The sequence below is a fragment of the Pelmatolapia mariae genome, linkage group LG3_W (genome assembly GCF_036321145.2).
Source record: "Pelmatolapia mariae isolate MD_Pm_ZW linkage group LG3_W, Pm_UMD_F_2, whole genome shotgun sequence".
Lineage (NCBI taxonomy): Eukaryota > Metazoa > Chordata > Actinopteri > Cichliformes > Cichlidae > Pelmatolapia > Pelmatolapia mariae.
Window position 1 is genome coordinate 49666816 of NC_086229.1, and position 72089 is coordinate 49738904.

The window sequence follows — 72089 nt, forward strand, 5'->3', positions numbered from 1 at the left end:
AGACAATAAAGCAGCAGATCAGTGTGGATCGAGGAACACAAACACCACTGATTCTGTAAGAAAAGAAAAGCATCACTTCCTGTTCACGCTATAGCTTAATCAGAGCTTATCATACATAATCATCATTATAAAATCAACATGAATACTTCATTAAAAACTGTCATTCAGTAAAAAACTGAATCACAGGAAATGAAATAAAACTAAACATCTCAAATCAGCTTCACGTTGCTCTGAGGTCGATGATTTCATTTAGTTTCATTATCAGTGACAGTCTGTTTACCTTCAAAATAATGTAAACTTGAAAAACTGTTTCCTTCATCGAGTTTATGATTATAGCTCATGAATGAACAGACTTGCATGAAGTTCATGATTTCTTGGATCATGTCTCATTATTTTGTCCATCATGTGTTGTCCTCAGGATTCCCATATACTTGTTTAACATTCACCTAGAGACCATTTTTGGCCCGAGGACAACACGAGGGTTACAGTGAACTCCAAAAGTCTCATTCACATTGTTGATCAAACAGTTTCCATGAATTTATCTGAGGAAGTTTTCTGATTCCATTATTAGATGAGTTAAGTTGCATTAGTAATGAAGGCACTGAAATAAATCTATTAAATCCAAGTTTAAAGCTTTACTGTTTCTGACATCACTATGAATAACATCATATCCTGTTAGGACCTCCTGACCATCATGATGAGAACAAAGAGAATCCTGTAAACTGAGAAAACTGATTATTGGTTCTTTTGATCAACACTGCATGTAGAGGAATATTAACATTAGATTCCTGAGATCTGCTTCCTTAACACAAGATATTTTTGCTTAAAGTGGAAACCAGAAATAGTGTGTTTGGCCGCTCCAGTGTCAAAGGACTTGGGGGCATGACGATGAGTTTTGTGTTTGTACCATATTCAGTGAAGAGCAATCAGGCTGTCACAAGTGGACTGGGAGGAGTGAAGGTGCAGTGAAATGTGCTTTCACAGCAGGATGGATTTAATTCTTAAACTGTCTCTGTTGAGGTTTTGTAGACATGTGACTGCTTATTATGTGACATTAACTTTTCAGCCATATTGAACGTGGAGTAAACCTGATACATCAAGTGAGTGAAAAACCTGGAAATATTGGCCCTGTCTCAATATGCGTACTTGTGTTCTCGTGTACTCGTAATACGTCATCAATCGGAGACCAAGTACTGTTCCAATTCAAAGCACGCATCAAGCTGAGAACTCGCTCCGCCTGTTTTATCGAGCATGCACTGGTGGTGATTTGTGTGGACTTTGTACAGCAGAATACATTTCGTCCCAAACTCAAACGCAGCAATGGTGGAGGAGCGCAGCTAAAAACTTTTAAATATTAAATATTACTCTTTCTGGGTCACAAAATGAATTTAATTTTCAGGCAAGAATGTATCTCTGTAAACTTTAAATATCTGCTCGATTTATCAGGATATTTCCATATTTCCAAAAGTGCTCTGATGTTTTCAAAGACGTCTGTTACCCACCAGCTTGATAGCAGACCAAGAGGTCAAGGATCACTAGAGCCTGGCGAGAAGAGCGGATTCAAACCCCCCGCGGTCTTTCATTACTCAAGTTAAACATGATATATAAGTCTCTTAGATAACTTTGAAATGTTAATGTTTGGTTTATTTCAAACATTAACATTTCGAACAGTGTTTTAAACACTGATTTCCTTTCCGATACGATACCAAGTAAAATTCAGGGTGGTATCGACGATACTGATCCATAACTGACACTCTGTACAAACACGTAAGGTTTCATTGTATTTCAAAATCCAATATATAATTGTATTATGTAATTATAATAATATAATAATATAGCTTCACAGTGATTACAAGACATCAGACTACTTGTTCTTATTGCTTAATAATGCAGAATTATCATATTGAAATAAAAAAACCTCAATCGACTCCGTGAGAGACGTCTGTCTCGCCCCAGCAGCACCTGTCCCTCTCCTCCTCTTCAGTTTGCCTCAACATACGCTCGTCATATTCTACCACAAGGTTAGTGGTGTTGCCACAACAACTCACTGTCTTGCCACATGTATCGCAAACAGTTTCTTGGCTGTTTGTGGAGGTAAAATACGTCCACACGTGACTCCGTTTACGCTCAGCCATTGTTGTGAGTGCGCACGCCAGGGGGCTGCGACACATTTATGCAGCTGTATTTCGCATATGACTATAAAAGGCGTAAGAGGAAGTAGTTCCTTCCAATTTAGCCGATCCGAATAATATAGTTTCTTTCCACTGTGTTCTGATTAATTAAAAACTACAAATTTACCCCCAAAGTACTAAAATGTCGATATTTTAATAAACACACCACTAATGTTAACAGTGTTTTATTTGTTCCTGAGTAAATCGGTTTGGCTGAGATTAGCTGACTCTGGATTAAACCTAACATTAAAAATATTTTCATTCAGGAGGAAACAGTTTAACCGGGAACAAAAACAGCATGTTAATACGTAGTTTACTCTTAGTTAACTATGCTAACTAAGAGTAAACACACAATTATGTATTCCTGGTTATGGAGGAATTGTGTAACGGGCTGAATATGGATGTTCACTTACTCCCTTCAAATGTGTTTACTAGTTCTATGACCTGTGACCCTGGCACTCTCCTCGTCTTCACACCAGACAATTTCTATCATTATGTTATCAACAAGGCCTTGAATTATACTGGACAAGATCTGAAGTACTCCCTCCCTCCTGCTCGGTTCCTGTGCTACTGCGAGTGTAACTACCGCCCCTCCCCCGTCTGCTCAGCACGAGCACAAGACCCACGAGTGAAGCAAAGAAACAAAACACAGCTCCCAATAAGGAGCACGCCATTCACTTCAAAGAGCCAGGTCTAAGAGCCGTTTCGTTCGCGACCGACACATCACTAAAGAGCACATTAAAGTAAAATGATCCTGATTTAGCTGTTAACGGTTTCTCTTGAAACAGACGTTCATTTACAGGCAGCTGAAAAGTAAAAATCTAATGATTCTCCAGCTTTTATCGCTCTGATTTCTCAGCATATTAAAGGGCATAAGCTAGAAGTTTGTATCCACAGACTCAAGCTTCAAGTGCTTTATCCAAGTGTGAGACTTTTCCCACTCACCCCAACCAGTCGAGGGAGATGTCAGCCCATCCCTGAGCCTGGTTCTGCTGGAGGTGTGTTCCTCTTGAAATCAACTTTTTTTTCTTTCCACTGTCACCAAGTGTAAAGTAAGGACAGATTATGGTTTCAGCTCTGGCAACTCAACGTCACTGGTTAGCTGATTAATTACCTTTTTTTGCAATAGCTCTCACTGCGTTGCTAAAATTGACTGCTTAGGTTCTGTGAACTGTTTGTGCTGGAATTTGCATTTATGACTGTTAAAAACTCCAATTCTTTTGATCTTCGGGCTGAAAGAAGAACAACACTCATTGTTTTAATGCTCAATCAACAATCACTTTAATCAATACAATTCTCTTTATTCCATACAAACACTTTCAGCATTACAAGCGTCCGAACGGGAGATGTGGACAAAGTCATAAAAAACTTAAACATCCACATTCTTTCTCTCTCTCAGTGAGCCTAAGTTGCAACCTTGGCTTCCTGCTTTTCTCCTCCTGTGTGAGATGAGGGAGAATCTCCTGTGCAGTATGTTCTGTTATCTTTGTAATCAGGAAAGCAAGGCCACGATTCTCTGCAAACAGTATTTCTTCATAAACAGTGTAATTGATTCACAATAATAAATCAGCAGTATAGTGTAATACAAATCAGTGGAATAATTTCACAATTTCTAAATCAGAAGTATAATTCAACCTAAAACAGGGTAATGATTCTACAACACAGACATCAACAACCTTTGTCTTAAAATAGGTGCCTCCTGATCCCTCTCTATCTCCTGCCTCCTTATCTCGTGTCCTTGCTGCCCACTTCTTCACACACTTCTCCCAGCTTTGGCTCACCAACACTGTGTCCCAGTAACGGCAACATTCTGTTGCCTCTGCTTCTCACATAAACCTCTGACCTATTCTCCCAATTCTGTGTGTGTGCTCTATGTGTGGATGTTTAGTAGCCTGACCTATGACCTACTTAAATGAATAATGAATATGTTTTACTATGGTTCATAAAACTAAATCCCTAATACTACGATAATCTGTTCTTACATGACTCAAATTCAATGTGTGCATTGCAAATATCCATTTTAGACATGAACAAATGGCAACTAAGATGTTTTTATCTTTTACAGAAGCTGCTGATCAGCTCAAACCTCGGAGACCAACTTTAATATCAACAAGAAAAAGATATCATAATTGGAGTGAAAGCAGGCGTAGCTTTAATCTTGGTGGTTTTTTCTGTGGGTTGTTTTGAGAAAGAAATTAAGCCAACGACACCTCTATGCTGATGTAGAGATGTTGAGTGTCTCAGAAAAACAAACTGGGACTGACAGGATTCTCTGTGCAGGACCAACTTTGGATCAGAGCGAATCATCAGTCACATCAACAAAAGACTCTCAGCTGCTTTAAGTACAGGAAGTGATGTGTGCTGTGTAACATGACATATGTTAATTCAGGCTCATATTATCATAATATTGCTATTATATTAGCACAGAGCGCTGCCTTTCATAATCTTTCTGTGTACATATTGTAAATACATCTTTATTTTTATGGGTTTGAATTTTTCTGAATTTTCTGTCTATTTTATTTAACTAACTATACCAAATGGTACTGATGATTTACAGAAGATGATACAAGACAACAGAAAACATACCTGCAAATACAAACCAGAGGCAAAATGAAATATTTACCTAAAAACAAACTGAAAATGGTCATCAGAGCCAAGCTTCATTAAATGCAAACATTTCTGGTTATGTTGTTTAAAGGTATTTTCTATTGACACCCCGAAAAATCAGACGAGGAGACCATCAGGGAAAGTGATCGGCTTCTTTAAATTCTGATCTCATAAAACTGTCAGACTGCAGCTGTGAGTTCAGACTTTCAGGATTCATTTACAGCTTTACTTTTTAAACACTACAGATTAATCTTGTTATTGTGAATCTGAAACTCTGCTCCATTTACTGATTTTAATCCTGTGTCTTATTCAGCACACAGGATTTTAGTTTTTTCTTCGTTTAGGTTTCCACCTTCAGCCTCGTTGTTCTTTCTTTCCAGCTGAGATGGATTTTAGGTGGAAATGAGACAAACGGTTCATGAGCTGCCAGCACGTTACAGTTTTTCTCGATTCCTAAGACACATTCCTGGAAAGCTGATCTCCTTTTCCCCAACTGTGAACACAAAACCCATTTTTCAAGCTACATTCACAAAACCTCTGACTCTTCTTGCAAAACCAAACTTTCACCCCAAAACAATTCAAAACTGAACTATGCCATCAAATCATGCCTCAATGTCGGGGTGCACTGCACTTGGGTGTCCCCCAAGCTTTGCAGTCAGTGGCAGGGCCCTGCAGAAGTCTTGGCACAGCTATCTGAAGTGGTGTACCTCATCCGCATGCCGGGCCAAAGGTGCACGGTGGTGTTGGGGACTGCTGTGCCCGTACACCACCTCTCACTGCTGTTGTGGGTGAAGGGGTGTTCCCATAGCTGGACTGGCCCTCGGGCATCCCGGGCATTTGCCCGGTGGGCCGTTGGCGATTTTTTGTTTTTATGGGGCGATGGATTTTTCTTATTTTTTTTTAAGGAAGGGTATATATAATGAAAGGTGTTGGATTGGCCAATTGGTCATGATCGACTCTGGGCTGGACCAATTACAGCCGAGGAGGCTGGATGCACCCTCCCCCTTGTTTAGCAATCTTATAGATGAACTAAAGAAAATGGAGAACAAAAAAAGGAAAAGAGGTGTTTATGAAAATATCACTAAATCTGTCATTTATTAATTTTAATATTAATTAATGATCATGTCTCACCTGTAGTGTTCTTGGTCTTAATTTAAGGTTTTTCCTATAGCGATTGACAGATCACGTGATTCTCACGCATTGCATGCCGGGAACTCGAGGCAAAACAATCCAAGTAGGGGAGACCGGGGATAGTTGTAACGTGGGTCAGTTGTAACACTTCCAATTTCTCCAATCAGGGCTAAGTTTCAAATGATGTGACTCATCCTGTGCATGCCCAATTCAGTTCTGCTATCACATGTGAAAAATCAGCAAATTTTGACAAACGCAGACAATTTAACACGATAAAAAGTAATTTGTATGCCCAAAAGTAAGTTTTTCTACTTTATTTCAATTTCTAATAGCATTATCTGCTTTGCAGTTAAACTCATTAAAACTTAAATTATGTTATTTGTATGTCTATGGGGATATATTCTGTGTAGGTCTTTAGTGCTAATGTTTTAGCCGTTGGCTGTAATGTTAGCTAGTTCATGGCTAAAGGAGTCTGGATCAGTTGTAACAGCAACAGTCTGGGTTAGTTGTAACAATAATGCAGATGTTACAACTTACCACACTATTACTTTAACTTATATTAAACAAGTTGGGGCAACGACATCAGCAGAGAGAGGTTCACTGGTCGCCTTTGTATATGCGGTTAATGCCATTGGCAACACAATTCCTCCACTGTTTGTGTTCCCACACATACATTATGCAGACCACTGTGTCAGAGATGGACCAGTAAGAAGTATTGGTAGTGGAAATAAATCAGGATGGGTGCAAGAAACAGATTTCCTCATCTTTCTGAATCACTTTGCAAACCACACCAAGGTAAGCCATGATAAAAAGTAATGGAATTGCGATGCTGGTGCACAACTACATTTTTTCAGCTTCATTGTTATGTTCAAAAGTTGGTGCAAGAGTTGTAGGTTACAATGCCCACTGAGCCAATGAGGCCAAACTCAAGGAAGACCAACCAAAATTAATGAAATATTCAGTTGCAGAAAATTCCATCATTTGTCTTTTTTGGGGTGTTGGAATATGTTCAAAAGCTAGATTTCTGCATTCTGTCACACACACAGAGCTACATAAATGGCTCTAAGTGCATTCATGTGTTGAATAAAAAAGATTACATGTTAATGTTTTGTCAGTACCCTTATTTCATTGTGTTACATTTCACCCCAGGACATGTTACAACTAACCCAGACTATGGGGTTAATTGTAACATTTCACTCTTTGTGTTTGAGACCATAACATGCAATGGGTAATTGTGCTGCAGAGAAAATAGCTGCACTATTTAATAGCAGAGCCATGTAAATACTTTGCATTAAATTTTGAATCCACTACCTTAAAAGAGCTCCAATTTACAGACAGAAATGTAAAAAATGTTACAACTATCCCCGGTCTCCCCTACCGCATCAAATGCAAGCATTTGCAGCACCGCAAAACGTTCATTCTCCGGTTCCAGTACCTTCTTGGTTTTTCTTTGCCGCACAAAAAAGGATTGTACAAAACTAAGGAGAACAATGCCGGTCCGTACAAAGACAGACTCGACGAAAAGGCAAAGAAAAGATACGAGGAAAAAAATCAAAGGAGTGAAAGGGTCAGACCCTTACAAGCACACAGAGTGGACAAACGACGTTAGCGTGCTGCCCAACTTTCACCACGCTCAGATTTATAATTATACGGTTCTTGGAGTGATTGCATACACTCATGAAGTTTAGTAACTTCAGGTCACTGCAACAAGCCCAGGTACAGTTTACCGACGGATGTGTACAGGACCTTGAAATGCACCGTGTAGAACGACCATCGTACAAACAAAGGTAAGTTTACCAGTCTCACAAATCGTCGTCATAAATACACATTTGTTAACCGTTTATTAATATAACCTTTAAACTCAACGGTAATTAATTAGTAGTGGAAATAATTTCTGGTACGCATTACAGAAATGTAGCAGTGACAATAATATTGTATGTTGTAATCGCACTGGACAATTAGTGATAAAAACAACTGTTTTATCCTATGAATAAAAGTATATGTTTTTGTCAATGTACCATGGTAATAACAGAAGCGAAACGCAATATTGTGTCAGGACAATTCACTATTTATGCACAATAAACAAAGGAGCATAGCGCGACAATTTCTGTTCAGCGCCAGACTTGCTTGTAACCTATATCACCAATTATGTTAAGAAAAATGACGTATTAACTACTACAAAACACTGACCTCTGTGGGAATGCTTGGAGCAGACTAACATGTGAGCTGGAGTGTTCTGAGACGTTATATTTGGTATATCCAGGCCATCCGTCGGCTCTTACTTCGGAAACATGGCTTAAAAAATTTCTCTTCAGCGACGTAATCCGATAAAAAAAAAAAAAAAAACGATCTCTTTGCCCGTCGGCTTCCCGTGGCTGTCATGCGACCGGCTATTGCAGTTAATAATACAACAGCTTCTTGCCATTTTTTGTGTTTCTTTTTATCGCTGTGTAACTGAGTTCAACTGAAAGCCTGCGTGCGCTAGTACCTCTTGCCTCAAGTTCCCATAATCCTTTGCGGTTTTACCCCTGAATGACGTCACATTTTCAATCTCTATCCTGGTGGGCCGGTCTCTAGAAAAAATGCCCGGGCCGATTTTTTTTCCCAGTCCAGCCCTGGGTGTTCCTAATAAAAGGCTGTGCTCCCTGTAGCTCCCTGTATGGCTAAGGCAGGAATAGCAGGTCGAAACAGAAGTCTCTGTCTCCTCCTTGTCTGAGCTCACCGCAGTATCAATATGCTCTGTTTACAGTGTCCACTGGCAGTGGCGTGCACAGACATTTTGGGGGGCAAGTGCTCCAGGGGGAAAAAAGGGCACTTTTTGCATATGTGGAAAACCTTTTCTTTTTATAATAAAAAAATCGCACAGGTTAAATGCAATTTGACTTTTATTTCAAAACATTCTCTAAAAATCAAAAATCACACCACAAAAAGATAAAATCTGTATCCAACTCTAAACTATATACATACATATTCTCAAGTGTCCATTAAATGGAGTGTACTGCTCTAAAGAAGCATCCTTCTTGGTGCCATGTCTTTGTAGATGTTGATGACCTCGTTGTAATTGATCTCCACATCTTTCTCAATGGCCAACAAGAGGAGATCAGACAACCTTTCTTCTCCACACAAACTTCTTAGTTTATTTTTGCTTATTTTTAGCTTTGAAAAGGATCTTTCAACTGTCGCAGTTGTCACTGGTAGTGTTGCGTAGATCTGAATCATTTTGACAAAGGCAGGAAAGATCAGCTGGCCATTGTTTTCCCTCAGTATCAGAAATATTTCTCTGAGGTCTTTTGAACTAAAGCTGGAGTGGAAGACCTTTAATTCTGTTTTGAGCTGGTCCTCATCTTCTCCATAGAATTCACAGAGGATGTGGACAGCTTCAATGGCTTCTGGGTTTGGTGGGCCTACCCAGTTAGCATGCACAGTTAAGGGCTGGAAGGACTGAATGATTCTGGCCGTTGGGCTTCCAGTATTGTCCCCTTTGAACCTCCTGTTCAGTTCCCCAGTCATGATGTCCAGAAAGGTGAAATATACACCACTCCTGAAATATGCCTCCACTGACTCAAACTGAGCACCTACTTGAGACACTGTGGTGCTGTGTTGGAAACGCACTGGAACTTTCCGCTTTCTCTCCTGACCAGGCACCACGGTAGGTACTGGAATGTTGAAACTCTCTGCCTTCTCTCATGCACATCTAAATATCTCTCCAAATTTCTCCTCAGACCTCATGGTTTGCAATGTGTGAAGCACACCATCAATTACCTTGTAGGCAGTGGAATGGTCCAACCCTTCTTCCTGCAGAGAATCTGATGCCAAAGCAGTGACTTCGAATACTGGTGTGGTGATTTCCATGCAGAGAATGAACATAAAATTAATGGCATTTCTGTACATCTGAGCATCACCTTGGGCCAGGTTAGGTGGGTCACTGTCACTGATGTCATCAAGGAGCATCAAAATGGCTTTCAAATTTCTCTGAAGTGCCTTCAGTGCTTTTTCCCTCTAAGCCCATCGAGTATCTGACAGCTGCTGGAGCTCCATAACACGTTGTCCAGGAAAGAGAGACTCCTGAAATTTGACCAAGGCAGCATGACGCTTTGGGGAGCCTGAGCAAAAGGCATACAATTTCTCCACCAAGTTGAAAAATGTCACAAAATGCTTGCTGGACTTTGATGCCTCCACTAGTACCAAATTGAGGCAATGGGCTTTGCAGTGCACATAGAGGGCCTTCTCATTGTGTGCACGGATTCTAGCTTGGAGACCTTTATACATGCCACTCATGTTGGCTGCTCCATCATAGCCTTGACCATACATGTTCTTCATCTCTAGGCCATTCTTTTGCAGAAGCAAGAACACTGTATTCTCCAGCTCCTGGCCTGTAGTTGTATCAACATTGCACACTTCGATGAACCTCTCCTTTATTTGCATATGATGAAAATATCGCACAACAAATGACACTTGCTCTTTGTGTGAAACATCAGAGGTTTCATCAAGTAGAATGGAATACATTTCAGCCTCTTTTATTTCACGTTGTATCTCCTTCCTGATGTAAGTTCCTAGTGCTGCAATGATGTCATTTTGACTTCTGTTGGAAAGCAGTGACACCTGGGGCCTTGTCTTGGTGGCTTTAACTGTGGCAATTTTTTCCAAATGCATTTTCAGCACACTATCGTAGCGGGAAAATACATTGACTAATTCACGAAAATTGCCACGGTTATCACTGGACTCACTCTCATCATGACCTCGGAATGCTTGTCCCTGACGTGCAAGATACACTGTTAGGTCAATTAATCTTGTCAGGATTTCTTTGTTTGTCTGCCTCTCTCGCTCTCTAACTTCCACCCCTTTTACGTCTGAAACATCAAATGCAGACTGAAGGGCCTTTTTCTGGAAATTGATCCATCTAACCATGCTTGTCATGTGCATCTCTGCGCTGGAGTGTTGTTTGATTTTTTCAAGAGCAGTACTCCACTTTCTGATGCCATCAGTTGTCCAGGCTGTTCTGCTTTTATATTTTTCATCCGAGAGGAAAAGCTGACAACTAAAACAATGCATTGAATTAGCAGTGGGTGAGTATTCCAGCCACACATTAGCAGAAAACCACTGTTTCTGGAATGATCTCCCCTCAGTTTTTGGGTAAGGTATATCAGGCTGACATGGGCCCACATTGCAGCACATTGAAACGTATCTGTCATTGCGCTTTATTTTAAATGTATGGATGTGTGTTGGATCTGTTGGGTATTGTAAAGCTGCTAACTTTGACATTATGTGATCGATCTGTTCTTCCTCATTGTGGTCTTCAGAGAGCACTACATCAGTGTCTGTAGGCCTAACTGAACCTGTTGCTGCATTGGTCGCAGCTTCATCTGTTTCTATATCTCCCTCTTCTGCTATGCTGGTAGATGGCATAGAGCTGCTTCCCTGCTGTGACTGACTACAATGGAACAATAATAATAATAATAGTATTATTATTTATCATAATAATAAGCTTAAACAGATAGTTTTAATAATAACCCATACTGCAAGTCTTGTAACATAGAAATAACTTTCGTAGGTACAAAATAATAGTTAGCGCAATGCCTGCTGATTAAGTTCATTAAAAACTAAGTGTGAACAGCTTTTAAGATTTTTCAATAGAATTAACTGCAAGGAGCAGGTTACATTAAAACATTAAAATAGAACCTGACTCTGCCCTTGACTCTGACCTTTCATCTTCATTTTCCTTTGCTTTCATCCAGGAGAGCAGAGAACTGCTTCCCTGGGCTGCCTGTTGTAGATCCCTTTCTTTCTCCTTTCTCAGCCTCTCTTTCCTAGGCATTATGCTTGCTGAAATTAGTAAATAAATAGACCAAAATGTATGAGAACGAATAAGACTGACTGTGGTCATTACAAGAACAGGGCAGAATGGTCGTTTTCACAGGCAATTGGGAACTGCCTATTTTTCCTTTAGCAAATTAATGTGTTAATGTTGCCAATATGTTACACCAAAAAAAATTAACATGTCTAACCAGTGCTTCTCAAAACTTTTAACATGCACCACCCCCAACACCGTACCCTTCAAACTATCAATAACAACGTCACTGTTCTGTCATAATCAGGTCACAACACAGTGCGTAAATGTCTGCGAGCATCGCTGAGTCAGTAACAACCAGTTAGGCTAAAGACTGCATCTTTAGACAGTTGGACGGTGTTCTAACTTTCTCACAGGAGACACCTACTAAAGACAGTCAAAGACATTAATTTCAATCTTACCAAAGTAGGACAGTAGTTGACGTTAGTTATGGAAAGGCTAATCCACAAAAACGGAGAAACGTCCATAATTCTATTATTCATAATCATGTCAAGGTTTTAGGTTTTTCTGCAGTTCCATCTCTAAAAAGTGTGATGTCTTCCCGTCACTGACTTCAGTTTGAAAACTTTGTATTTATTCACAGATTTCCGTGAGATCATCCTAAAATTTGTAACGAAAAATGGGCTCAAAAGAGCCCTCTGCCTAACGGCATGTAGCCTATAGCATAACGTGATATTTTCAATAGTGTATGCAAAAAGGTCGGAATTGATGGAGAGTGGGGTTGCCTAAATGGTTTAGGTTACATTTTAAATGTGTCGTTTTTTTGTTTATCCATATGGATGGATGGAGGGGGCAAGCTGGCAAAGTTTGTCATGTGCAGTTTCTGACAGGCTACTTCACAACAAAACAATTGCAGGTTGGTCTTAGAGTGCAAACAGAATAATTTCACTCGATTCATGGGTTACCTGACTGGTTGGGAAGGGAAAGAGCTGCCGTGTTGTCCGCCGTGGCTCCCAGTCGCTATAGTTAGCCTACTATGCCTACTCCAAGTAGTCCTATGTCATGCCGCTGCTACACGCCTCACAACAAATGAACTGCAAGCGTGTTCACGTGACACGGTGACAGTGAAAAAGCGACAGGGTTCGGGTGTCTTTGAAGAAGGGGCACAAATCAAGCCATTATTTTCACACCTTTTTAAATCGCGCAGCTTTAAAAAAAAATTTAAAAAATCACGTCTTTCAAAAGGGCACTTTTTTGGACTGAGGGCAAAAGGGCAAGTGCTTCAGCACCACCTCGTCTCTATCTGTGCACGCCAGTGTCCACTGGTGTTGTTTAATGGACCCACCGTCGGCCCCATTTTACAAGCGCTCTTTAAATGACAGGAACTCCGTCACCGTTTATGTTAAAGAGAAAATGCAAACTTTTTCTAAAAGAAGAGAAGCTGCGCTTTACGGGGATATTTCAAGAAGACAAGCTTTACGAAACTTTACAGTGCATCATTAGAATGCACAAGCAATGATGGTCCAAGCACAGGTGAGAATTAATGATGCACGGAGCAGAGAAGCAGGTGTGAATAAGTACCCCAAAAACGTCTGGAGATTTAAGAAACTAAGTCCCTAGACTCAAAAACTTTTTAATACATATTCAGTATAGTTCATATTTAATGTTGATGTTGTGTTACATTTTTTTGCTGTTGAATATTAGTTTTCACTTAAATATAAATCTGGAAAAAAAAAACAGAGTCCATAATTTTTCCACTTTAAACTGTTTTTTCATCGTCCTAACGATACAATAATGTAAAATGACGGCCAGATATTGGAAGCAAAGGTTATTCTGAAAAAAGGGTCAAAAGCATTAACTTATAGTATGATCTGGCCCCTTTACAGCCAAAATTACCAAATAGGTCCGGGCGGCCTGTATAATACTTATAAATACAGTGTTATACATAAAGTATACGATTGATTCATCAATAAAGGGTTAATATTAATACATAGGTGTATTTAGCCACGTCTCTGCTCAAGATTATTGTTGTGATCAACTCGACCGAAATAACAGAAAAATACTTTTAAAGAAGGAGTCAGAGTTTCTTTTTTCACTCTTATTAAGCATGAATCACATTTTTGTGGAGCTGAATGTGTTTGAAAACTATTTAATTTGTTTACTGCCTCATATACCAACTACTACACCTGCTGCACCCTCTCACCTTTGATGGTGTTTGAGGGACAGAAACAATTGAAATGAACATAAACTTAAATGCAACATAAGCATCATGTCAGTGGCTGCCTTATCTGTATGTTTAGGATCATTATCCTCCTGCTTTGACTAAAACTGAAGGTCTGTTTGTTAACTTCAGTCAGAACTCTGACATTTCTAAACTGAAGTTTATTTGTATAAAAGAAAGTGTTAACAAGCTTAAAAGTTGAGGCGAGAAGTGAATAAAAAGGGTTAAACACACAGTATCGCTCTCGAACTGCTCCTCTTCCTGGAGTGAAGCACAGCCTGATAACCCTCCCTCTTTATCCTGCTCTTAAACACAGCACCTCCTCTCTGTCCACATGTTTCCTCGTTCCCTCCCCTTCAGATCTGCACTTTGAAGATGGGTGTAACCAACATGTGGTGAAGTGTAAGAGCTGACAGGCTCCATTATCTGCAGAAATACATGTTGTTGAGATCAGAGCTCAGACTACTTTCAGTTATAAGGAAGAGAAACTCACACAGTCACTGACACTGAGAGGAGAAATGGCACAGAAAGGAGTTCAGCTGGACCAAGAAACCTTCTCTTGTTCCATCTGTTTGGATCTACTGAAGGATCCGGTGACTACAGCCTGTGGACACAGCTACTGCATGAACTGTATTAAAGGTTTCTGGGATGCAGAGGACAGGAAGGGAATCCACAGCTGCCCTCAGTGCAGGAAGACTTTCACACCGAGGCCTGTCCTGGAGAAAAACACCATGTTAGCAGCTTTAGTGGAGCAGCTGAAGAAGACTGGACTCCAAGCTGCTCCAACTGATCACTGCTATGCTGGACCTGAAGATGTGGCCTGTGATGTCTGCACTGGGAGGAAGCTGAAAGCCATCAAGTCCTGTTTAGTCTGTTTAATTTCTTACTGTGAGAAACACCTCCAACCTCACTATGATGCAGCTCCATTAAAGAAACACAAGCTGTTGGCCCCCTCCAAGAAGCTCCAGGAGAACATCTGCTCTCGTCATGATGAGGTAATGAAGATTTTCTGTCGTACTGATCAGCAGAGTATCTGTTATCTCTGCTTGATGGATGAACATAAAGGCCATGAAACAGTCCCAGCTGCAGCAGAAAGGACTGAGAAGCAGAAGGAGCTCGAGGTGAGACGACTAAACATCCAGCAGAGAATCCAGGAGCGAGAGAAAGATGTGAAGCTGCTTCAACAGGAGGTGGAGGCCATCAATGGCTCTCCTGATAAAGCAGTGGAGGACAGTGAGAAGATGTTCACTGAGCTGATCCGTCTCATCCAGAAAAGAAGCTCTGATGTGAAGCAGCAGGTCAGATCCCAGCAGGAAACTGAAGTGAGTCGAGTCAAAGAGCTTCAGGAGAAGCTGGAGCAGGAGATCGCTGAGCTGAAGAGGAAAGACGGCGAGCTGGAGCAGCTCTCACACACAGAGGATCACAACCAGTTTCTACACAACTACCCCTCACTGTCAGCACTCAGTGAGTCTACACACTCATCCAGCATCAATATTCGTCCTCTGAGCTACTTTGAGGATGTGACAGCAGCTGTGTCAGAGACCAGAGATAAACTACAGGACATTCTGAGAGAGGAATGGACAAACATCTCACTGACAGTCACTGAAGAGGATGTTTTACTGTCACCACCAGAGCCAAAGACCAGAGCTGGATTCTTAAAATATTCACATGAAATCACACTGGATCCAAACACAGCAAACACACATCTGTTATTATCTGAGGGGAACAGAAAAGTAACATCTATGAAACAACAACAGTCTTATTCTGATCATCCAGACAGATTCACTGGATTGTTTCAGGTCCTGAGTAGAGAGAGTTTGACTGGACGTTGTTACTGGGAGGTGAAGTGGAGAGGGAGAGAAGTTTTTGTAGCAGTTGCATACAAGAATATCAGCAGAGCAGGGCTGGGCGATGAATGTGGATTTGGATATAATGACAAATCTTGGGCATTATGTTGTGGCACAAACAGTTTCACATTTCGTCACAACAAAGTCCAAACTGTCCTCTCAGGTCCTCGGTCCTCCAGAGTAGGAGTGTACCTGGATCACAGAGCAGGTATTCTGTCTTTCTACAGCGTCTCTGAAACCATGACTCTCCTCCACAGAGTCCAGACCACATTCACTCAGCCGCTCTATGCTGAATTTTGTGTTTCTCGACTTTGGTTTTGGAAAAATGGAGAAACTGCAGAGTTGATTAAAGTCAAATAGAGAAGACAGGTTGATGTTGATCCCTGACCATTATATGTACTTGTGTAGTTTCTAAATGAGGCTTTACATTTTAGAAGCTGAGAAGTTCAGTGGTCCATTGATGTGTGAAAATAATATTGCACTGATTCAAACTGCACTTACATTTATATACCTTACATCAATATAAATCTGAATTTGTTCTTATGGCTGATAATCATGTGAGTTTCAATGATACTACTCTTCATATTCAGCATGTTTGAAATCTGTCATCAGTCTGGTTAGTGGTTTTATTCTGTAGTTGCTGTAGTGGGTTGTCAAATGCAACAATATATTGGAGCTGCAGTGATTCATCAGTTAGTCAATGATTAGAGAATTGATTGTTTTATCATTATTTTAGTCACATTTAAAGCTGGTTCCAGTTTCTGAAATGTGAAGATTGTTGATTTTCTTGATCATATATGACTGTAAACTTAATGTCTTTGAGGTTTGAACCTTTAAAATGTAACAAAAATTAAATACTTAATTTTTGACATTTAATGTCATGTTTCATGTGAAAACTTTGATCACACCTGATCATTTATACATTTAAATACAGACTAAATGACACAGGCCTGTATATTGTGGAGTATTGACACGTTTCTTTGCCCTGAGCTGTGTCTGGCAGGCAGAGCGTCTCCACAAATCTGAAGCTTCTGATTTGGAGAAAATGAGCTGAGGGAGACACCTGGAATCTCAGCCTGGACACAAAGGGAATAAAATCAGCAGAGTTATACACAAGTGGTGATGTTGAATGATTGGCAAATAAACATCTTTTTTAATAATGGACAAAACTGGTTGAAATCTTTGCTCCAAAGCTTCTTTAGAAACTTGGCTTCAAAGAGGAAAACCCAAAGGTTTTCTTCTTCTCTCATACATAAAATACAGTTCTTAATCTTAGTAACATGAAAAACTATTTTGTTGCTTTGTTTTAAATGTGTTCTCTAAATGTGCCTTATCCAGTGTGTCCAACATGTTTTTTTGTTTTTTTTTTAAACATCGGTTGGACAGATGGACAAACAGAAGCACAGCAGAGGAGATTGTTTGGGTAGACGTGAAGGACAAATGCTTTTTTATTCATGTTTTGCCTGGAAAGTCTGCAGACGTTTTAGTGTCTCATGAAGAATGTGAAGTTTCTCTTCAGCTCAATATCTCTGTAAATAAATACGCTCCAAATGCAGAAAAAGAAATCCTCAAATTGCTCTTACTGTGGTGCTTAATGCTACAATTTATACTGGGATTTTTGACGGGATCGGAAATGATCAGCCTCTCTAGAGATGGTTTGGACCAGGGCTGGACTGGGATAAAAAATCAGCCTGGGCATTTTGACTAGAGACCAGCCCACCGGTATTACAGTTAAAGCCATGAAGCCTTTGAATGAAAACAAACGCTGTTGTCACAGTGATGTACACTGTCTTGTTGGTATATATGTATCTAATAAACTTAAACCTACACCATCCTCCCTGTTCTGGTATTCTAAACAGTACTTAGCCGAAACCCGAAGACTGCTTGGTCGAGTTTACCTCCTGAACTATCTACAACATATGGACAAAACCTGAAATTAAGACAGAGAAGACTAGAGGTGAGACATGATCATTACTGAATATTAAAAATAATAAATGACAGATTTAGTGATATTTTCATAAACTATTTATTTACCACATCAATAAACAGCATGGCAGGGCAAAATATTTTTTCTAGCATGTCAACCTTTAAAAAGTGAAAGGAGACAGAAAGACAGGTGAGAAAGAATAAAACTTAATTGACTTTTCGATGGCATTTTACACACAGTACTGGTACAGAATCTAGAAAATGTGGGAAATACTGGCATCATATACAATACTTATTTCTGAGGAAATTATGATGGGACCCTGAAAAAAATTACTATGTACAATAATGGATTTCTATACATTTTACATCACATGAAAACATTTGTTGTAAGATTCAGATAATTATTTGTTGAAAGCTAGACATTTTAAATGAGAATAAGAAAGAAAAGTATTTCTTTGTGCCCCCCTTTCCCTGTTAATGTCCTACCTGGCCCCCCTGACAAAACTTTGCTAGACCCGCCCCTGCACAGTTACCAGCTGTCAGCTACTTAGAAAAGGATCCTGGTGTTATTTGTCTCTCAGAAACAGTTCATAACTTCCTTTATACTCATTCATGTCACCAGGGCTGGACTGGGACAAAAAATCGGCCCGGGCGTTTTGACTAGAGACCGGCCCACCAGGTATTATGGGAAAAACCATAAAGCCTTTGAATGAAAACAAACGTCGTTGTGACAGTGATGTACATGTTGCACCCTCAGAGAGACATGACTCCATATACCTTTTTCTTGCAACTTTATTCTCCTCAGTTCAGTTTGGAGTTTACAGGCAGCATAGCACATCATCAGCAAAACATCGCTTCCTCACGTCTCAGACAAAAGTTTGTTATTTCTTTTGCGCTTACTGATGACATCACACATCTGAACTCTGACCTCCTGGAGCCAGTAAACTACAAAAATTAACTAGAAATGTGTCCAAAAACAAAACACAATTAAATAGGAATAGTCTTTAAAGATTCTCCCAACGATTCAGAAAAATTTAAGTTTTATAAGTACTTTTAGAGCGCAACATACGCTGTCTTGTTGGTATATATGTATCAGTCTAGAACTTAACTTAAACCTACACCATCCTCCCTATTCTGGTATTCTAAACAGTACGTAGCCGAAACCCAAAGACTGCTTGGTCGAGTTTACCTCCTGAACTATCTACAACACATGGAGGAAACCTGAAATTAAGACAGAGAAGACTAGAGGTGAGACATGACCATTACTGAATATTAAAAATAATAAATGACAGATTTAGTGATATTTTCATAAACTATTTATTTACCACACCAATAAACAGCATGGCAGGGCAAAATATTTTTTCTAACATGGCAACCTTAAAAAAATGAAAGGAGACAGAAAGACAGGTGAGAAACAATAAAACTTCCTCACTCAAAACTTACCATCAAAACTTAATTTTGATGGTATTTTACACAGAGTACTGGTACAGAATCTAGAAAATGTGGGAAAATACTGGTATCATATTCAATACTTACTTCTGAAGAAATTATGTTGGGACCCTGAAAAAAATTACTATGTACAATAATGGATTTCTATACATTTGACATCAGATGAAAACTTTGGTTGTATGATTCAGATATTTATTTTGTTGAAAGCTAGAAATTTTAAATGAGAATAAGAAAGAAACATATTTTTTGTGCCCCCCTTTCCCTGTTAATGCCCTACCTGGCCCCCTGGCAAAACTTTGCTAGACCCGCCCCTGCACAGTTACCAGCTGTCAGCTACTTAACTTCATAACTTCCCTTCAACTCATTCATCCCTCCAGCAAACATCAGCTGATACTCGAAATTAATATTAAATAAATTCTAACAACAGCTCATCAAGTTTAAGGGTGCTTCTGTTATTTAACGCGACCTCCGCTGGTTTGCTCTTTCTGACGCAGAGAGAAAAGCCGATTAGCGGATCATTGATCATTGATCCACTGATCGGGACAAATCGCGTTGCTTTTCACCTCAACTTTAAAGTTCGACCTCCTCGGCTGTAATTGGTCCAGCCCAGAGTCGATCATGACCAACTGGCCAATACACCACTATTCATTTATACCGTTGAACAAATAAAAGAAATAAAACCCCATCGGCCCATAAAAACGAAAAATCACGAGCGGCCCACCGGGCAAATGCCCGGTATGCCCGATGGCCAGTCCAGCTATGCATGTCACCTAAAAGGTAAACCTGTTTCTCCATCGCCTGTTCAGCTCTGATGAGTCAGTAACGACATCTCCTGGTTTCATCTTCATGTTTCCCTCTCACCACATATCCAAACCGACATCATGACCAGCAGCTTTTACAGCTGTGGCTCCAGCAAACATCAGCTGATACTAGAAAGTAATATTAAATACATTCTAACAACAGCTGATCAGACTTAAACGTGCTGCTGTTGTTTAAGGCCACATCTGCTGCTTTCTTCTTTCTGGCGCAAAGTGGGAGATAAACAAACAAGACGGGACTTGCGACAGAAAAGCCCATCAGCTGATCGGACCACCATATGTCAGACAAATGAAGGTGAACACAGAAAAGACCAAAGACAAAGTGCATAACTGTGGTGAAGGAGGACATGCAGACTGAGGCAACATGTAAGCAAGTGCTTTCTGAAGTCAGCTAATGGCTGACCCGAATTTGGACACAAACTCATTTTTTTTTTTCTTCTTTTTTTATGAAGACAAAATTAGCTTTCACCTGAAAAATGCCAAACAGCAAATAGAACAATACTACATTCACAAACACAAACACACACACACACACACACACACACACACACACACACACACACACACACACACACACACACACACACACACACACACACAAATAATCCAACTCAGATATTCAGCTTCCAGCATTTACTCTGCGTTTTCTTAGGAAATGTGTTCTCTGATTTGTTTATTGTTTGTTTAACATCCTCTGGTTTTCCACCTCTATGTTGGATCCTGTCACAGCTGTCACAGAGTGAGAGCGTTCAGCTTTGCAGTTTCTACATTTTTATCACTTTAAATGGTGACACATTTGAAATGTTAACAAATGACTCAGTCTGTATCCTGGAGCCTGCATGAATGAAAGAGTGGACACCAGAGTGTAACAGTCACAGCATGAACTCAGGAGGGGTCAGAGGTTATCAACCATCGCTATGACAACCAGTCGCTCATCTGAGTTTCTCAACATCTGAACATAAAGTGAAAATATTCTGATCATTTTCAGCTCTGTGTTTGAACAATAACTTAATAACAAAAACATTAAAAAAATGCTTCTTTTTCTTTTACTGGGCCTCTGTGCATTTCATATATTCATCTATTCATTTGGTCAGAAATCTGACTTCATTACACCATTTGGTTATTTTATGAATGCAGATACCAGTTTGATTAAATGTGTGAAAACGCAGATGATGAACACTTTTCTCTTGGCTGTCAGATCTCATATACAGCACATAAATATGTTTCTGTCTCAGACTTGAATGAGCATGCCCAGCCATACAGAGGGGCCTCCTGAAGGCTGCAGTGGGAGTCTGCCAGGCCAGGACTGTGTGGGACCGCCCCGAGTACAACAGCTCAGCACATCATTGTGGTAAAGAACAGAGTTTTTTTTGCATGTGTTGCTCCAGCACTGTAGACATTTATGAAACTGTGTGATAATCTGGGATGTTGTGGTATCTGCAGTTTGTTTTTCTCTCCTCTTCTGAGCTCAGGTTGGGTTCTGCTCACTGTGGGCGGAGTCAGTTTCCAGCGCTGGTCAGTGCACACCTGCACTCCATCGAGTACTAACGAAGCCACTGTTTCTTACTTGTTTTGTTTTTTGTTGTTGTTGGGTTTTGGGTTTTTTTGTTTGTTTGTTTTTTAGCTCTTCTGCATTAACCCTGTTTTTCCCTTCTTTCCAGTGCACTGGTCTCTTTACCTGGTTTCTCCAGGGCTCGTGCCTGGACGCTCACCACCTCCCTCCCCTCCTGGACTCCATTCTCTCTCTGTCACATGGCACCTCTGTAACCAGCATCCTTTAGCAGATCGACATGAACATTAAACAGAGGCTGATCCCTATGTGATTAACGTAGGTGAAGCTCTGGGAATATCTGAAAGTTTATTTTTCCCCTTGTGGTGAAAACTGGACACTGGAAGAAATTAATCCCTGAATTTTTAAACTCAGCTTCCCCACTTTTTAACAAAACCACATTACTCCATCTTTATTACACAACACTAGCCCTCTGTTAGATATGCAATCAATTTAAAACTTTAATTGATTAGATTTGATCTCCTACTTTAGGACCCTAACTCAAGGGTTCAGGTCATGAGTTTGAGGGTCTGAGCTAACCTGGATAAAGTCAGTCACTTTGTTTAAGTCATGTCTTAAAAAATAAATTCATGGGACTGCTCTCCCCAAGTTTATTTGAAGTTTGTTTCCGATAAAGCATCCCACACCAACAATCCCACACCAGCCATCTGAACTCAAAAGTTGGTGTCTCAGGTTGGAGTAGATGTGCAAAGAAAAAAGAAATAAAAACACAGACACTTGTATGTTCAAAGTTTAAACATAAACATTGAACCTATCCAGTCCACTGAATCCAGAGTAGTACTTGCTGTAGTATAAAGAAATGTCACAAGGTGGCGCTATTTTATCAAATAAAACGGGAAACACTAAAGTCTGTTAACTCTCAGACTCTTCCACTGACTGTCAGTAAATACAAAAAAACCATCTTGGAGTGAGAGCTGACAATGTTAATACCATAAACATGTTGTGTATATCACAGTGTAAGTTTTAAACATCATAAGTCAGCAGGTTATTATAATATACAAAAAGCAATATTAGAAATGAGTTCACTTCAAGCTCACAGCCATCATTCAGTAGTTGCTTAAATTATATTAATTTTCTTATTCTGTTTTTATGCAGACTTTGCAATCAGTCTATATAATAAACAGCTCAATAAATTGCTTTTTCATCTCCTTCCTGATGTAACTGGTGCGTCTCCTCCAGCCCCATGCTGTGCAGCCAGTTACATTTTGTGAAGAGTTGTTGTGAGATATAAAACTACATCATTTATTTTCAAAAAGGATATTTTTCAAACTTTTACTTGATTTAGAGCATCATATTTGACAAATGTAAATTTTAGTCTGATTATCTCATTTCATATAAAATAACTGAAACAGTGAACTAAATATCTGAAATCTTTCCTTCCTTAAAAGTTATAATCCTACTTAAGTTATAGTGCAAAATCTTAAGCAACAAATATACTTAATGCTAATTAATTAATAATTCACTTTAATGTTGCAACTATGCGGTCACTTTTGTCTTTAAACAAAATAATATTTTCCAGTTACAGAAATCATAAAATCCAAACTAAAGTGTTACTGTTGCTATATGCATTTTATATAAATAATCGATGATGGTACTGACATGAAGGAAGACAAAGTTACAGGTTGCATCCTTTGAGTTTGTCTCTGTGCCTTTGGGCGATTTTCAGAAGCACATATGTTTCTGTTCAATTAATAAATCACTTTTTTCAAAACACAAACACTATTTTAAAGTTTCTAGAGAATAAAATAATAATGATAATTATAATAACAATAATAAAAAGAAAAACTCTCAGATCCATCAAAACAAGCAGCAGGAAGAACAGCAAGCGAAGAGAAAACTTTAACCTTGTAGACTTCATTATGTTCCAGCTGCTCTACAGACGCTGTGACCTCGAACTTAAGCAGGTCGTAAAGTATGTGCAGCTCAGTAACTTCATAATTAGACCCTGTGGTATTTAGGCAGCAGAACAACTAAGAATAACAACTACAAATAATGTTTTTAGGTTTTTGTTGTACTGCAAGGTTCTGTACAGGAGAACCAAACCAAGAGCAAATATGATTTACACCCGAGCACGAAGAGCCATCAAAATTTAGCAAATTGAATCATCTTTGTTTAGATGCAAGAAGAATCATATAGAAATGAAAAAGTATAAATATAAATCCAGAGCAAAGATATCCTCTAAATCAGCGTAGCACATGTGCAGCTGCTGGGAATCACTTAAGCATTCGGCTCGTTGCTGTTGCAGATTTTTCTCTCACTGTTCTGGCTCACAGCGCTGCAAGCACAAAAATAAATACTTCCAAAGGTGTGAAAGGTAACTAATCAGTAAGAGTATTGTTACTCTCCCCAGGAGTAGTCCAGCAGTAGAAATCAGTCCAATAACAAGGTGTGTAACATCTAGCAGGGTGACAGAAAAACCCAGGGTAACTTCTAAGGACCTCAACGTCTCTCTCACATTGCGTTTTTTAAACATGTTTCCATTTGTCACTTCAGTCTTTACTCTGAAATACAGGAAGAGAAATCGTGGCTGAAACAATTTCTCATGAAACCAGGGGTGTGGTCCAACAGTCAGTTTTGGTGAGGAAGGTTCCTAACTGAGAGAAGTGATCCAGAAGTATCTGTGTAGCAGCCACAATGAATCAACATCATGAGCTTTATTAACTGATCACAGTCTATTCTTTCATCTTCTGTATTATTCAGTTTGCATTGGTGATGCCCATTATTGTAATGCTTTTTTAAGATGGGCAAAACTTTATTTCACTTTGGGTTAGCTGGGATAAGTGATGGATGGAGGGAATTTTACTTCAGTCACAGAAATCCTAAACAGGAAGGAGGAGCAGAGTTACAGTGGATCACTATCCAGCAGGGAAACAAGATTTATTTCAATTTCTTGGCCATGAGTGAGATTTACTAAGTGGGCAAATTAGGGTGATGACACCGTTCCAGAGTGATCTATTAATAGTGCACCAATTTACATTCAGAGACGCATGCAGCCAGTTCATTTCAGCATTAACCAGCTTGCTACCAACAGCAGGACAAAAACAGCAGATTCGATCATGGAGACACTGAATCTGCTAAACTAATTAAAACATTGTAAGTGCAGGTCTTCAGTTTACGTTTCTTTGTGAAAACAGCACAGCAAAGGAGACTCTGTGACGTTTTGGTATAAGGGATAAATCTTCTGACCAAACCTGCTGGGACTGTGTGAGGTCCTGAGGCTAAGAGTAAGGATTTATCCACAGGAGAGCTGCAAACCTGACATCTGTGGAACAGCTGAGCTGTATGATGTGTACAAGGACACAAAACATTATTTACCATCAGATCCCGAGCCCTCCATGTGTTAATCAAGAAACTGCTGCTGTGCTACATCCATAAATAATGAATAAATTAGGAGCTAAAGCTGAAAGGACAGTTTATTTGTACCAGCTTCATGTGAACACATTCAAGAACATCACAGATGAAAGAAACATTAACAACTTCCACACTACATAAAGCAAGAAAAATAGTTTTTCTTTCAGGTGGTTTCAGAAAAAACAAAAACATCAAACAGCTCCAAGACTCTCTTTGAAAGAACTAAAAACCTTTATTCTCATGGTCCAATCATGAGTGAACTCCCCGATGAAGCCTTGTGTGCTAAAGCATGTCAGAGTTTTAAAGGTTAAACATGAGTTTCCAAAACGTTTTGCTGGAGAACAATGAACTATTTGACTGAGTTTCAATTATTTACAGACAAGCGAAACCAGGAGAGAGAAAAAAGGACAAAACTGACTCAGCAAAACGACAGAAAATAAGATCCCATGTGCATCTGTATTATGTAGAAGTTCAGCCCAGCAACCAGTTCAGTTCAACACAAGTTTAAATGATTCTATCTGAACTCTGTGGAGCCTGATCTCAAGCTTTTTGAGTCTGACTCTGAAACCAGAGGATCTTTCTGTCTCTTCAGATTCACCGTGATCCAGTGATGGGAGAGATTTCAGCCCTGAGTGATCACGCTGATGTTTGTGTGGTTGTGTGTGCTTGTGTGGTTTCTCTCCTGTGTGGACTCGTTTGTGTGTTTTAAGGTCACCTGCAGTGGTGAAGGATGACCCACACTGATCACAGAGGTGCTTTTTAACCCCACTGTGGATCAGTTCATGTCGTTTTAAGTCACGTGATGTGGTGAAGCTTCTCCCACATTCTTTGCAGTATTTCAGTTTGTCTCCAGTGTGTCTGTGTTGATGTGTTTTTAGGTCAGCTTGGCAACTGAAAGTTTTTCCACAGAGGTCACAACGAAAGTCTTTCCCACCACCACAGTGATGACAGGGTTGAGAACTGGATCCTTCTGTGTCGCTCTGCTTCTAAACAAAGACACAAAGACAGTGTAAGTCAGGCCTTCAACACTTTTATCCTGAACGTCGCCTGAAATAAAGAGCATCTCTGCAGACGTCCAATTACATTTTACTGTTTCAGTTAACACACTCAGTTTACTGGGCTGCAATAACTACAATACTACCACCATAACACTACAGTAATAATAAAATTATAACTGAAATGAAAATCCGAATTATCACTCAGAGCTGCTTTTCCATGCAGTAGAATTGCTAACATGCTAACACAGTTTAATGAGCAGAGTTGTTCCAAACAGTCAGGCTAAAATGATAAAAATATAAATACATACCTCACAGTAACTGCACTTGTAGAGTCTCTTTCTGGTGTGGATCTGTTGGTGTCGTCTCAGGTAATGTGGAGATTTAAAAGTCTTCTCACACAGGTCACATTTATAAGGTCGTCCCTCAGTGTGGGTAAACATGTGTCGTTGTAACTTTTCGTCTGTTGTAAACTCTTTGCTACATTGTTCACAGCAGTACACATCATGTCTGGTGTGAATGCGTAGGTGTGTATTTCGGTGCCCTCTCTGGCTGAAAGTTTTTCCATAGATGTCACAGCTGTATGCCTTAATTCCAGAGTGGGTAACTAGATGCCTCTGTAAGTGACCCCTTTGAGTAAAACCTTTGCCACACAAGCCACAGCTATACGCTTTAACTCCACTGTGGATGACCTGATGCTGTTTTAGTTTAGCCTTCTCAGCAAACTCCTTCCCACACTCGTCACAGCTGTATGCCTTAATTCCAGAGTGGATAAGTAAATGATTCTTTAAGTTGCTACTGTGAGTAAAAGCTTTGCCACACTGATCACAGCTGTACGCTTTAAATCCACTGTGGATGAGTTGGTGTTGTTTTAGGTGACCCTTCCTGGAAAAAGACTTTCCACACAAGTCACAGCTGAACGGTCTCTCTCCAGTGTGGATGACCTGATGAAGTTTTAGGGTAGCCTTCATAGCAAAATCCTTTCCACACTCGTCACAGCTGTATGCCTTAATTCCAGAGTGGGTAACTAGATGTCTCTGTAAGCTGCTACTGTGAGTAAAAGCTCTGCCACACTGTTCACAGCTGTACGCTTTAACTCCACTGTGGATGAGTTGGTGTTGTTTTAGGTGATCCTTCCTGGAAAAAGACTTTCCACACAAGTCACAGCTGAACGGTCTCTCTCCAGTGTGGATGACCTGATGAAGTTTTAGTTTAGCCTTCTCAGTAAACTCCTTCCCACACTCGTCACAGCTGTATGCCTTAATTCCAGAGTGGGTAAGTAAATGATTCTTTAAGCTGCTACTGTGAGTAAAAGCTTTGCCACACTGATCACAGCTGTACGCTTTAACTCCACTGTGGATGAGTTGGTGTTGTTTTAGGTGATCCTTCCTGGAAAAAGACGTTCCACACAAGTCACAGCTGAACGGTCTCTCTCCAGTGTGGATGACCTGATGAAGTTTTAGGTTAGCCTTCATAGCAAAATCCTTCCCACACTCGTCACAGCTGTATGCCTTAATTCCAGAGTGGGTAACTAGATGACTCTGTAAGCTGCCACTGTGAGTAAAAGCTCTGCCACACTGATCACAGCTGTACGCTTTAACTCCACTGTGGATGAGATGGTGCTGTTTTAGGGAATCCTTCCTGGAAAAAGACTTTCCACACAAGTCACAGCTGAACGGTCTCTCTCCAGTGTGGATGACCTGATGAAGTTTTAGTTTAGCCTTCTCAGTAAACTCCTTCCCACACTCGTCACAGCTGTATGCCTTAATTCCAGAGTGGATAAGTAAATGATTCTGTAAGCTGCTACTGTGAGTAAAAGCTCTGCCACACTGATCACAGCTGTACGCTTTAACTCCACTGTGGATGAGTTGGTGTCGTTTTAGGGAAATCTTAAAGGAAAAAGACTTTCCACACAAGTCACAGCTGAACGGTCTCTCTACAGTGTGGATGACCTGATGCTGTTTTAGTTTAGCCTTCACAGCAAAATCCTTCCCACACTCGTCACAGCTGTATGTTTTCTCTCTCTTTCTTCTGTGAGGTTTGTCGGCCTCCTGAGAGCGCTGACTTCTTGGTCCATGTTGGTCCTGCAGTGACAGAGATACAAACAGAGGCAGTGAGTGAAATGCAGTCGTGGAACAACCTCAACCTTCAAACTCCCTCCATTAACACTAGCTTTAAACCTGAAGGTGGAGTGTGGCACCAAACACCTTAAAGGTCTCTTATCCCCACCTGCTGGTAATAGTAACACATTACATCCAACCTGGTGCTAAAAATAATTCATGACTGTTCAAACACTAAAATCGTGCCCATCCCTCCTGATTGTATGTACACCAGTGTTGGGTAAGTTACTTTAAATTAGTAACTTAGTTACATTACTAGTTACTTCTACCAAAAGTAACTCAGTTCAAGTTACTCATTACTTTCAAAGTAACTAGTTACTAGGGAAAGTAACTTTGGTTTTACTCAGACTTCTCTTGTTAATGCGTTGATTCCGTAACTGGATACCCAGCGAGAGTTCCAGTCTTCTAGCTTGCTTACTTGCCACAAGTGCACTGTGCCACCTACCAATAGAAAGGAAAAGATGCATATTTCCACGAGAGAAATCCCACGCCTGGACCGTCGTTGACCGCGGCCATGATTCTAGCCTACGTCACAGCGTCATGTGCACTTTTTACATCCAACACAAAAACTGCAGTCGTGGTGCTTTGATTGTACTCAGAACTCGGAAATTCTGCCTTCTGAATAGGAAGATGTAGGTAACACCAGACTGCAGATGAGCTGCATACAGGGCTGGGCTGGGACAAAAAATCGGTCATGCTAGCTACTACACAGCATGAAAAAGTCAGCATAATGAAAATAAACTCCAACTAAACTTGGTTTATATCTGACCCGGATAAACTGCACGTCATAACTTCTTACCTGAAGTTCAGTTCACCTGACACTCGGACCGGGGGCCGCTTAGGGTCTCTCCTCTTGCCTCCCCTTTCCCTCATCCACCTGCTGACCTCCACCACTTGCTAATGCTCTGCGATGCCACCACACGAAGTAACGAATAACGAGCCTATCTAAATCCCAGTAACGAATAACACGTTCATGGTTTTGGCATAATAACTAGTTACCGTGCTCGTTACCACAATAATAACTGTAACGCGTTACTTAATAACGCGTTAGTCCCAACACTGATGTACACACACACACACTTTTATATTATTTTATAATTTATATTATATTGTTGTTTCCTATTACATATTTCTATAATTTGTATAGATTTATACATAACTATTCAGTGATAATAAATCCCATGTTTGTTTATTTGTTTATTCATAAGGAACCCCATTAGCTTCCACAACAGATGTTGCTCGTCTTCTGTCATATACAATCACATGGAGGAAAAAACATGGCAGCGACGGAGAATGAGAAGGGTGAAAGCGGATCGTTGAATGAAACAGATGAACCAGAATTGGTTTGTAAAAATGCAGCAACGTCAGTGGTGTGGAACTGGTTTAGCATTCGTCCGTCAGATACACAACAAAGCACTATTTGTGGTAGAGCATGCTAGCAGGCCGTCGTTATTACTGTGTTTTTTGTGGAGTTGTAAAGTATTTTGTCTAGTGTCAATTATATCGTCAGCTACATCGTTAACACAAATTTCAAATGTATATCGTGATAAATACTTATATCGCCCTGCTCTGTCACCTTCTGTGTTGAGCTCATTGTTTTCTCTGTAGTGGCTGAGCTGAGTCCAAGTAGCTGAAAATGTTCCTCTGCTGCTCCGTCAGACTCTTCTCCTCCTGCTGATCAGCTGGGACACAAAACAGATCTTTGTTAGGCTCCACACTGCACTGAAGAGTCAAAGTGTCTCATATGTTCATCTGACAAGACAAGGAACACATTTTTGTTTCCCGAGGTGGGCAACTTATTGGAAACAAACACAAAAGGTTTGAGCACTGATACCTGGCATTGCTGGCATTGAAAGATGCAATGGCAGCAATGTGGATGGTCAAGACTAAAACCAATCATTAAGCAAAGACAACAGGGATCATTTGTTTCTGTTTATTTAGCATTCACAACATTTGTAGTTGCCTTCTGTACAGGGGAAGTCCACGCACACTGTGTGGTACCGCCATCCGCAGAAGGTGCATCCAATCTCTGTAAGAAAAGCTAGATTGTCTGAGACTGAAATGATATTAACAGAAGGAGTGGTGATTTGTAAAACTTCAAGTGTATGATGAGGTGAAAACAAATACACAATTGCATGTCATGTAGTTGAAGGTTTTTTCTTCTTTTGGAAGACCGGAAAACACTGAAAGTTACAAATGTATTGTGCTTGAAACAAATTCAAAATAGGTGATAAAGCCAGCTGCACATGTGTGTCACAAGTAAATCTGGCTGTATAATAAACAGAAACAAGTGATCCCTGCTGTCTTTGCTTAATGATTGGTTTGAGTCTTGACAATCCACATTGCTGGCATTGCATCTTTCAATGTGTTTGTGGGTGGATTTGAATGCACCAGTGTAAGTGCAGTATTAACCCCGATTCTTTTGTCCCCATGATAGAACAGAGAAAACCGACTCATAGTGTGTTAAAACATTTATATTTCTTTTTATTCAATCATCTTCCGGAAGAGAGAGACCCCTGCACAGCCCAAACGCCGGTTGCAGGATCTCTAACATTAGAATCATAAACTGTGTCTCATATAATTATTATTTTGGTACTTTACACGTCACAGTTTTGACACAAACATTGCTTATATGGCAAAGTTCCTCTTTTCTGTCTGGCTTCCTCTATCTATTAATATGCTGTACAGCTCTACACTTCCTGTTTTCAGTCTGGGTGAGCACTTAGTTTGTGAGTCAAGTGGTGGCCTTGCTTTACAAACCTTCATTATTAAAGTTCATAAAACAATATAATAAGAAAATAAGGATACTAAGGATATTAATTACTCTACTCAAAGGATTACCACAATTAACCTAACAGACCTACACCTTGGTTCACAGATTCACTTTGTCTAAGGTTTATTTCTGGGATTTCACACAACCCAGTATTCAGATCATGAATACATAATGGCCTTGGATTTACAACATTATGAATGAAATGTGCTCTATTTGGAAGCAGCATGTCCCCCTCTCCTTTCCAGGGGTTGTGTGTGAGACTTTAAATCATCAAACTGTAAATTACAAGTTGTAAATTGTTATTGATCCCTATACCCCTGGTCCTAAAATGAATATTTATTTTCTCACTCTTCTTATATTTATTGTTTGTTTACTTGCACTGCTATAACTGGAGCCTCGTCGTCTCGTCTCTCTATATACTGGACTGTATGTAGCGGAGATGACAATAAAGTTTACTTTGACTTCAGCAGCGAGCAGGCGCACCTCGCAAACGGAGGGCGCCCTTACTCCCAGCAAATGGACGACAGAAAACCGATCGGTGCCTACAACATTCCCAATGTGCGCTGGCATGATGTCGGGCAGCATGAGTACGAGCAATTTTTTTTTTTTTTTCCGCCGCCCCCCACCACGATGCCGCTCCGGGCAACCGCCCGTGTCGCTCGTATCAAAAACCGCTTCTGCCTTTACTACTGTGCTTTGATGTCGCTTGTAAGGGTGAAACTCATTGTGAAACGTTTGAGAACCACTGCTACAGAACAATGGAGATTCCCGTTATATGGTAACACCTGCACCTCACGTGACGCCCAGAATTGTACAATACTGATGCTTGAGTGTGTAGAGTGTTGAGCGCGTGATCAGTGGAAAAACAACTCACGAAACTTGACCTTTGACTCGTGGCTCACTTGCACTTCTAATCTATTCGTTTGCACACTTACACACACTCGGCTGTGGTTTCCTGTTTCGCTACACTCTGGAGAGCCTCGCCTTTAACGGTCTTCTCTCACAGAGAGCAACAGAAAACCTCACTCAGAAAACTTCGAAAAACTCAAGATTGACTGAACTCAGTTCAAAGTTACCTTGGCACTTACCTTTAGACGTGAGAGGTAGTGATGGTCCGCTTGAAGCTGACGCTCCGGTGCGTGTGCCAAAAAGATCAACACACTGCTTCAGAATAGTGATGTGTCGGTCGCGAACGAAATTAGAGCCGAATCTTTGACGCGAACGACTCTTTCTCTCACCCTCTCTCTCTCACTTTTTTTCCGCTTCACTCCGCACTCGAGCCTTGTGCTTTGCGCTGGGCACAGGGGGGAGGGGTGGTAGTTACACCAGCACAGGAACAGAGCGGGAGGGAGAGAGAGAGAAAGAGAGCCAGGGACAACAACGTCACATTAGAAAGGTATAGTAATCATCCACAACTATTTTCAGTTGCAGATGATAAAGGATTCAGAAAGTTTATTCATGCAGGCCCATATGACAGAGAATATGCATCTTCTTTTTGTTTTCTTATTTTAATTTATATTTAATTGTGCTGTGGTTTGCAGTGTTTTGTGTTGTTTCACTTTAAATTTGTTTAAAAGGAAAAAGCTGAAATTATAAATAGTTAAAAGTTGAACTGTGACTAGTTGGTTTTTGTATTATATGATTTATTTATTACATTTTATATGGAGTGAATAAATAAAAGTGTATTTACGGTGGCCCCTAGACACAAAGCACGCACAAACCCCAAAACACGTGAAAACTCCAAAATACGTAAAAACACAACAGAAGTGCTCCAGAATGCTCGGCGCAGTGTTGAGCTTTTGTTAGAGCCTACACAGCCAGCAAGTACCAACGACCGGATTTGGTGTGTGGTCGTAGCAGGTAAATGAACTTTTTTTTAAATTATTTGAATATATATGAGTGCTTGTGTATAAATACACAAACAATACACATATGCTTTCAATTGTGTAATTTAAGTGATCTAGGTAGCTCTGTTTTGGAAGTTCAGTTAACGCTAGAAATGGGTTTTGGAGTTTTAACATGTTATGGAGTTTCTCCGAAAGAGCCGGGTCTTTTTAGTGAGCCGAGCCGAAAGAGCCAGTTCTCTAAAAAGAGATCCCATCACTAGTCGTGTAATATGCTGGTATTGATATGATCAAAAATTAACTGAGTTGTTTCCTATTCTATAGAAATTGTACATTTAATTAATAACAAGGCTTTCTGCTGATGTTATTAATTAGAAATGTATTGTTTTATTCTTAAGCAACAACTTTTTAGCATGCAATCAGTCCATGCCGTACAGGACAGAGTTGTAAACTGTGAATACAAAAATAGACAATTTTACAAAATTGCTCATTCAACAAATGTAAATCACAGCAGATTTTTGTTGTTGTAGGTGCACTGTCACAACTAGAAATGTGGGGGGAACTCCTCAAAATTGAAGGCAGAACAGGAAAATACATGGAAATAACAATTTTCCTTTAAGCACATCAGTAAAGGTCGATCCGGATACTTGATAACTGTTGGTATAGGTATGACATGAATTTGAATCTCCATTATCACAGGTTTTAATTGGGAGGCAACATGCAGATATACAGGAGGACTATAAACAGCAATTCCTATTGCATACAACTGTTTTAGAAAATAACAACAACACTGTTAATTTATCGCTTGCTGGTCTATAGACTTTACAGTGTGGACGGATGAAAAATCCATCTGGCTCCACTCTTGCTGAATTGGTGCTACAAACAACTCTGCGCTCGGCTTTCCTGGCTGTGTGTGGATTTATACTTACAAATTTTGACCCTATTTTTCTTCCTTTCAGCTGATTGGTCAATTTCATGTCAATCACCAATTAAACAATGCAATCAGAGAACATCTCCAAAAGTTGATTCTGTTCATCTGGACGTAGCGTTTTCAGTGGGAGAAAATGCTGAAAGCGCTACGTCCAGATGAACAGAATCAACTTTTGCAGATTTACTTACCTGGATGATTGAGCATGCATCAAGACAATCAGAGAACAGATAGGTTTGGCTGTTGGAGGGCTGCTTCACGAGCTTCAGGTCCTGGAAGAATAAATTCCCTTTTACATACCAGACCAGCATTTTTCTTCATTACCACGAAGGAAAACAGTCTGTGCGTGTCCGAGTTCAGTGGTTTTTGTGTCACAGGGCTTATAATATGTGTAAAAATCTGGCCAGGGACCATCACATCACACTGCTATCATATTTTTCTGTTGCTATCATGTTTCTTTTCTGAGATGTTGTTACTTTTATGACAGATGTAACGCGAAATCTTCCTGAAAGTAAAATGTTTTATTCTAATCAAATATTTGATTCTGATAACAGATAAAGATTTTTTTTACTTTTGTTCTGCTATGATAGTTTATACAAATCTTGGCCAATTCCTATTTATTTTAACCCTCAGCCCCCAAAAAGTCGCCAGCGACAGGTTTTTCCAAACCTGTCTCGTCAAACCTGAGCTCTACCAGGGGCACAACACGCCTGGACTTTTAGAAGAAAAGAGATGTCCGAAAATAAACCACAGGGTCAAATACTTGATTTTGTTCAGTGTTTTAGAGTTATCAATTCGAATTGACTAATTTAAATATTTTAGTCATGTACATTTTGATTGCCTTTTTCAGTAAAACCAGCAAAATTTCAATTTCATTAATCCTTGATTACACTCATATAGTATACAGTAGAGGAAAAAACCTACCAGATGTGTAAAGTAGTAGTAATACTGAAAAAAGGGACAAAAGCACACACACTCACAGCTGATTTTATGACACTTTTACAGCTAAAACAATATATAATTCCGGTTATCCTGTGTAACATTATTGGGGATAAAGGGTTAAGGAACCGCAATTAATTTTTTTAGTTTAGCTTGTGTTTACTACCATATTTTTTTTTATCACACACAGTAAACATTAACTAATATGTAACGTGTCTATTTATCCTCCATGCCTGGTCCATTATCTTAAGCTTAGGCTGCTGCCCCCCGCGACCCAATCCGGTACTAAGTAGAGAGGCCCAGAGTTCGCTCTCTCCAGGCACTTGGTCCATCCTCCGGGGGAATCCCAAGGCATTCCCTGGCCAGCTGAAAAACATAGTCCCTCCAGCATGTCCTGGGTGTTCTGGGTCTCTTCCTGGTGGGACATGCCCAAAACACCTCACCAGGGAGGCATCCTAACCAGAGGCCAGGATCTAATCTGTCCTTTTTGTATGTTCCCCTCAGGTTGTCATGGTAGCAGATACAGGGAGAACAAGTGTAGACGATGCCACATGAAGGATGATGAAATTCCTCATATCACCTGAGCTGGCTGTGGAGTACAACATGCTTGGCCGCCAAGGGAAAAAAAAGTTCAGAGATTTGCTTCTTTTTAGTGTTGTGTATGGTAAGTTAGTTTCACTTGAGACATTTGAACTTTAGAAAACTAAACTTTTTTAATAAAGTGTTTGACGGCTCTGTAAAAAAAAAAAAAAAACGAAACCCTGCTGATTCAAGATAAGCTTTTGAGTTTTCCATCTGACTTTTTCCCCATGTTGCTACAGTTCCAAATATCTAAGGAATTTTGCTGTAGTTTGACATTTCTAGTTTTTTAAAAGTTTACGCACTTTGGTATACAGTTAAGTAAAATCACAGTTGTTGGACAAAATAAATGTGAAAAATGTTGTTTTGTGTACTCTTGTGATTTTTGAATTTTTTTTTTATTTACAAACTAGTTTTTGTTTGCGGTCAATATATTTGGTGTCTTTCTGTCACAGAACCCGTATTGGCCGTCTGATAAATTGATTTTGTGACTGTTTTGCTACATGGGGCCCAACCAGTGCCAGAAATTTGCCAATTCAAACTAGAAGTAAGATGCAACTACAGAACCCACTGATAATGCCATTCCAACTTTTTAGCTCATGTTTTCCTCATGTTGTACCCACAAAAAACTTGAAAGGTGGGGCCCGGGTGGGTTTCTGTGTACTTTGCCTAGTTGGGGCCCATTTAGTTCCCAGACTTTACCAATATAACACCGAGATGGGCTTATAAAATGGGGCCATTATGGAACCTGCGGACAATCCCACTTAAAACTCACTTTTTAGCCTTTGTGGTACCCACATGGTACCCACAAAAAATTGAAAGATGGGGCCCGGGTGGTTTCCTGTGTACTTTGCCCAGTTGGGGCCCATTTAGTTCCCAGATTTTCCGAACATAACACCTATATGGGCATTTAATATGGGGCCATTACGGAACCCGCGGACAATCCTATATGGGGCCCATTTTCAGCCCATTTCCAAACCATATGGGCCCCACATATAAATGTTGGCTGGGGCAGGGTATCCCTCAGCAGCAGCTACAATATCTTCAGAGTGACAAACTGCATTTAGCAGAACACCAATTTAAATTCAAAGAACCGGAAAATGCAGTTTATACAAACCGGGTCCACTAAACTGATCCACCTGAACAGGAGAGGAGCACTTCCTGAACCGGTGTTTGTCAAAACATAACACATTGTCAGATTGGCCGAAAACGGCGTTCAAGGCGCCGTCGCTCCAGTACAGCTGAGCAGACTGCAGCCGTGGGAGAGAGTGACTGTGTTTCACACGCTCAGCTCGAGCTTTCTGATCCTGAACTTCATGACAGATCGACCACTGTGAGTAACACTATTTGGTCTTCCGTGGATATAAAGACATTATTCAGAGTGACACCTCGGTGTCAAGTTATTCACCGGTTGTCCTCGCTAGTGATCTTTGTGTTCCTGAGCCGTCAGACTCTGGTAATGCTCGCAGTGTTTTCTCTGAGTTAGCCAATCTGGATTTTCCAGCTGTTGAGCTGAACAAAGGACTGTTATTCCACCCCAGACTCACCTACACGCTATTACTGGCACTGTATCCCCGCTGGACTGTTTTACTCCCCAGCCTCTTAATTCTGAGGTTTCCCAGCCTGAGCCCAGCCACACACCATCAGCAGTTGTAAATAAAACAGTGCGTGCTGAGGAGCACAAACAAGCTAAGACTGTGTGTTCTGTAGCCGATGCTCCTTCTAGTGACTGGTTTGTGTTCAAACCTGTTTTATCTTTTCACATGTCCGGTGCTGCCCAGCGGGCCCTGGACACAGTAAAACTTCTGCATCTGAGACTTCCTGTGTTGGTCCGACAGTTTCCCCTCTGTGATCTTTTCTGTGCCTCAGCTGGTAAACGTAAATGGTAACAGAGTGCAACCTGCCATAGTTAAACTGGCTAAAATGCTTGAACTTAGCACAAACTTCTTTGGTTCCTGTTTACACCTCAGCTTCTTCTTATTTTATATGTATGGCCTGGTCATGGGGAATGAGACAGAACACAGAAAATATTCGTTTTTGTTTTTTGGCTTTTTTTAAATTTCTCCAAATGATCTCGGAAAAGCACAGTTTTTTAGTTTTTGTGGTTTTGAGTGAAAACATTTAAGTTTAACATTAAACCCAGGAAGAGTTCCTACTTTGGGTTCCAATTTAAACAGATTATTAAAGTAGATCTAATTTGAACAACTTCACAGGCACCTGTTGAACTGTCACTAACCCAAAACCAGCGAGAGCTCTAATCCTGCTCCACAGGCTCAGCCTAAAACACCTGTAACTTTCAAGGTCTGAGATAACAATAAATATCAAAATATCACAGTGTAATAATAATTAATATTCATAATAAATGTGTAATAATATTTTTATTATTATTTGATTTGATTTTCCTGTTTGCAGCAAACAATTTTACAAGCAGGGATGCTGTCAGTCCACAGTAGAGGCCGATCCTTCCTCGTCTCTCTACTGCAGAGACACAAACACATCTGGGTTTCTCACATTCATTAAAATCAATTACACTAACAACACATCAGAATAAGAGAAAAAAAAACTGTTAGGAGCAGGTTATGTTCAGAGTTTTACTTTTAAATTCACATTTTCTCTCTGAGTCTCTGAGTTTTAGAACAAAACCTGATCATTTGAATTCAAACATCAAACTAAAAATGTCCTAATAAACTTTTAAACAGAAAGTGTCAGACTGTTTTCTTTGGTCTGTTTTACTCTGAAAATTCACATTTATATGAAACATTTCTGCTGATCTACACATACCAACAGTCAGCAGAGTCAGTATTAAATATCAGAAAATGATTATTACCAGTCTACTTTCATAAGTTAACAGTATCCTCTAAACTTCATGTTGCCTCTTGTCATTCAGAGGATTTGTGCTGAGCTGGAGCAGCAATAATGTAGAAACTATGAAACAGAAGAAACTGCAGCGCACAGGAAAAATTTATGACATGTTGATAAGAGTTATGATTACAAGTGTGTGAGTCAGTGTTGTGTTTCACTTCTTAAGACTCAAACACTGCTGTGTTTTGCTTTCAAAATGTACATTTATAAATTCATAACATATGTTTACATGTACTTTATTATTAATGTTTTTTAAATAGATAAATAGAAAAATAACATTTGTTCATAACACAATTTCAACTTATCAATAAAAACATTAAAGCGTCAAGTACAAAGTTTAAGTCTCTAAATGAATCCTGAGGGTCTGAACTCACAGCTACACTCTGAGAGTTTGTATGAGATCAGACAATAAAGCAGCAGATCAGTGTGGATCGAGGAACACAAACACCACTGATTCTGTAAGAAAAGAAAAGCATCACTTCCTGTTCACGCTATAGCTTAATCAGAGCTTATCATACATAATCATCATTATAAAATCAACATGAATACTTCATTAAAAACTGTCATTCAGTAAAAAACTGAATCACAGGAAATGAAATAAAACTAAACATCTCAAATCAGCTTCACGTTGCTCTGAGGTCGATGATTTCATTTAGTTTCATTATCAGTGACAGTCTGTTTACCTTCAAAATAATGTAAACTTGAAAAACTGTTTCCTTCATCGAGTTTATGATTATAGCTCATGAATGAACAGACTTGCAGGAAGTTCATGATTTCTTGGATCATGTCTCGTTATTTTGTCCATCATGTGTTGTCCTCAGGATTCCCATATACTTGTTTAACATTCACCTAGAGACCATTTTTGGCCCGAGGACAACACGAGGGTTACAGTGAACTCCAAAAGTCTCATTCACATTGTTGATCAACCTGTTTCCACTGATTGATCTGAGGAAGTTTTCTGATTCCATTATTAGATGAGTTAAGTTGCATTAGTAATGAAGGCACTGAAATAAATCTATTAAATCCAAGTTTAAAGCTTTACTGTTTCTGACATCACTATGAATAACATCATATCCTGTTAGGACCTCCTGACCATCATAATGAGAACAAAGAGAATCCTGTAAACTGAGAAAACTGATTATTGGTTCTTTTGATCAACACTGCATGTAGAGGAATATTAACATTAGATTCCTGAGATCTGCTTCCTTAACACAAGATATTTTTGCTTAAAGTGGAAACCAGAAATAGTGTGTTTGGCCGCTCCAGTGTCAGAGGACTTGGGGGCGTGACGATGATTTTTGTGTTTGTACCATATTCAGTGAAGAGCAATCAGGCTGTCACAAGTGGACTGGGAGGAGTGAAGGTGCAGTGAAATGTGCTTTCACAGCAGGATGGATTTAATTCTTAAACTGTCTCTGTTGAGGTTTTGTAGACATGTGACTGCTTATTATGTGACATTAACTTTTCAGCCATTTTGAACGTGGAGTAAACCTGATACATCAAGTGAGTGAAAAACCTGGAAATATTGGCCCCGTCTCAATGTGCGTACTTGTGTTCTCGTGTACTCGTAATACGTCATCAATCGGAGACCAAGTACTGTTCCAATTCAAAGCACGCATCAAGCTGAGAACTCGCTCCGCCTGTTTTATCGAGCATGCATTGGTGGTGATTTGTGTGGACCTGGTACAGCAGAATACATTTCGTCCAAAACTCAAATGCAGCAATGGTGGAGGAGCGCGGCTACAAACATTTAAATATTAAATATTACTCTTTCTGGGTCACAAAATGAACTTTATTTCGGGCAAGAATGTATCTCTGTAAACTTTAAATATCTGCTCGATTTATCAGGATATTTCCATATTTCCAAAAGTGCTCTGATGTTTTCGAAGACGTCTGTTACCCACCAGCTTGATAGCAGACCAAGAGGTCAAGGATCACTAGAGCCTGGCGAGAAGAGCGGATTCAAACCCCCCGCAGTCTTTCATTACTCAAGTTAAACATGATATATAAGTCTCTTAGATAACTTTTAAATGTTAATGTTTGGTTTATTTCAAACATTAACATTTCGAACAGTGTTTTAAACACTGATTTCTTTTCCGATACGATACCAAGTAAAATTCAGGGTGGTATCGACAATACTGATCCATAACTGACACTCTGTACAAACACGTAAGGTTTCATTGTATTTCAAAAGCCAATATATAATTGTATTATGTAATTATAATAATATAATAATATAGCTTCACAATGATTACAAGACATCAGACTACTTGTTCTTATTGCTTAATAATGCAAAATATCATATTGAAATAAAAAAACCTGAATCGACTCCGTGAGAGACGTCTGTCTCGCCCTAGCAGCACCTGTCCCTCTCCTCCTCTTCAGTTCGCCTCAACATACGCTCGTCATATTCTACCACAAGGTTAGTGGTGTTGCCACAACAACTCACTGTCTTGCCACATGTATCGCAAACAGTTTCTTGGCTGTTTGTGGAGGTAAAATACGTCCACACGTGACTCCGTTTATGCTCAGCCATTGTTGTGAGTGCGCACGCCAGGGGGCTGCGACACATTTATGCAGCTGTATTTCGCATATGACTATAAAAGGCGTAAGAGGAAGTAGTTCCGTCCAATTTAGCCGATCCGAATGATATAGGGCGTTTATCAATATGCGTACTTGTGCATACTTGTGTTCTCGTGTACTCGTGATACGTCATCAGTCGGAGACCAAGTGCTGTTCCAATTCCAAGTACACATCAAGCCGAGAACGCGAAAAAGTCCCGGATATGTTCTCGCTCCGCCCGTTTTATCGAGCATGCATCGGTGTAGACTTGGGACAGCTATATATCCCAGAATGCATTTCGTCCAAAACTCAACAGCGTACTCCCGGCACATCATTCCCCCCCGCCCCCGCTCGCGGACTTCTCACTACTCAGGTTAAAGAAACCCCAGCAGCTGTCTATAGTATTGAGTGTCCACTAGAATAGAAATAAAAGCGTTCTAACATCTCACCTGCTTGTTTTTATTAAGGTATGTGCACGTATGTACATGTACACTATTTTTATTAATAGAGGTTTCACTACTGAGGTTAACAATGATATATAAGTCACTTAGATCACTTAGTGATCTAAGTTAATGTTTGGTTTATTTCAGTGTTTTATTTGTTCCTGAGTAAACCGGTTTGGCTGTGATTAAAGTTAAGCTTCATAACACGTTACTCACAGTTAAATTAAGAGGGGACGGCAGTAAAAACTCCGGACCTGTGACATCATCACGTACGCAGGTGTTCCAATTGTACACATCGCGAGTCCGTGCTCGCGTTCTCGGCGGGTACGTACTCCCGTGCGTTCTCGGCGAGTACGTACTCACCGAGAACGCGAGTACGTACTCGCGTACTTGGGCATTGATAAACGGCCATAGTTTCTTTCCACTGTGTTCTGATTAATTAAAAACTACAAATTTACCCCAAAGTACTAAAATGTCGATATTTTAATAAACACACCACTAATGTTAACAGTGTTTTATTTGTTCCTGAGTAAATCGGTTTGGCTGAGATTAGCTGACTCTGGATTAAACCTAACATGTTGTTGGCGATATTCACCTGGAGTCATTCACTCTCACTGACAATCACTTACACACGCAAGGAACTACTTAGATTACGGTGGTCCTGTTTGTCTATGTACGACTCTTCTATTGCTCGGACAGATGTGATTCTTGGTGAGGATTTATTTGCCCGGTCAAAGACTAATTTTGGAAAGCCCCGCCGCTTGAGAAAACGCGGAAAGAAAGGCGGCGTGCGTCAGCGTGTAAGAAAATTTCGGAGGAAGAATCGTGTTCCTCTGCCTTCTGTGATTCTGGCCAATGTCTAATCTCTTAGGAACAAAACGGATGAATTACAAGGAAATGTGCTTCATCTACGGGAATACAGGGAGGCTTGTCTGATCGCGCTTACCGAAACATGGCCAGTGACACTTCACTGCGAATCAGCGGCTTTGGGACCCCTGTGAGATTGGATCGGAACTGTGGAGTAACACGCAAATCTCACGGAGGAGGGGTATGTTTGTATATCAACCAGGGCTGGTGTAATAACTTTACTGTGCGGGAGCGGTTGTGTCTTCCTGACATCGAGCTCCTTTCAGTATCTGTCAGGCCTTTTTACTTACCGAGGGAGTTCCCTCAAATTTTTGTCACTGTTGTTTACATTCATCCTAAAGCTGACGTTAAAGTTGCTGCTGACGCCATTTTTAAAGTGGTACACAATCTGCAGACTCTCTCACCGGATGCTCCTAATTTTATTCTTGGTGATTTTAACAATTGTAATCTTAAGAAATCATTGAACAATTTCTTTCAATATGTCACTTGTCCTACGAGGCATAATAAAACGCTGGATTTGTGTTATGGACCAATTAAGGGGGCATATAAGTCTGTAGCTGGACCGGCGCTAGGTTCTTCGGATCACAATGTTATTCACCTCCTCCCTGCTTACAGATCTGTGATTAGGAGGGAGAAGGCCTGTGTGAAGCGGACTAATGTCTGGACAAAAGACAGTTGTGCTGCTCTTCAGGGGTGTTTTGATTGCACTGACTGGTCCTTGTTTCAAGAGAGCACTTCTGATTTGGATGAACTCACTGATGTAGTGTGTAGCTACATCTCTTTTTGCAAAGACTCCGTGATTCCAGTCAGAGAATCTAAGACTTTCCCTAATAACAAACCGTGGCTCTCTTAAGATATTAAGGATCTGATTCTTAAAAGGAAAATTGCTTTTAACGAGGGAGACGTTCCCACCGTGAGAATATTGAGGAAGGAGGTGAGGGCTGCAATAAAGATTGCCAAGATGAGGTACAGAAGTAAGATTGAGGCAGAACTCAGCAGTAACAACCTCAAAAGAGCTTGCCTTGGTATGAAAACAATGGCAGGGCTACACACGAAAGGTAAAAGTAGCATTACCTTAGAGAGGTTTACCTCTGACAAACATCTGGCAGACAGTCTTAACAGTTTTTACCTTCGTTTTGAGAACTATGACTGTTCTAGGCAGACCAGCACACTGAGGGAAAAGACTGTCACTCCCCCATCAATTTGTATTGATGAGAGGGGGGTAGCTAATCTTTTTAGACACACCAAAAGCAAGAGTCCTGGACCTGACAACATCTGTGGACAGGTACTGAGAACTTGTGCTGATCAGCTGAGTGGGATTTTTCACTATATCTTCTCACTTTCTTTAGAGCTACAGACAGTACCTAAGATTTGGAAACATGCTATTATTGTTCCTGTTGCTAAGGGCAGTTCTCCTAAGGCACTGAATGATTTTAGGCCTGTGGCTCTGACTTCTTTAGTGATGAAGACATTTGAGAAGATAATTAAGAAGGAAATTTTAATGCAGGTTGAACACCATCTTGACCCCTTCCAGTTTGCCTATAGAGCAGGGAGAGGTGTGGAGGATGCTGTTGTCACACTCCTGCATCTCTTGTATAAGCATGTTGAGGCCCCTCACACCCACGCAAGATTATTATTTGCTGACTTTTCATCTGCATTTAATACAATTCAACCCCACTTACTTGCTGACAGGCTTTACAATCATTTTAAGCTTGACACTAGTCTGGTCGGCTGGGTGATAGACTTTCTGACCAATAGGTCACAATGTGTGAGGGTGAATCATGTATTTTCTGATGTGCTCTCCTCCTCTACTGGATCACTGGGTTGTTGCCTCTCTCCCCTTCTGTTCATTCTGTACACAAATGAGTGTCGCAGCAATTTCACGAACAGACACATCCTGAAGTTTGCTGACGACACAGTGATCGTCAGTCTTCTTGTGGGGGACGAGTCAGGCCATGGACAGGTTGTAGATGATTTTGTGAATTGGTGTGATGAGTCCTTCCTTTCACTTAATGTGTCAAAAACTAAAGACATGATTATTGATTTTAGGAAGTCCTCTTATAGCTCATCACCTACTATCATTAATACTGCCGATATTGGGATAGTTGAGAGTTATAAATATCTAGGTGTGGTATTTGACCATAAATTGTGTTTTGAATCTCATGCTGATGCCACTACTAAAAAAGTTCAACAAAGACTGTTCTTTTTAAGGAAAATGAGATCTTTTAATGTCTCATCTGAGATGTTGTCCTTGTTTTATCGAAGTTTTATCGAATCTGTGATGTCTTTTTGTATCGCTGCGTGGTTTGGTAACCTGACGGTGAAGAATAAGAATCGGTTGGGACTTCTGGTAAAAACTGCTAGCAAAATTTCAGGGCGCTGGCAAGATGGACTTTTGGCCATCTACAATAGAAATGTGCTTAGAAAGGCTCATTCTATTATTAATTGTGTGAACCATCCACTTCACAGTGAGTTTGAGTTGTTGCCTTCCGGCCGCCGTTTTAGAGTACCTCCGAGGAGGACTAAAAGACTCCAGGTCTCTTTTATCCCTACTGCGTCTTGTCTCCTTAATGGCAAATAATTGTCCTTGAACTTTCTATCATTATTATTGTTATTATTATTATTATAGTATTGTTCTGTTTATTTTTATCCTGCTGCTAAACTAATTTCCTCTTGTGGGACAATAAAGAAATTGAATTGAATTGAATTGAATTGAATTGAACATTAAAAATATTTTCATTCAGGAGGAAACAGTTTAACCGGGAACAAAAACAGCATGTTAATACGTAGTTTACTCTTAGTTAACTATGCTAACTAAGAGTAAACACACAATTATGTATTGCTGGTTATGGAGGAATTGTGTAACGGGCTGAATATGGATGTTCACTTACTCCCTTCAAATGTGTTTACTAGTTCTATGACCTGTGACCCTGGCACTCTCCTCGTCTTCACACCAGACAATTTCTATCATTATGTTATCAACAAGGCCTTGAATTATACTGGACAAGATCTGAAGTACTCCCTCCCTCCTGCTCGGTTCCTGTGCTACTGCGAGTGTAACTACCGCCCCTCCCCCTTCTGCTCAGCACGAGCACAAGACCCACGAGTGAAGCAAAGAAACAAAACACAGCTCCCAATAAGGAGCCGGATCGCGCCATTCACTTCAAAGAGCCAGGTCTAAGAGCCGTTCGCGACCGACACATCACTAAAGAGCACATTAAAGTAAAATGATCCTGATTTAGCTGTTAACGGTTTCTCTTGAAACATAGCCGTTCATTTACAGGCAGCTGAAAAGTAAAAATCTAATGATTCTCCAGCTTTTATCGCTCTGATTTCTCAGCATATTAAAGGGCATAAGCTAGAAGTTTGTATCCACAGACTCAAGCTTCAAGTGCTTTATCCAAGTGTGAGACTTTTCCCACTCACCCCAACCAGTCGAGGGAGATGTCAGCCCATCCCTGAACCTAGTTCTGCTGGAGGTTTGTTCCTCTTGAAATCAACTTTTTTCTTTCCACTGTCACCAAGTGTAAAGTGAGGACAGATTATGGTTTCAGCTCTGGCAACTCAACGTCACCGGTTAGCTGATTAATTACCTTTTTTTGCAATAGCTTTCACTGCATTGCTAAAATTGACTGCTTAGCTTCTGTGAACTGTTTGTGCTGGAATTTGCATTTATGACTGTTAAAAACTCCAATTCTTTTGATCTTCGGGCTGAAAGAAGAACAACACTCAGTGTTTTAATGCTCAATCAACAATCACTTTAATCAATACAATTCTCTTTATTCCATACAAACACTTCGAGCATTACAAGCGTCCGAACGGGAGATGTGGACAAAGTCATAAAAAGCTTAAACATCCACATTCTTTCTCTCTCTCAGTGAGCCTAAGTTGCAACCTTGGCTTCCTGCTTTTCTCCTCCTGTGTGAGATGAGGGAGAATCTCCCGTGCAGTATGTTCTGTTATCTTTGTAATCAGGAAAGCAAGGCCACGATTCTCTGCAAACAGTATTTCTTCATAAACAGTGTAATTGACTCGCAATAATAAATCAGCAGTATAGTGTAATACAAATCAGTGGAATAATTTCACAATTTCTATATCAGAAGTATAATGCAACCTAAAACAGGGTAATGATTCTACAACACAGACATCCACAACCTTTGTCTCTCAAAATAGGTGCCTCCTGATCCCTCTCTATCTCCTGCCTCCTTATCTCGTGTCCTTGCTGCCCACTTCTTCACACACTTCTCCCAGCTTTGGCTCACCAACACTGTGTCCCAGTAACGGCAGCATTCTGTCGCCTCTGCTTCTCACATAAACCTCTGACCTATTCTCCCAATTCTGTGTGTTTGCTCTATGTGTGAATGTTTAATAGCCTGACCTACTTAAATGAATAACGAATATAATGTTTTACTGTGGTTCATACAACTAAATCCCTAATACTACGATAATCTGTTCTTACATGACTCAAATTCAGTATGTTAATTGCAAATATCCATTTTAGACATGAACAAATAGCAACTAAGATTTTTTTGTCTTTTACAGAAGCTGCTGATCAGCTCAAACCTCGGAGACCAACTTTAATATCAACAAGAAACCATATCATAATTGGGTTTGAATTTTTTTGAATTTTCTGTCTATTTTATTTAACTAACTATACCAAATGGTACTGATGATTTACAGAAGATGATACAAGACAACAGAAAACATACCTGGAAATACAAACCAGAGGCAAAATGAAATATTTACCTAAAAACAAACTGAAAATGGTCATCAGAGCCAAGCTTCATTAAATGCAAACATTTCTGGTTATGTTGTTTAAAGGTATTTTCTATTGACACCCCGAAAAATCAGACGAGGAGACCATCAGGGAAAGTGATCGGCTTCTTTAAATTCTGATCTCATAAAACTGTCAGACTGCAGCTGTGAGTTCAGACTTTCAGGATTCATTTACAGCTTTATTTTTTAAACACTACAGATTAATCTTGTTATCGTGAATCTGAGACTCTGCTGCATTTACTGATTTTAATCCTGTGTTTTATTCAGCACACAGGATTTGAGTTTTTTCTTCATTTAAGTTTCCACCTTCAGCCTCGTTGTTCTTTCTTTCCAGCTGAGATGGATTTTAGGTAGAAATGAGATAAACGGTTCATGAGCTGCCAGCACGTTACAGTTTTTCTCGATTCCTAAGACACATTCCTGGAAAGCTGATCTCCTTTTCCCCAACTGTGAACACAAAACCCAATTTTCAAGCTGCATTCAAAAAACCTCTGATTCTTCTTGCAAAACCAAACTTTCACCCCAAAACAAAATTAAAAACTGAACTTTGCCATCAAATCATGCCTCAAGTCGCTCTAAATTAAATACTCTACTGAGTAGTCACTAAACACTACATAGGAAAAAGGAAAACACAATGCTCAGAACATGAAGCGGTAGAAATAAATGTTTATTTAGGCTAAATGCATGTTGCAAAACAAAATACCTGGGCATTCCTAACACTTGTACATAGAAAAGAGAATTTGCCAAAAAACAGAAATCCTGTGCATTTACATGTAGCACTTGTACGTAGAAGCACACAAATATAAGTGCATTACTCCGCCACAGCATCATTTCTCTGTACTGGGTCAGGCCACAGGACTTCATCTACGTCACAGGCCACATTTTCTCTGGCCAGGCAACGAGGGAAAAAACCCTGGCATGCCGTATCCAGGCTTGACATGCCTCCACACTCATGTCACCACAGGCCAGTTCCATGGCTTGCAAGAGATTTACCCTGGTGTACGGTTGGCGTTCATAAACGTTCCACCGCCATGCGGAGAAGAATTCTTCAATGGGGTTCAGGAAGGGGGAGTATGGTGGAATCTACTGATGTTCGGTTGTACCCTTAGTCCGGCCTCCTTCATTGTCATACCATGGACAAGGACATGATCAATCACAGTAGCTCTGACTTCATCTGAATGTGATAGATTTCATCTCTCACACAAACTCCTTTTCTTGGATGTCTATCCATTGTAGTGCCTCACAAACCAGTGCTCTGGCTTATATGTACCCCCACATCATTAGCCACAAGTGTGATCAATTTTGAGTTGTTGTGTTCAACCGGTGACACCTGAGCCTTACTTGTGTTTGACTTTTGCCACCTGTGATCATCATAATGCAACACAGGTGCATCACAATGACAATGTGTTGACAAGATGTGTCTGAACAGGTGAAAAGTGCTTATGGTTTTGTCAAAAGAGTGACTGATTCAATAAGTGGGTTCAGGCAACTCAGACTTTGGTTCAGACAATAGGGTTTAGTGTTTTAACAATTGAGAAAAAACTGTAAATATCAGTGGCCTGCTGTGCAGTTTATTTATTGTGTTTGACTTTATTGCCTCCATGTGGACTTTTGTGGGAATCAGTTAAGTGGTGAAGCTGAATGATGCCAAATAAATGTCAGGTTTAATAAAGGACAGCAGGGTGATTTTAGGTTTAAACTTTTAGGGGGACTCAGCTGCCAGTCACGCAGTGCCTTGGAATTAGTATCAATGCAATATGCTGTCTGCAAATGTGATCAACCCTTTTCACATTTGCAAACCTCAATTCAGTTGGATGACCAGGGGTGTAATTTTGAATCGAAGGTCTTTGGGGAGATCTGCCGGTGGGTTGGGGTGGAGAAAATGAGGACAACACCTGAAAAGCGATGGCCCGGTCGAGCAATTCAACCGCACGCTGGCTACCCAGCTCGCCATCCTCCCCAGCCAACACCAGCGTGATTGGCCCTCTGGAGGTGTTCGGGTCTCCTCCCGAGCCAGAGATTGCTGGAGGACAGGAGATGGAGTATTACAAGAAGCTGAGGGAGCGGCTAAAGGTGGTTCATGACTGCTCCCACTAGGCCCAGGCCAGCGCGGGAGTGCGACAGAAGAGGGCTTACGACACCAGGCACCGAGGGAGAGCCTTTGTGCCTGGAGATAATGTCTGGGTGCACTGCACTTGGGTGTCCCCCAAGCTTTGCAGTCAGTGGCAGGGCCCTGCAGAAGTCTTGGCACACACTGCAAAAACGGCTAGTCTATATTTAGGAAAAAAATACTACATTTGATACAAAAAGCACTGAAAACAAGTGAAATTATCTGTCCATGCAGCAAGTTTATTTTACTTAATAAGAAATCTTGAAATAAGATTTTTTAATCTAGAAATAAAAGAACACATTTGAGAATTGAAGAGGGTTAAAATAAGCTTTAAAAAGCTCAATTTTAGATAAAATTACTTGATATCAAGTCCCAAAAGTAAGTTAAATATGCTAAATTACAGTCTTTTTTATGTTTTGAATTCTTACTTGCAGCAAATGAATGCACTGCAATGAGAAAAGTAGTTCTAATACTATGAAAAACTACTCAATATTAGTGAAGTATGATTAATTTGTTTCTTGATTCAGGTTGGCTTATCTTAAAATATAGCCTAATTGATATTAAATCCAAGCAAAAAAACCTTAAAACAGACCTTTTTCCTAGAATACTCATTGGCTTCTACTGAAATCACAGCCAGGACAAGAGTGATATATGTCAACATTTATTCCTCTCATGAGAACAAAACCCTTTTTTAAAACAATATAGGGCTGCTGCACAATCCCTAAAAGTCTAAATCAACCCTTTAGAAGGCCTAAACAGAGAAACAAAAATTACATTTTTGGCCTTAAACTTTTGTGACAGTCACATAGTCTCACAATGTTGTAAATAACGGCATTACTGACTCAAAACTTTACATGCCTCAGGTAAAGTGTCATTAAGAAAAAAAAAACAACAACTTTCATTTGTAAGGCATTATAAGTAAAGCAGTTTCTCAGGACATTGCTAGCCAAATTAGGAACAAAGTTGTACAAACGTACTACAAAACTAAACAAACTGCAAATGACCTGATAAAATTCTGCTTGGTATTCACCTATTTTTCAAAGAATGACTTCCACTCAGCTATTGCTTTCTTATATGCACTAGTGGCATCTTGATCATGGATGGCATCAGTGATTACCTCAGTTTGTATGACAGAGAGGACCGTTGCAACACATTTCGGGTATGTTAAGTGCAAGGTGTAGTAATATGCCATCAACACCAACATTCCTTCCCAGAAATCCTCCAAGGGGAGAGTGGTCACTGGTATATTTCCTACAGCAACAATGCTGGTTGTGCCATCAAAAAGCAGCACTGGGGAGGAGAGAGGCCGCTTCTCCAGGTATAGCATAGCATCTTCACCCGGCTAGAAAAGCACAAAAAAAGGACAAATTCTTCAAGATTTTAAAAGAAAGGGTTGCTGTGCATCCAAACAGCTTAAGACACAAAAAGCAATATCAAGAGTTTAGAATGCTCCAACTGATTTACTGTTGGAATAGAAGAAATAAATATAAACTATCTGACTTACATAAATATGAAATTTTGGAAATGTATTAATTCTGAGCATGAATTTTCTCTAGTTTGCAGCATTTTTATCATGTCTATTTGTGCTTTTTTTCTCATTTGTTTTTTAAAACTATTTCTTTTAACTTTGTTATATATTCTAGTTTTTGAAGGCCTTTTTAAATATATCATTTTAGTGCTTCTACTTGTATCCCAACTGCAATTTTGAAATCCTGAATAAGGAGTAATTAAATCCCTGCTGAATTGAACTTTGACCCACTCTTATTAAGCATGAAAAGCAAAATAATAATATTAATAATAATACAAGTAAGTACAAGTTACAGTGGCTGGTATTGCTAACAGCTGTTCTCACCTTGAGGATATGAAGGAGAGCCTCACTGGCACTTCCCAGCCGCTTTGGTGGTGTAGTTTTTGAAGGAAAAAGAGATGGAAGTGCATTGAAGAGAGTGACAGTAAAATCCACTGTGGACAGAGAAAAGTATCTTAATAAAGTAATCTGAACATATCTGATGTATGGATTTAATGTATGAAAAGGCCACTTACCTCCATGTACATCCAAGGGGAGAGGTGGTTTCAGGACCTTCTTCCAAATGCCATAGAACTGCACCTTCGAACAAAACTCTGCCCATCGACCCTTCATTTGATCTATGTATTTGCAGTTGAAGCCACCAACGATGCGACGCAGTTCATCCATCGCCTATGACAAAGTTGTGCTCAGTTAGTCAAGAACTAACTAAACCTACCCAGAGAAAGCAAGGAATGTAACTGAAGGTAGTTGAACTTACATTTCGTATGTCTTTGAAGCACGGGTATGCTTCAAATATTTTTCTGGGCCGGTCTTCTTCCCTTGTAACATCTGCGTCAATAAAAGCTCGTCTGGCCTCAAACTCCAGGTCCAAAATTTGAGCAACGTCACTTTGGTTGGGTTTTGCATTGGGTTTCCTGTACATGTTGCTCAAGGTTTTGTAATGCCTTGCCTGCATCTTCAGGCTGTCATGGTCTGCTAGGGAAAGCAAAGAGCAATTGTAAGACATGGTGTAACTAGACTTCACAAAATTCAGATTTTTCTAATCAGTCATTTCTAGTAAGGTTGCATGGTTGTTTTTAAGTTATTGTTTTCAGTATAATATTTATGAGAATTAATGTTTAGGTTAAATATGTCTGAATAATGAACTGACCCTATTAGTGCTGGGCGATATGGAAAAAATATTTATCACGATATGAATTATTTTATATCATGATAACGATATATATCACGATATACCACCTGACCTGTGGTCATCTGGAAAGTATGCAGTCTGTAAACAGCGAGTGGAGAGGGTGCAGTCTTTGTTTTGAGTTACTGTAAAGTATGTCGCAAATCCGGGTGCATGTAAAGCAGTACCATGTTGCAAAACCACAAGACAGTTTCTTTGCGAAAAATATCATTTTTTTATACTTTATTTTCTCTTGCATAAAGTTCAGAGTATGTATAGTGAGAAGACAACACTAATATATTTGCACAGGCTATTTAACCCTTTAAGACCTACCATAGAACCAAGTCCGCCAGAGCTTATCTTTACATTTATTTATTTTGAGTGTCTTCATAGTTTTATTTTTGAGATACACAAATTTTTATATATAAATGAAAATAAATAAATGCAAATTTGCAAAAAAACAGCATGTGCATCAAAATAAACTATTTCCAACAGTGTAATTTGACTTCTAAGCATCCCAGAAACGATACAGAAGAGCATAAAGTCAAACATGACTTTTAAAAACACCAACATAGACTTTGAAGCTTAAAAAACTACATTTTCCGCGAAAGTGACGTCACTTCCGGTTTCGGACAGGTAATGGCGGACATGCGATAGTTGCGCTGACTTATATTCCAACTAGGAAGTGTTATGAACAGCTGATCGGATCGGCAAAGCCTGTTTCTGGAATATTATGTTTTTGTTGCTGCAAGTCTGGAATATTATGTTTTTGTTGCTGGAAGCGCTTTTTATGCAATTTTTGCAAAGCTATATGTGGAAGAAAACCGTGACCTAGGGCAAGCTAATGGAATAAGATGTAAGTACAACCCCTACGGTTTCATATGCACAAAAAAAAAAAACATTATTGCACTACCTTACGTGGTTACAGTTCTACAGGGATTTAAAAATAGTTAGGGAAAACGGAGTGTGCCTGCTCTGACCGGTTGTAAAGGGTTAATGATATATTTTATGTAATAATTTGTAAAATTCGGGTTAGAAACGATAGAAACGATAGAAGACAAATGGCACGATAGACACTTTTCTATCGTCCACACGATATATATCGTCATATCGCCCAGCACTAGACCCTATATGTCCTGATCATTTCCCTTTGCGTCCTTTTCTTATAATGATCATGGATAATTAATTGTTAGTTTGAACAGAATCAAATATTAAAGTGAAAGTTTAAGATGCCCGTGAATAAAACTGTGGTGAAAATAAGGTAAAGGTTGTTTACTGTGTATATCGTTCACATCAGTGTGGACAGTGAATATGAGCTGATGGATAAAAATCTTTTAGGTAATTTGATCTATGACAGAAACACTGTGATAAGGCATGATAGATGTAACCAGCATGAGAATTTACATGTGTAAATAATCAGCACTGAATAACAGCCACTACAACACAAAGTGTTAAAATACTTACTATGGCTAACTGGCAAACTGGAATGAGGGATCTATCATATGTTGATTTTACACACCAACTTGAGTTAATGCCAAACCACTATGATTTATGGAATAAACACTTAGAACGGGGTTCATTGCTGAAGCCATATTTTGGAAAGAGCTGTAAGAGGAACCAGTCAGACTGAGAGGTAGATAAGGGTGATGGTGGACTTACCAACAACATCATCTGGAGGTGCAGTAGATGGACCTATATCAGCCCTGGGCACAGAGCATGAGGCTGACTTGGATAATAGTGGTAAAGCCAGGGTAGTATTGTTTGACGTAGTTGGTACAGTGGAGGGTAGCGGCAATTGGGATTCTTTCTCTGAGGAAAAAACAGAAGATGTACAGAATTTAATAACAGGGAATATCTGGAAAGTTAAGGAAAATACTCAACACTGTATAAATCTTGTAATGCACTCTGAACAGAAAACTGAGGGCAGGTGGTCTCTTTGAAGTTTTATATGTCCTAAAGTCATTAGTACAGCAGACCAAAGTACACACCTGCATTTGAGTTATCCTCGCTGAGGTCATCATTGCTCTCAAGAAGTATGGTATAGTCACTTGAACCACTTGCTTCACCACTTAGGTCACCTTCAGTCCCATTGTCTGTGTCGTCTGAGCTGAAAAGAGTCTTCCTGGGCCTGCCTCGTTGCGGCATGGAGCCCTGCCTCTTCCTTGGAGACTTCATATTTTGGAGTCGTTTGTACAGTTTTGTGTAGATGGTCAGCTGTGGTAAAATAATATATATTTGTACATCCTTTTATTATCTCACTCAATTTTAGATATTGTAGTGGGTAAAGAATGACTTACGTATGGCATGTGTGTGTCAGCATCACGTAACATGGGGTAATAGTCGACAATCTTCTGTGACATTGCTCTCATTTCGAGTTTGGAGGGGTATCTTACTTCTTTCCCCATGGGACTAGCACGGAGGATTGCAACCATGCTGGTGACTGTGTTCCTTACAAGTCTGCAACAGAGCTCCTTCGACATCTTACAGTCCTTTTTCTTTCCACTGTGGAGCAATGTAAAGTACTGACTGCGCACCATGTCCAACTCTGAATCTGTATACACCACATACTCTGGTGGGTCTGGCATTTTCATTTTTTTGTCAGCAGTGTAGGAAATGGGAGTGGAAGTTTGAGGCTGACATTGTGACACATCAAAGCCTAAGGGGTTACTCTCGCTTCGATGGCAAGTGTTGGCATCTTGGTCAGTACTCTTAAACTATAACAGTTGTGGGATATAAACAAAAATACACAATTAGGCAAATTAATGCTAGACAATATGGACAGTAACCATCTTCTTAGAGGTATAATGTGTATTTACCTTTTGGCTGATAAAATCCCAAATCTTCTTTCTCCGGAAGAAATTTTCATGGCCCGGAAAAAGATCCTTCAGGTCATCCCGGGTAAAGCTTCTCAAAGCTTCATCGTCAATATTCGCAGCTGTAAAAGAGAAAAACAACTTTAAAAGTGATATTTATTTCTCTTTCCCTGGGCGTGGCTTATTACATATTGAGATCATTTTTTGACAATAAATGTATTTTAGCAATAGGTAATAATAACAGGATAAAATGTCAAACTTAAAACAGTTTATGTGTTAACTAGAATAGAATACAATATAATTTTATCAAATATTTGGGAATGCAATAAAAGTATTTTTGGCTGTCTTCAAGAATGATGTTTCAAGTCTGTTTTGGCAAAAACAGCTCAAGGCTATAATGTGGATAAAGTTCAGAGTAGAGTACAATCCTAGCTCCAAGTTTCAGAAACGATGCTAACAGATGCTAAGGCTACTTAGCTAGCGTACCAAAATAACTGAAAAATAAGACTTACCCTGCAACACAGACAGTATGGCATCGTCAAACTCGTCCATGCCGTGACAGCAGTTCTCTGGTTCGGTTCCAAAGCCTCCTCTCACAGTACCTGGAAATATCCCATGGCTTAAATAAGATCATTTTGCTAAAGTTAACACATTAGCTAGATTGCTAACTAGCAGCCCTCACAAAACACAGCTTTATCTTAATAACACCGTTGTACCATAGTATTTTTCAAATCAACTTAATGTTACCAACCTTAAATTACTGTTCGCTTTGTTTAGAGAAATAATTTTGATCTTCCTAAGGGTCCTGATGGTTAACAAAGCAGGGGAAAAGATTTTGTCCCGCGTGAAAGTAACGTCACCACAGGAACTGAGAATGCGCATGCACAAAATTATTTATATTTAAAAAAAATTTAAGTAAAAAAATAAAATAAAAATATAAATTCAGACTTAAACACTTATTCCCTAAAAATAAATATAACTGATATAATTTAAACCTGAAAAATTGGATAATAAGGATACATATATTTTTAAAAATTGCCTACCTTTCCCATGGTCCCACACTCTCATCTGTGGCCTTCAGTGGAGAGCGGTAAAGCTGGATTGCTACAGCGCGAAAACAGTTTACCATGGCGCTCTGGAGATGTATGATCTGTTTTATATTTGTTTCTTTAACTCTGAAGGTGCTCCTTAGCCACATAAATGCAGCTCATGGTCGAAGGCAGGATTTTTGGGTTTACTGTGGAATAGATGGCTGTGAACAAGATTTTAGAGTTTTTAACTCATTCTTTCGCCACATTAAACGGATGCACCCTCTGTATTTGACGAATGGAAGCCCACCAAGAGGATGGAGGATCCTCCCAACATCCCACTCTTTAGGATCGGAAAATTTTGGTGTTTCAGTCTTTGCCAATTGTAGTACTACAACAACAACGAGCATCGTGGAAATATCAACTGGTGGATCTTTGCCTGAAGTGCAGGAGCCTCAGGTTGTTGACAGCCCGATCACGGTAAGTGTTAAACTAAATAAAATGTAGTGTGGCTTCTGATGACAAATTTAGCCATGTCTAACTTATTGTATTTGGTCCTATATTACTTTTAATCCTTTGCTCCATTTTTAATCAAGAGAAATTTAACGAGATCTCGCGATATTATACTGCTAGATATTGCTCTTCAAACTGTTACAAGCGATTTCCACTATGGTTGGATTTTAAATCACCAGGATAAAATTAAAAATAAATAAACAGAATAGCAGTTCAGTGTAAATAGTAAAGGCTCTGCTGCAGCCGGAGCAGGCACACACTCTGCGGCTGGCATGTCTCCTGGTGAAGTTTGCGTCAAAGACACTCTCAGCGCGTTTAAATCGTTCAATGTGGCAGCAATTTGGGTATCTCGTAGGAATTATAAGTGGTCTGTTGGCCAGAAATACTGCCAAAACATGGATAAGAATGATTTTCTTGAAATTTAAATAAATTAATAAATGCATACAATAAAATATATCCTAATACTAACATAAATTCTAAGTGCAAATCTAAATTACGTGATTTAAAATACATAATTTAATAAATACAACAAACATGTAAAGAAACTAATATCTAAGTGCGAACAAAAATTCTTTATTTAAAAAGATAAAATCTCGTTCTCATGAATCCAATCCCTAGTCTCATAAAAAAACAATGGACAACCCCTTTTTTATTGTTTCTTTGTCTTTGATTTCTTTCCATTTCTTTTTTTCTTTATTCCAAAGAATGAATATTGTATTATCTTATATTATATTGAATATTCACAACTGTAACACTAATCACTGTCATGCACTTTGTTTTTTAATGGACCAATCATTAGGTGTAACTGATTATACCTGTTATGTAAGAATTTCTGTAATTGGCCAGGAGTTTGGAGTAACTTTGTTTTTCTGCTTTAAAGGAAGAAGCTGTTTCTACAACATCCTTTACCAGACACGATATTACCAGATCTGCTGCAGCTTTTGCTATCAGTGTTCAAGAACAGTGCCACTTATCACAGGTATGTTATAGTCTTAATGGATCAATACATTACATAAGGCAAAAAATGTCTTACTTGTTCATAATGGCATTCATAAGTTTCTTTTTATATAAATGCAGAATAAGTTACTTTTGTTTCAAATGTTTTCACAGACAACGGTCAAACATATCATCTCAGGAGTGCAACAATATCAGGCTGTTCTTTTGGATACGCTCAAGGAAAGAATGAAGTCAGTGTTTGAAGATCATGCCGAGGGAACCACTCAGCTTCAAGATGACGCTTTGGCTACATTTGATAAATTCATGGATCCTTTCTCCACCATTGCATATGGACAGAGTAGAGCCATAGGGGAAATGTTCTGTCCAGTCAACGCAGAGGAAGTAGTAGTATCCCAGAAGATATGTTGGGTAAAGCAAGGTCTTTCAAGGGTCATGTCCATAAGGAACAAAAGTTTTTACTATGTACCATTAATTGAAAGTCTAAAGCAGTTAATGACTAATGAGAGAATCTTTACCATGTTGAACACTGCACCACAAAGAAGCAGAGAGGGATTCTTCTATGATTTTAGAGACGGGTCCCTCTTTACATCTCACCCCTTGTTTTCTCAGAGGCCAAATGCATTGCAATTAATACTGTACACAGATGAAATTGAAATATGTAACCCCTTAGGGTCCCATGCTTCTGCAAACAAATTGGTCATGTTTTATTATACTTTAGGAAATATTGATCCAAAATTTAGGTCAAAGTTAGCTGCAATACGACTTCTTGCTATTGCTAAAGCAAATGACATTTCTCAGTGGGGTATTGATGTTGTACTGAAAAGAATACTTCAAGATCTATCACTGCTTTAAAATGGTGTAAGGATTGAAATGTCAAATGGTGAAATTGAATTGTTTGGTGCTGTTATGGCCATTTGCGGAGACACGCTAGCCCAGCATGAGATTGCTGGCTTTAAAGAAGGGATTGGTTTTGCTTATAGCAAATGTAGACACTGTGAATGCAACTTTGATGATATGCAAAGTGTTTTTGAGGAGAAGAAGTTTGTTCAAAGAACTCTGGAGAAACATATCAGGCAGTGTTTTGAAATAGATAAAGCAAGCACAGATTTATTGAAAGCGTCCCTCAAAACTACTTATGGAATTAATAGAAGAAGCAGAATAGTTGATGTTCCTGCATTTGACCTGATCAAACAAACTCCCCAGGACATAATGCATGTTATTTTTGAAGGTGTTGCATCAATGGAAGTTAAATTTGTATTAAAACACCTAATTCTCTCAGGGCAATTGGAATTAGACAAGTTTAATTCAGACATTCAAAATTTTCCTTACTCACCTCTTGAAATACGGGATAAACCATCTCCTATTAGCTTTGGCACTTTAGCGGCTAACGACAACAAATTGAAACAGTCTTGTGGACAGATGCTAATTCTTTTAAAAATATTACTTTTTCTTTTGTATGGTGTGGAGAGTGAGTATGTTGTATTTATTAGAAAGTTAATTATGATAGTTCAAATAGTTCTTGCTCCCATTATTTCTTTACAAACTGTATTGCAACTGAGAAGTATGATTGAAGAACACCTGTATCAGTTCAAGCAACTTTTTCCCGAAGCCAATATAATACCTAAGCAACATTATATGTTGCATCTTCCCAGTCAAATCTTATCCCTTGGACCTTTAATAAGGAGTATGTGCATGCGCTTTGAGGCAAAGCACTCCTATTTTAAACAGTGGGCTTCTAAGTTAAATTTTAAAAATGTTTGTAAATCCCTAGCAAACCACAATCAATTTCTTGAGTGTTGTCAAAATGAAATAGGCACTGAACATCCTATTTTTGCGAAAGAAAAGGAATCCGGGCCAGTATCAGCTGTTAAAAACAATGACTATGTTAGGAAAAAAATTAAAGAATTTTTTGGAATAGATGTCATGCAGTCTGTTGTCTCAGTGAAATGGTATGTTCTAAATGGCAATAAATACATTACTGGGAAGTCCATGATTATTGCAGATGTGGATGGGACTTTCCCTGTGTTTGGACTGATAAAGGATATCTTTTTGATTGACTCATCTTTTATTGCTTTTGAGTACCAACGCTATGAAACTTTGAATTTAAATGAAGACTTATTGGCATATGAAGTAACTGTGCCCATTGTTGCTCAAGCTACAGAATTAGCCCATGAGCTCATTGATTATACTTCATACTTTTCTATTAGTTTTAGGGACAGTGTGTTTGTGCCAATAAAATACAGTCTTTCTGATATTATTTCCCATAGAAATCACCCTTAAGATTAGGGTTGCACCAAGTATTGGCTTAGTGTAGTTTGCGATGCTATCAGTTGACAGTAATTAAATGTTCCCTAAACCAATGTCAATGTTGTACCACATAATGCTGGCATGCTGGGACAAACAGCTCTCTTTGAAATGTGATTTGTATCATAAATTGTGGTTAATTTTTTTCCCTTATATGTACAAATTTGAAGTCAGACATGATTTTGAATAAATCATATTTTCAACAGATGTCTTGAGTGAATTTCCTAAATCAAGCAAATTAGGTTTTTCACTGCATCTTGAAACAAGTGATATTTTGAGAGACATTTGGTGAGAGACCTAATGTAGGCTATTTTAAGAGTTATTCTTCCCATTTCTGGATTTCTGTACTAATATAGACACAATTATATGGTTATTCTCGATTTAAGTTTATTATCTAAAATCCAGACTTAGAAACAAGTAAATCTTTTTTAAAACAAGGCAAATTATCTGGCCTGTCTAAAAATAAGATTTTAAATCATGGCAAGCACCAGATAATTTGCAGTGCAGCTATCTGAAGTGGTGTACCGGATCCGCATGCCGGGCCAAAGGCGCATGGTGGTGTTGGGGACTGCTGTGCCCATACACCACCTCTCACTGCTGTTGCGGGTGAAGGGGCGTTCCTAATAAAAGGCTGTGCTACCTGTAGCTCTCTGTATGGCTAAGACAGGAATAGCAGGTCGAAACAGAAGTCTCTGTCTCCTCCTTGTCTGAGTTCACCGCAGTATCAATATGCTCTGTTTACAGTGTCCACTGGTGTTGTTTAATGGACCCACCGTCGGCCCCATTTTACAAGTGCTCTTTAAATGACAGGAACTCCGTCACCGTTTATATTAGAGGGAAAATGCAAACTTTTTCTAAAAGAAGAGAAGCTGCGCTTTACGGGGATATTTCGAGAAGACAAACTTTACGAACTTTACAGTGCATCATTAGAATGCACAAGCAATGATGGTCCAAGCACAGGTGAGAATTAATGATGCACGGAGCAGAGAAGCAGGTGTGAGTAAGTGCCCCAAAAACATCTGGAGATTTAAGAAACTGAGTCCCTAAACTCAAAAACTTTTTAATATATATTCAGTATAGTTCATATTTAATGTTGATGTTGTGTTACATTTTGTTGCTGTTGAATATTAGTTTTTACTTAAATATAAATCTGGAAAGAAAAAAAGAAACCAAGTCCATATTTTTTCCACTTTAAACTGTTTTTTCATTGTCCTAACAAAACAATAATGTAAAATGACGGCCAGATATTGGAAGCAAAGGTTATTCGGAAAAAGGGTCAAAAGCATTCACTTATAGTATGATCTGGCCCTTTTACAGCCAAAATTACCAAATAAGTCTGTGCGGCCTGTATAATACTTATAAATACAGTGTTATACATAAAGTATACATTTGATTCATCAATAAAGGGTTAATATTAATACATAGGTGTATTTAGCCACGTCTCTGCTCAAGATTATTGTTGTGATCAACTCGACCGAAATAACAGAAAAATACTTTTAAAGAAGGAGTCAGAGTTTCTTTTTTCACTCTTATTAAGCATGAATCACATTTTTGTGGAGCTGAATGTGTTTGAAAACTATTTAATTTGTTTACTGTCTCATATACCAACTACTACACCTGCTGCACCCTCTCATCTTTGATGGTGTTTGAGGGAGAGAAACAATTGAAATGAACATAAGCATCATGTCAGTGGCTGCCTTATCTGTATGTTTAGGATCATTATCCTCCTGCATTGACTAAAACTGAAGGACTGTTTGTTAACTTCAGTGAGAACTCTGACATTTCTAAACTGAAGTTTATTTGTATAGAAGAAAGTGTTAACAAGCTTAAAAGTTGATGTGAGCAGTAAATAAAAAAGGGTTAAACACACAGTATCGTTCTCAAACTGCTCCTCTTCCTGGAGTGAAGCACAGCCTGATAACCCTCCCTCTTCTTCCTGCTCTTAAACACAGCACCTCCTCTCTGTCCTCGTGTTTCCTTGTTCCCTCCCCTTCAGATCTGCACTTTGAAGATGGGTGTAACCAACATGTGGTGACGTGTAAGAGCTGACAGGCTCCATTCACTGCAGAAACTCACACAGTCACTGACACTGAGAGGAGAAATGGCACAGAAAGGAGTTCAGCTGGACCGAGAAACCTTCTCTTGTTCCATCTGTTTGGATCTACTGAAGGATCCGGTGACTGCAGCCTGTGGACACAGCTACTGCATGAACTGTATTAAAAGTTTCTGGGATGAAGAGGACAGGAAGGGAATCCACAGCTGCCCTCAGTGCAGGAAGACTTTCACACCGAGGCCTGTCCTGGAGAAAAACATCATGTTAGCAGCTTTAGTGGAGCAGCTGAAGAAGACTGGACTCCAAGCTGCTCCAGCTGATCACTGCTATGCTGGACCTGAAGATGTGGCCTGTGATGTCTGCACTGGGAGGAAGCTGAAAGCCATCAAGTCCTGTTTATCTTGTCCAGCCTCTTACTGTGAGAAACACCTCCAACCTCACTATGATGGAGCTCCATTAAAGAAACACAAGCTGGTGGCCCCCTCCAAGAAGCTCCAGGAGAACATCTGCTCTCGTCATGATGAGGTGATGAAGATTTTCTGTCGTACTGATCAGCAGAGTATCTGTTATCTCTGCTTGATGGATGAACATAAAGGCCATGAAACAGTCCCAGCTGCAGCAGAAAGGACTGAGAAGCAGAAGGAGCTCGAGGTGAGACGACTAAACATCCAGCAGAGAATCCAGGAGCGAGAGAAAGATGTGAAGCTGCTTCAACAGGAGGTGGAGGCCATCAATGGCTCTCCTGATAAAGCAGTGGAGGACAGTGAGAAGATGTTCACTGAGCTGATCCGTCTCATCCAGAAAAGAAGCTCTGATGTGAAGCAGCAGGTCAGATCCCAGCAGGAAACTGAAGTGAGTCGAGTCAAAGAGCTTCAGGAGAAGCTGGAGCAGGAGATCGCTGAGCTGAAGAGGAAAGACGGCGAGCTGGAGCAGCTCTCACACACAGAGGATCACAACCAGTTTCTACACAACTACCCCTCACTGTCAGCACTCAGTGAGTCTACACACTCATCCAGCATCAATATTCGTCCTCTGAGCTACTTTGAGGATGTGACAGCAGCTGTGTCAGAGACCAGAGATAAACTACAGGACATTCTGAGAGAGGAATGGACAAACATCTCACTGACAGTCACTGAAGTGGATGTTTTACTGTCACCAGAGCCAAAGACCAGAGCTGGATTCTTAAAATGTTCACGTGAAATCACACTGGATCCAAACACAGCAAACAAATATCTGTTATTATCTGAGGGGAACAGAAAAGTAACAAGAATGAAACAACAACAGTCTTAACATCATTGTGAAGTTTGCGGACGACACTACAGTGGTGGGTCTTATTACCAAAGGTAATGAGACGGCCTACAGGGAGGAGGTCAGCGCCCTGACCCACTGGTGTCAAGACAACCATCTCACCCTCATCGTCGCAAAGACAAAGGAGTTGATAGTGGACTTCCGGAGGTGCAGAGGAGTACACACCCCCATCACCATCAACGGTGCTGCTGTGGAGAGAGTGAGCAGCTTCCGCTTCCTTGGTGTACATCTGGCTGAGGATCTTACGTGGTCAGTACACATAAACAAAACAGTGAAGAAGGCGCAGCAGCGCCTCTTCTTTCTCAGGAGACTGAAAAGATTCGGCATGAGCCCCCGCATCCTCAGGACCTTCTATCGCTGTGCCATTGAGAGCATCCTCACTGGATGCATCACCACCTGGTACGGCAACAGCACCGCTCACAACCGCAAAGCTCTCCAGAGAGTAGTGCGGTGTGCTGAACGGATAATTGGAGGTGAGCTTCCCTCCCTCCAAGACATCTACAGGAAGCGGTGCCTGAGGAAAGCGGGGAGGATCATCAAGGACTCCAGTCACCCCAGCCATAAACTGTTCAGACTACTTCCATCAGGAAGGAGGTTCTGCAGCATCCGGTCCCGTACCAGCAGACTGAGAGACAGCTTTTTCCACCAGGCCATCAGACTGCTGAACACGTCATAGACACCTCACCCTCACTACTGGAACTTCAACATTATGCACTCCATACTGTATATAAATACCACTGTTTTGCACATACCAACCTCTGTATATTTTATATATCTATTTTATTGTTTACTTTATTTCATTTGTAAAACATGTATATACATACTATATACACACTCAAACACACACACGTAGAAAAACATATTTAGTATACACATTCAGTAATGTATATACCTTTACATATTGTACATATATTTATTACTTTTTAGATTAGCCATTTTTATATTTTGCTTGTTTTACATTATTGTATTTTGCACAACTCTGTTGCTTGTGAAGCTCGCACACAAGAATTTCACTCACATGTACTGTACCAGTGTACCTGCACATGTGATGTGACAATAAAAGTGATTTGATTTGATTTGATTTATTCTGATCATCCAGACAGATTCACTGTATATTCTCAGGTCCTGAGTAGAGAGAGTCTGACTGGACGTTGTTACTGGGAGGTGGAGTGGAAAGATGAAGGAGTATTTGTAGCAGTCGCATACAAAAATATCAGCAGAGCAGGGAGCTCAAATAATTGTTTATTTGGAAACAATAACAAATCTTGGGCATTAGATTGTGACATAAACAGTTATAAATTTTGGCACAACAATGTCCAAACTGAACTCTCAGGTCCTCGGTCCTCCAGAGTAGGAGTGTACCTGGATCACAGAGCAGGTATTCTGTCTTTCTACAGCGTCTCTGAAACCATGACTCTCCTCCACAGAGTCCAGACCACATTCACTCAGCCGCTCTATGCTGGAATTTGGCTTTTAGATTATGGAGCCACTGCAGAGTTGATTAAAGTCAAACAGAGAAGACAGGTTCATGTTGATCCCTGACCATTATATGTACTTGTGTAGTTTCTAAATGAGGCTTTACATTTTAGAAGCTGAGAAGTTCAGTGGTTCATTGATGTGTGAAAATAATATTGCACTGATTCAAACTGTACTTGCATTTATATACCTTACATCAATATAAATCTGAATTTGTTCTTATGGCTGATAATCATGTGAGTTTAAATTATTCTACTCTTCATATTCAGCATGTTTGAAATCTGTCATCAGTCTGGTTAGTGGTTTTATTCTGTAGTTGCTGTAGTGGGTTGTCAAATGCAACAATATATTGGAGCTGCAGTGATTCATCAGTTAGTCAATGATTAGATAATTGATTGTTTTATCATTATTTTAGTCACATTTAAAGCTGGTTCCAGTTTCTGAAATGTGAAGATTGTTGATTTTCTTGATCATATATGACTGTAAACTTAATGTCTTTGAGGTTTGAACCTTTAAAATGTAACAAAAATTAAATACTTAATGTTTGACATTTAATGTCATTTTTCAGATGTAAGTTTGATCACACTTGATCATTTATACATTTGAATACAGACACTAAATGACATAGGCCTGAGGATCGACATGTTTCATTGGCCTGATCTGTGTCTGGCAGGCAGAGCGTCTCCACAAATCTGATGCTTCTGATTTGGAGTAAATAAGCTGAGGGAGACAGAAATCAGCAGAGTTATAAACAAGTGGTGATGTTGAATGATTGCCAAGTAAATGTCTTTTTTAATAATGGACAAAACTGGATGAAATCGTTCCTCCAAAGCTTTTTTAGAAACTTGGCTTCAAAGAGGAAAAATGTTTTTTTTGGTTGTTTTATTGTTTGTTTCATGTGTAGACATCTGTTTTATTCAAACTGCTTTAACCAAAGGTTTTCTTCTTCTCTCATTCATAAAATATAGTTCTTAATCTTAGTAACATAAAAAAACAATTTTTTTTCTTGTCTTGTTTTAAATGTGTTCTCTAAATGTGCCTTATCCAGTCTGCATCCTGGACCCTGAGCAGATACAAGAATGAGCACCAGGCTGAAACAGTCACAGCAGGGATTCAGCAACTCAGAGTCAGCATACAGTCAAAGACAAATCAAGGAGGCCGTTCACAAGTCCATAAATCATAATGACGACCAGTCTGAACTTTTCAGTGTCTGAATGTCAGGTCATGCTGTGGAGTTTCATCTGGGTGGAGACAATGTTGTTATTGTTGTAGGTTTTCTGTATAAATTCCACACAGACGAGTCATAAAAATGCTTGTGGTATTATAACAAACCTGAAGTAATTGGGAAAGACAGGAACTCAGTCAGTCTAATCAGGCCTTCTCATGCAACATCGCTGTCTGACCTCACATAAATGTGTCTGGAAGAATGTTCAAAAAGTCCCATAAACTCTCCTAAACCTTGTGGAAAGCCGTCCCAGAAGAGTTAGCTACAAACGCTGGACTGACATCATATCAAATCTTGTGGATTAAGAATGGGATGTCCCTCAGTTTTATATGTGTGTGAAGACAGTTGAGCAAATACTTTTGGTAATATAGAGTATGTATCAACATATGCAGTTTAAGTGCTGACTCATGTCAGGTTAGTATGACTGTAGTACTCTAACTTGCATTACTTACCAAAATTACACCTGATAATAATCACACATGTGATCAAGCACTTGTCACACACAGTTTGAATTAGACTGATGACTCAGGTTTGATTTGGGAGAAGCTGAACTGAACGGGTGTTCAAAAGGACCTATTTTGTGAAATATAGGGTTGTTTTGATTGCACGAGGACGCTCTGTGACTACTTTCTGGAAGTCTGAGAAAAGTCACTTGGATAGAAAGAGTTCCACCTGAAAGGGTCCAAGAGGAAGCCGTGATCTACAGGAAAACATAAAAAAATGTTTTTTGCCACGTGCAAAAGTTCAGGGTCAGGTGAAATTAATGGCTGATTCATTTTTGTTGAATCCAAGCATTAAATAAACTATTTAATTTGTCATTAAAAGTGAAAACAAAGTGTTTCATAGGCATTTGTACTGTTGGTGAAGTGCTTATGAGAGCAGAGAAGGTTTGGGAAAAAGAGACTCAGAAACTCCTTTGACTCGGCCTTTTGTGAATCGATTAGAAGTTTTCACTGTTCACCAATCAGCCAAGTCAGTCACACCACTTTAAAGTGAGATCTATAAACTTTTAAACAATGCATGAAGCAGCTTGTGTGAAGAAATTAATCCCTGAATTTTTAAACCCAGCTTCCCCACTTTTGAACAAAACCACATTACTCCATCTGCATTACACAACACTAGCCCTCTGTGAGATATGCAATCAATTTAAAACTTTCATTGATTAGATTTGATCTCCTACTTTAGGACCCTAACTCAAGGGTTCAGGTCATGAGTTTAAGGGTCTGAACTAACCTGCATAAATTCAGTCACTTTGTTTAAGTCATGTCTTAAAAAATAAATTCATGGGACTGCTCTCCCCAAGTTTATTTGAAGTTTGTTTCCTATAAAGCATCCCACACCAACAATCCCACGCCAGCCATCTGAACTCAAAAGTTGGTGTCTCAGGTTGGAGTAGATGTGCAAAGAAAAAAGAAATAAAAACACAGACACTTGTATGTTCAAAGTTTAAACATAAACATTGAACGTGTTGTGAAGGTTCTCAGTCATCCAGGTCATCGTAGATTAAGGAGCTTGGAAAGAAAAGCGTCTGGACTTCTAGAAGAGCCACCTCCACGGGACAAGACTCAGCAGTTCATCTGCATCTAAAGGATAAAGGTCACTCTTTCGAGGATGCCAACGTTCACATTTTGGACAGAGAGGACAGATGGTTTGAAAGAGGAGTGAAAGAAGCCATTTATGTCCACTGTGAGCGACCATCTTTGAACAGAGGCGGGGGTTTACAACACCAACTGTCTGCCATCTATAATCCAGTTTTGAGATCCCTTCCCAGACGCCTTAACGCCCACTCACATCCTGGGCCATCTGACCTCAGGAAATCACATGATAGGGTGGGGCCAAGTTTCACAATGAGCACACCCAAAACTCTGGCTGATTAGGACCCACACCCGCTTTCACACCTTTTTTTTTTTTTTCAAGATTTATTTTGTCTTTAATCTTTTTTCAACAGATACATTATTAAATTATTGTTTTTTTTTCCTTTTTCACAAATCATGATCACAATACATAAAGAAAACGTTGCGATTATACACAAAAAAAAAGAAAAAAAAAAGAAAACACAAACAAACAAAAAAACAAAACAAACAACAAAAAAACCCCAAACAAACAGAAGAAACCTCCCCTTCCCTCCCCACCCGAGGCTCAAGTAAAGAAAAACAAAACAAACAAAAAATGTATGTCACACATCTGGAAAATGCGTTTTTATATAGTCAATAAATGGGTTCCAAGTCGCAGAGAATTTTTGTTGTGATGAGAGAACTCTGTATCTAAGTTTTTCCAGTGGCAAAAAGAAAAGCACCTCCTTTAACCACTGTATGTATGAAGGAGCCTTATCAGACTTCCAGTGAAATAAAATAAGTCTACGGGCAAGCAATGTAGCAAATGCTATGGCATTTTCTTGAGATTTACTAATTTTATATTGAGATGGCATAACTCCAAAAATGCCAATGCGGAAATCAAGCACTAAATTCTGCGCACTGATATGAGATAATACTTTAATTATATTTCCCCAGTAATTATCCAGATTCAGACAAGACCACATCATATGACCCTCATTTGCTGAATTATGTCCACACCTGGGACAGGCAGGATCAACTTCCGGGAAAAATTTTGAAAGCCTTTCTCTTGTATAATGAAGACGATGGAGAATTTTGAACTGAATTAAACCATGGCGAATGCAAAGGGAAGAAGTATGTATACGATTCAAACATGATCTCCACTCATCATCAGATAAATCCACCCCAATATCTTTTTCCCAAATTTTCTTTAATTTTTTCCCAAGTAATAGGCCTTAAGCTCTGTATCAGTTTGTATATAACGGAGATTCTCCTTTTGCCGAAAGGATCCATTTCCAAAATGGTATCCACTTGATTTTTAGGGGGTAGGTAGGGAAAAGAAGGAAACATTTTTTTTTTGCAAAACTTCGTATTTGCAGGTATCTAAACATATGTGAGGTTGGTATATTGTAATCTCTCATCAGAGCGTCAAAGGTGTTAAAAGTTTCTCCTGAAAATAAATTGTAAAAAAACTTCAAACCATTATTGTGCCAAATTTGGAATGCTTTATCTGAAATGGATGGCAAAAAAAAAGGGTTACAGGCAACAGGGAAAAAATTACTAACCTGTTGCAAACAGAAGTGCCTTCTGAATTGAAGCCATATTTTAATAGATGTTCTTACAACTGGATTTGTTATTTTCTGTTTTTGATTTAGGGCTAGGGATGAGGTTAGGAGGGGAAGTGGATTAGACATCAATTCCATTTTTAACCAAGCTTCACCCTCGCTATTCTCATAAACATATTTCCAGTACAATAATTTGGTGATATTAGCCGCCCAGTAATAAAAGATAAAATTTGGCAACCCTAGCCCACCAGCCTCCTTTGGTACTTCCAAATATGTTTTTTCTATTCTGGGATTTGAATTTTTCCAAATAAATGTTGCTATTAATCTGTCTAAATCTTTGAAACTTGATTTGGTTATAAAAACAGGAACCATTTTGAAAATATAGAGAAATTTTGGTAAGATCGCCATTTTAACTATATTTATTCTGCCTGCTAATGAGATTGGAAGTGTTGCCCATTTTTTGAAATCTTGTGATGTTTGTTCTAACAGAGTGTCAAAGTTATGACTCCGCAACTCCATCATTGTGCGGGTTATATTTATTCCCAAATATTTAAACGTTTCTTTCTCTAATTTAAAAGGGAAGGCAGAGAAATCTTGCTCTATGTTATTAATAGGGAACAGTAAGCTTTTTGAATAGTTCAATTTGTATCCAGATATGCGTCCGAAGTGATCTAATACCTTGAGCAATTTAGGAATTGATGCCGTTGGGTTAGATATATACAGTAATAAATCATCTGCATACAATGACACTTTGTGCACTGTCCCGTCCCTAGAAATTCCGGCAACCTGACTGTCCTCCCTAAGAGCGATAGCTAAAGGTTCAATTACTAAATTAAAAAGATAGGGAGATAAACTACAACCTTGCCTGCAGCCTCTACTTAGCTGAAAAATGTCAGAGGTTACATTATTTGTCCTCACTGCCGCAACTGGAGAGGAATACAGTATTTTAATCCATTTTCGAAACAATGGGCCAAATTCAAATTTATTTAAGACCGCATTCTATACGGTCGAAGGCCTTTTCTGCATCAAGAGAAATTATTATTTCTGACTCTTCTTTTGGTTCTGATGCATATAAAATATTAAATAGGCGGCGCATATTATAAAATGACTGTCGCCCTGGTATAAAGCCGGTTTGATCAGGATTAATAATTTTTGGCAGTATAAGATCGATTCTATTAGCTAAAATTTTTGTGAGAATTTTGTAGTCACAATTTAAAAGGCTCACTGGTCTGTAGGAGCTGCATTGTAAGGGATCCTTACCTTTTTTATACAGCACCGAAATTATGGCTTGCTTCATAGTATCTGGTAATTTCTCTTGAAAGAATATTTCCTGGTATACATCTTTGAGTATTGGTGCTAGTTTGTCTATAAACATTTTATATAGTTCAATAGGGAAACCATCAGGTCCCGGTGCCTTGTTACTTTGCATTGATTTAATTACTTCAACAATTTCACTAATGGTTATCTCTCTATCAATTTCTGTTCTATCATTTACAGATATTTGTGGAATCGGTAATCTATCAAGCATTTCAGCAACCTTTTTTTCATCAACCGGATCTGAAGTATAAAGATTGGAATAGAACATTTTAAACTGGTCATTAATGGTTTTTGGATTGGACGTCTTTTCTCCAGAGGTTTTACAAATTTCAGAAATCGTGTTAGTTGATATGGATTGCTTAATTTGATGTGCCAAAAGTTTTCCGGCTCTTTCCCCATGTTCATAGAACTTTTGCCTTGATTTGAAAAATAGACGTTCTGTTTGCTTAATGGACAAAATTTTGTACTCTGAATTTAGTAATAATTTTCTCTTATAGAGGTCTGGTGTTGGATTTTCTGCATATAAGCAATCAATCTCTTTTATACTGTTGGATAAGTTGTTCATTTGTTGAAAGTATTTCTTTTTTTGAAATGATACATATGAAATTATCTGGCCTCTAAGATAGGCCTTTAATGCCTCCCATACAACAGTCATTTTCATCCCTTGGGTTTGATTTATCTCTAAGAAAAACTGTATTTGCTCAGAGACCATTTTTTTAAATGAGTCTTTAGTTAGGAGTAAAGGATCAAGTCGCCAGGCCAGTTTTTGACTTGAGCGTTCATAAAAATTAACATCTAATTGTACTGGACTATGGTCTGAGATAACGATAGAGTTATATTGGCAATCTAAAACCTTGGGAAGAATTCTATTATCTACAACAAAAAAATCTATCCGTGAGTATGACCGGTGTACTGGTGAGAAAAATGAAAATTGTTTAGATGTAGGATTTTTGTTCCTCCAGGGGTCAAAAAAAGCATAAGATTGCATAAAGGATTTTAGAACATTACCCGCTTTTGAAATTCTGCTATCAGGTTTAGGATTTGATCTATCAAGTTGAGGATTAAGCACACAATTAAAGTCACCACCCAGTATCAGATGGGACACTGTTAAATCTGGCAGGTGTTTTAAAGAAGTACAATAGAAATTTGGGTCGTCCCAGTTTGGTCCGTATACATTTGCAAGAATTACTTGTTTCCCATACAAACTGCCCTGTATAATAATATATCTCCCTCTGGTATCCGCCACAGTTGATGTTGGAATAAATGGAATCCCCTTCCTAATTAGAATAGCAACACCTCGTGATCTGTGCTCAAATTTTGAGCTAAATATTTGGCTTATCCATGTTTTTTTAAGTTTCATTTGTTCACTTGATCGGAGGTGTGTTTCCTGCAGATATACAACATCGGATCTCAATGATTTTAAATGAGTAAAAACCCTTGTGCGTTTAACCGGATTATTTATACCTTTAACATTCCAGCTTATAAAACGAAGAGGCAGATGATTTTGCGAACTTGCCATTCAGGTACCAAAATGTAAGTGCAGAAAAAATGTGTCCCAACCTCTGGAACCCACCCCCCCTCCCCCCACTCAAAAAAAAGAGGGGGAGAAGGAAAAAAAAACATAAAATAAATGAATAAATAAATAGATAAGTAAATAAGTAAATAAAACGAGCCTCAAAACCCCATGCTGATCTACTATTATCCCTGAGATCGCAACCCTCCAGGCTAGGATAGCACAGTGACAAGACATTCTGTTAACCATCAAACAGCCCCTCAACTGGGCAAACATATAACATTTTAAACTAAACTCCAAAACGTATATTTTCCACTTTCCCCGTGTTTATTCTAATCAAATGTCCCAGAATAACAGCAATATCTCGAACATTTCAAAAATTGGAACAAAGTAGGAAGGCAGAGTGTTCATAATAAATCAAATCAGAATTATTATACCTTCCGGCCTTTTTTTGAATATGGCCCAATTAATTACTTGACTTCTCCCCAACACCGACGCATAACAATGTCCCTTGAGTTCAAACAATCACACGTGTGAAGTCCAACTTCTTTCTTCTCACTCGCCTGTACCTCTCACGGCCGTAGTAAGTCTTTTTTGATAAAGTCTATTGCAGCCGCTGGGTCGGTGAAACGATTTTCCTGTCCCATGGGTAAAGTGATGCGGAGGACAGCTGGAAACAAAAGTCCAAACTTAACACCAGTGCAGCCTTGGAGCAAACGTTTAGCCTCCATAAAAGCAGCTCGTTTCTTTGCCACCATTGCTGTAAAATCAGGAAAAATGCTTATCTTCATATCCTGCAGCAGCAACGGCTGCGACTTGGAGGCCCTTCGGAACACCTCTTCCTTCTCTTGGAAATAGTGAAACTTCACCACGATTGCCCTGGGGGAGTTTCCCCCGCTTTCACACCTTGGCTCATGTGATTAGGTAGAGGATCATCAGGGGGTCCTTTGTCCCCCTTTGGGGGGAAACTCCCATTAGGTTTAAATCTGGGACTCTCCACCACTGATCCTTAGAACTGAAGAAGCTTCTCGGATGAGAGGTGAAACGTCTTCAAGCAACTCAAGAAGTCCAGACGCTTTTCTTTCCAAGCT

General features: G+C 39.4%; 3 protein-coding genes across 5 annotated transcripts; 2 read left to right on the forward strand and 1 right to left on the reverse strand.

The window, feature by feature from the left end:
• Window positions 1-14421: 14421 nt before the first annotated feature.
• On the forward strand, window positions 14422-16600 carry LOC134624570 (tripartite motif-containing protein 16-like). Its single transcript, XM_063469568.1, has one exon. The coding sequence runs from the start codon at window positions 14437-14439 to the stop codon at window positions 16123-16125; it is 1689 nt and encodes a 562-aa protein (XP_063325638.1). The 5' UTR covers window positions 14422-14436; the 3' UTR covers window positions 16126-16600.
• An 8323-nt stretch (window positions 16601-24923) lies between these two features.
• LOC134624568 (oocyte zinc finger protein XlCOF6-like) lies at window positions 24924-32219 on the reverse strand. Of its 3 annotated transcripts, none has more exons than XM_063469566.2 (4): window positions 31856-32219; window positions 29571-29668; window positions 26186-27958; window positions 24924-25865 (listed from the first exon to the last, which is right to left on the reverse strand). In XM_063469566.2, exons 2-4 carry the CDS (start codon window positions 29586-29588, stop codon window positions 25368-25370), a joined length of 2289 nt encoding a protein of 762 aa, XP_063325636.1. In that variant the 5' UTR covers window positions 29589-29668; window positions 31856-32219; the 3' UTR covers window positions 24924-25367. The 3 variants fall into 3 exon arrangements, with proteins under 3 accessions (XP_063325636.1, XP_063325637.1, XP_063325635.1); XM_063469567.2 differs by having other exon boundaries at window positions 24924-25862; window positions 29571-29676; XM_063469565.2 differs by having other exon boundaries at window positions 29571-29676.
• A 28870-nt stretch (window positions 32220-61089) lies between these two features.
• On the forward strand, window positions 61090-65008 carry LOC134623338 (tripartite motif-containing protein 16-like). Its single transcript, XM_065470180.1, has 2 exons — window positions 61090-62301; window positions 64874-65008. Exons 1-2 carry the CDS (start codon window positions 61090-61092, stop codon window positions 65006-65008), a joined length of 1347 nt encoding a protein of 448 aa, XP_065326252.1.
• The last annotated feature ends 7081 nt before the right edge of the window (window positions 65009-72089 follow it).

Excerpts from the sequence above, each read along its gene's own strand:
- LOC134624570 (XM_063469568.1), top strand. The coding sequence starts at position 14,437 with ATGGCACAGAAAGGAGTTCAGCTGGACCAAGAAACCTTCTCTTGTTCC.
- LOC134624568 (XM_063469566.2), bottom strand. Across the intron at positions 25,866-26,185 it reads ACAAGTGCAGTTACTGTGAG|AAGCAGAGCGACACAGAAGG; the intron begins GTATGTATTTAT and ends GTCTTTGTTTAG.
- LOC134623338 (XM_065470180.1), top strand. The coding sequence starts at position 61,090 with ATGGCACAGAAAGGAGTTCAGCTGGACCGAGAAACCTTCTCTTGTTCC. Across the intron at positions 62,302-64,873 it reads TATCTGAGGGGAACAGAAAA|TCTGCATCCTGGACCCTGAG; the intron begins GTAACAAGAATG and ends TGCCTTATCCAG.